The sequence below is a fragment of the Panthera uncia genome (assembly GCF_023721935.1).
Source record: "Panthera uncia isolate 11264 chromosome B3 unlocalized genomic scaffold, Puncia_PCG_1.0 HiC_scaffold_1, whole genome shotgun sequence".
NCBI lineage: Eukaryota > Metazoa > Chordata > Mammalia > Carnivora > Felidae > Panthera > Panthera uncia.
Window position 1 is genome coordinate 37,962,328 of NW_026057582.1, and position 72,089 is coordinate 38,034,416.

A 72,089-nucleotide genomic window follows, 5' to 3' on the forward strand; every position below is an offset into this window, starting at 1 on the left:
TTTGCATATATATATAAATATATATATATGCATGTATATGTATTTTCCATATGTGTAATTTCCTAGCACCTCCAACTGAATAATCCATCCTTTCCCTAATGATCTAAAAAGTCACTTCTGTCACATACTAAGTGTGCAGGGCTAACTGAAGCCAATACACAATTGTGTGGCTCTGTACCTGTTGTTACGATGCCAGAATATTTACATTACTGTTAGTATATATAATTTATTGTAGCAATTCTGAATACCTGTTGCTCCCCCTTTCCCACGGGGCTTGCTGTTTTTGGGGTTTCTTTCTTTATTTGTTTACTTACCTGATTAGACTATTTTAGTGAAGTCCATTTCCCTCTTAAGGCCACTTAAGAGCCTAAGTAGCTCTTCAGAGGGTACAGCCCTGGCTATGCACACACTTGCCTGGGATCACAGTGGTTTTACCAAGGCTTTCTTTGGCTGTCTCTTTTCCAGAGCTCTCTGTTAAAGAGCCTGACTCTGTTGGTATCACACCCAGCTATTAGGCTACCCCAATTGCCTATTGATTGCTCCACTGTTTTTGAGTGTGCTGGGGCATGAATTGCTCCAGAGTCTAATCCAATCACATTTAGGCTCCTTTAGAGGTAGTTTTTGAGGTTTGTTCTGATCTCAAGAGGGCTCCTCTTAGTTGTCTCTTTCCCTGGATTTCTCTGGTAAACTAGTTAGCCTGCAGTTTAACTTGTTGCTGCCATGGAGCTACCAGCCTCCTCTTAATTATTTACCACCAAAATATCTGTTGTTTTCAAGAGCACCTTTGAGTTTGAATTTTCTCACACTCTTCCAAATAAAGCCCTTTCTTTTGGGAGAGCTTCTGAGTTCTCCATTCTAATGGATTTTCTCTCCCCCTGGGCAAAATCTCTGAGCCACTGCTGTGGAGCTGAGGATGGGGACAATGGCCCACTTCCCTCAGAATGATACCTCTGCTTTAGGAGCAGGGCTCTGGGAGGAGGCAGTTTCTATTCTTCTCAGGCTGCTTCTGCTGGCATGGAACTTCCCAGTTTACATGTGAGCTGGGGTGAAAGTGATTGGGATCACAGCACTTTTGGACTGCTGCACCTGGGATAGAGCCTCTGTCCAATGAATGGTGCCTGAAAGGAAAGGGGTTCTCATCTCCCCAATCTCTAGGCCATACTTACCTGAAATTTAGCTTTTGCAACATGAATCTAAAGATGAGAAATGCTAGCAGCCTGGCCCTCCCAGAGAGATGACATACCCCTTTACTGGGATCTAGCAAAAGAGGGAGCCCCTTAGAGGGAGTTGAGCTTCTGTCATACTGAGCAGGATGGGAGAGGCAGCAGATCCCGTCTCAAGGGTCACTAACTCCTGATGTTCTTAACAAGATTTAGTATATTTTCTTGAATAAAAATTCCTTCATCTGCTGTATTCTCTTCAGACAGTTTCAAGAAACTTTAAATGGTATTTAAAAAAAATTCTCGCCAGTTGTACTTTCACTGGAGAGCAAGTCCACAGAGCTACTATTACTGCCATTTTCCTGGAGATGGATTTAAAGGCATAACTCCCCCATCCAATGACTGATCCAGTGTAGGGATGAAAAGGCTCTGGCCCTCTCTGTGACTTGGGACAACTCTCAAGGACTATCCCAGGGCCAGAGCTCCCATATGGCTGCTGAAGATCTTTGTTGGGACTGCATCTCAACTCACGTTCTTCCTCTACCTCCTTCTGCGTTTTCGTTTCCTTGTGTTATTCCTTAAAGCACTCCCTAAGACATGACCTGCGATGTCCATCTCAGAGTCCACTTCCTAGGGAACCCAATGGCAGAGACTTGGGTACCATTATACTACTCTCTTTACTTTTGTACATGCTCAAAGTTTTGTACATGTTCATAGTGAAAATGTAAGGAAAGAAAAGAACTGAATCGGACTGGATGTGGTGGATAAGATTGTGACAAATGACCTCTGGGGTTCTGGTTTGGGAGACTGTGTGGTGCCATTCACTGAGCAGGGAACACAGGATGGGAGCTATTTGGAGAACATATGATGAACCATTTGGAGCACAGTTAGTTTTTCAGAGGACGAATTTGAGGTTCTTGTGGGGAGCAGTATAGTCTGGATTCAGATTATCAAGCTACAAACAATTCATGAAAAGGAAAGGTAATGGTGACTTAGAACATCTTAAATGGCCAAAACATTCTGTTTAGCTTTCAGTTGTGTTTTTCCCAATTACAGTTGAATGTGAGTAGCTCATAGAATGGGAATTAACCATACTCTTGATGGCAGGCACTACATTCTAGAATATTTGAATCACCAACAGGTCTTATAGTAACAATTGTCCGAGTCTGTTCATGCTGCTGTAACAAATACCATAAGCTGGGTAGCTTATAAACAACAAACATCTACTCCTTACAGTTCTGGAGGCTGGCAAGAACACTGTTCCAGTTGCAGACTGCTGATTTCTCATTGAATCCTCACACAGCCAAAGGGGAAAAAGAGCTCTCTGGAACCTCTCTTGTAGGAGCATGAATCCCTTTCAGGGTCTACCCTCATGATCTAATCACTGCCCAAAGGCCCTACCTACCTCCTAATACTATCATCTTGGAGGTTAGGTTTCAGCATATGAATTTGAGGGGAAACAAACAGTTGGAACATAGCAAACACCTTGGACTCACTCAGCCCTCGGTTGTTGTTCACTGAATGAATGGATTTCACTGCAAGGACTAGAAAACAGTCTTGTTTTCCCCATTCTGTTTCTCTGATCATAATTCTTCTCTGGTTCCCTCATCATAGGAGATCCTCTCCCACCTTTAATCATATGTGAGTTGTCTTTGTGCAAACAGAGTGGAAGTTTTTAAGGAACAAATTATCAATCCGATGGAATCATGCTCCAAAGGAATTAAGAATTTTTGTAGGGTAGATGAGACATGCATGAATGATCAAGGAAGATTAAAAAAACCCAAAAACACATAGAGTATCATGTCATCTGTGAAGAGTGCAAGTTTGACCTCCTCCTGGCTGATTTGGATGCCTTTTATTCCTTTATGTTGTCTGATTGCAGAGGCTAAGACTTCCAATACTATGTTGAATAACACTGGCGAGAGTGAACATCCCTGTCTTGTTCCTGACCTTAGCGGGAAATTTCTCAGTTTTTCCCCATTGAGGATGATATTAGCGTTGGGTCATTCATATATGGCTTTTATGATCTCGAGATCTGATCCTTCTATCCCTACTTTCTTGAGGGTTTTTTATCAAGAAAGGATGCTGTATTTTATCAAATGCTTTCTCTACATCTATTGAGAGGATCATATGGTTCTTGTCCTTTCTTTTATTGATGTGATGAATCACATTAATTGTTTTGCAGATATTAAACCAGCCCTGCATCCCAGGTGTAAATCCCACTTGGTTGTGGTGAATAATTTTTTTTAATGTATTGGTGGAGCCGGTTGGCTAATATCTTGTTGAGGATTTTTGCATCCATGTTCATCAGGGAAATTGGTCTATAGTTCACCAAAATACTGCTAGAACTGATTCATGAATTCAGCAAAGTTGCAGGATATAAAATCAATGCACAGAACTCAGTTGCATTCCTACTCACCAACAATGAAGCAACAGAATGAGAAATCAAGGAATTTATCCCATTTACAACTGCACCAAAACCTATAAAATACCTAGGAATAAATCTAACCAAAGAGGTGAAAAATCTATACACTGAAAACTATAGAAAGCTTATGAAAGAAACTGAAGACACAAAAAAATGGAAAAAGATTCCATGCTCCTGGATAGGAAGAACAAATATTGTTAATATGTCAATACTACCCAAAGCAATCTACATATTCAGTGCAATACCTACCAGAATAACACCAGCATTCTTCACAGAGCTAGAACAAATAATCCTAAAATTTGTATGGAACCAGAAAAAGACCCCGAATAGCCAAAGCAATCTTGAAAAAGAAAACCAAAGCAGGAGGCACCACAATCTCGGACTTAAAACTATACTACAAAGCTGTAATCATCAAGATGGTATGGTACTGGCACAAGAACAGACACTGAGATCAATGGAACAGAATAAAGAACCCAGAAATGGACCCACAAACGTATGGCCAACTAATCTTTGACAAAGCAGGAAAGACTATCCAATGGAATAAAGACAGTCTCTTCAGCAAGTGGTGCTGGGAAAACTGGGCAGTGACATGCAGAAGAATGAACCTGGACCACTTTCTTACACCATACACAAAAATAAACTCAAAATGGATGAGAGACCCAAATGTAAAACAGGAAGCCATCAAAATCCTCAGGGAGAAAGGAAACAAAAACTTCTTGATCTTGGCCGCAGCAACTTCTTACTCAACACGTCTCCAGAGGCAAGGGAAAGAAAAGCAAAAATGAACTACTGGGACCTCATCAAAATAAAAAGCTTCTGCACAGAGAAGGAAACAATCAGCAAAACTAAAAGGCAACCGACAGAATAGGAGAAGATATTTGCAAACGGCATATCAGATAAAGGTTTAGGATCCAAAATCAATAAAGAACTTACCAAACTCAACATCCAAAAAATAAATAATCCAGTGAAGAAATGGGCAAAAGACATGAATAGACACTTCTCCAAAGAGGACATCCAGATGGCCAACCGACACATGAAAAAATGCTCAACATCACTCATCATCAGGGAAATACAAATCAAAACCATATTGAGATACCACGTCACACCTGTCAGAATGGCTAACATTAACAACTCAGGCAACAACAGATGTTGGCAAGGATGCAGAAAAAGAGGATCTCTTTTGCATTGTTGGTGGGAATGCAAGCTGGTGCAGCCATTTTGGAACACAGTATGGAGGTTTCTTAAAAAAGTAAAAATAGAACTACCCTACCACCCATCAGTTGCACTACTAGGTAGTTATCCAAAGGATACAGGTGTGCTGTTTCGAAGGGACACATGCACCCCAACGTTTACAGCAGCACTATCAACAATAGCCAAAGTATGCAGAGTCCAAATGTCCATTGATGGATGAATGAATGGTAAAGAAGGTGTGGTATATACATATACAATGTGGTATTACTCAGCAAACAAGAAGAATGAAATCTTGCCATTTGCGACTACGTGGATGGAACTGGAGGGTATTATGATAAGCGAAATTAGCCAGTCAGAGAAAGACAAATATCATATGACTTCACTCGTAAGAGGACTTTAAGATACAAAACAGATGAACATAAGGGAAGGGAAACAAAAATAATATAAAAACAGGGAGAGGGACAAAACATGAGAGACTCTTAAATATGGAGAACAAACAGAGGGTTACCGGAGGGGTTGTGGGAGGGGGGATGGGCTAAATGGGAAAGGGGCATTAAGGAATCTACTCCTGAAATCATTGTTGCACTAGATGCTAACTAATTTGAATGTAAATTTAAAAAAATATATAAAATTAAAACAAAAGAAAAAACCACACATACAACAAGAAGTAAAGTAAGAAAGAAAGCTAAAGGTGTAGTGCCATGTAAGTTCACAGGGGTGGCAAATATTTGCAGCTGAATCCGCCTGGGAAGAGGCATAGCACCCACCCAAGCTGTGCTAGCCCCTCTGATTTGTACTGTTAATCCTTCACTTTGGTTTTGCTTTCAATATTCTACCAGCAGACTGCAAAATCAGGACACAGCTTATAATGGCTCACCCCACAGCTGTTCAGTGCTCCTAGTAAAGAGTTTGTCATCGCTGTGTATATGACACATAGTTGTGTGGAGAACATTAAAAACAATTTGTTTCAAAGAGCAAAAAATATAAACAAGAAATACTGAAAAGGACCTTAATGTTTTTCTTAATGTTTTAATGTTTCAAAGATCTCAAAAAAAACCAGATTTGACTTAACAGAGTCCTAGTCTACTTGTGAGGCTAATTATATGATGTTTCTGAACTTTTTAAAATGCATTGCCCTTGGTGATAAACATTACAGGCAGCCACTTCACCTCCCCCCCCAAGCCTGCTCCCCTCTGTGGAGAATCACCAGTTTATGGTTATTAAGCATCCATAGGACCAAAAGACTTGAGCACCCTCTTTAAATAGCACCTCTCTAATGAAACACAAACACACAAGATACTAAGGCTACAGATCAGTTTTTATTAGTAAAAAAACATTTAAAACACCTCCCCTACTTTTTAAAAATGGGCTCTTACTTTCTTAAATATTGTTTGAAAAACCATAAACAATGAATTATCCTGAAGGAAACAATTTAAAATAAAATGTAAAATGTTGACAACCCCGGATATGCATGGATGAGGTTATTTTAAACAATACCTTTCTTAGTACTTTACTACAAACTGATCAACCTAAACATACGAATTACAGGAGATTAAATTCAATGCCCCAAGCCTTCCCATATTCCATAAACTCACCTCCCTTCTGTCCAACAAGATTATCTTCTTCCAAAGGAGTCTTAATATCTGGCATTGGTAGGCACACAGTATTCAAAAAACAAACAAGCAAAAAGCAAAACAAAAACAAAAAACAAACAAAAAACCACCTGGGGCAGGTAAAGTTTCAATTTACATTATCAGGGATATCTCAAAGCGCTTTATTTAAAATGAACTAAGTCTTTGAGTGCCTCATGGGGAATATAGTTAAATAACCAGAGTCCTCCATTTTTGACCAGATAAGTAGATGATTAATATTTTAAAACCTTTTTATACAGTTAAGCAAGGTCCCATCTGTTAGGAGACCTCAGATATGTTTCTATTCCACAAAACACAGTTTCATACCCCAAAACATTTGGGAATTCCGCAGACAGCTCTACAGCGACACATGAGACTCCTTCCCTGAACCTCCGAACCGTCCTATACCCCACCCCACCCCATCCCCCCAAAAAAATCGGGAAAGCGCCAGGCATCTAAAGAGCAGCGCTGACCCCTCGAGAACCCGCCCCACCCCGCGCCGCAGCAGGCCGGGTGGGGCCGAGCCTCCCACGTGAGATCTTACACGTAGGCCCGGGCTGGGAGCACCCGCCCCACGGAGCGGACCGGGCCTGGGGTGGAGGGCGGGGGCCGGGGCTGCTGTGCTGCGCCCGAGCACGTACCGGGGCGTGGCCTGCAGCGCGGCGGGCGGGGTTTGGGGAAGTTTCTCCGGGCGGCTTGTGTTTCGCATCCTCATCATGTAGTACCAGCGGCACCACGGACATTAGGGGTGGTCGGTCCCCTCCGCATCCTTGTTATTTTCCCCGCTGAGGGGGCTGTCTGATCACTGCTGCTCTCAGGCACCTGTCTTTCCTCTCCGTCCCGGGATGGATCCGAGACAAGGGAATAAAGGAAATTAAATAGTACGAGGAGATCGGGTGTCTGGGCAGCGTCTTGGATAAAACCGTCCACTACAGGTAAGAAAATTATGTCCAAACCTCTAAAAGGTGTGAACACAAAAAAGCTCCAGAAGGTATTAATAGGAGGGTTTGTGGTAAGACGTAGCTTAATATTACAGGGAGACTATTTTGTATCAAATTCTACAGATCAAACAACGATCTGTAAAACGATCTGGGACAACAGGTTCAGCGCTATTTTAAGGGATGAAATACGAGTAAAGTGGTTAGCGGCAGACCTAAAAAACACCTGAGTAAGATTTTTTTTCTTTACACTGTTGTTGGTTTCAGTTGGCAACATGTTTGCAAAGGTTTTATTTAACCAAAAGCCCATTGTTAAAAAAAAGATTACATATTCTTTGCAACTTTTTTTTGACGTTGCTACATTAGAAATCTGAACTTCTAGAATCAAAATGTTTAAATTTCTGCACAGCCAGTAACTTTAAGGGCACTTCTGTTTTAAAGGTTGTAGGGGAAAATTGCTATTTGGAAAGGTAGTTGCAAAGTTATACAAACTTAAACGTGTATAATGCCATTAAGTCAGACAGCTCTAGGAGGACCATGCCATACACTGATGTAATCTTTTATAGTTCATTAACGGGCTTTCCATACATCATCTCATTTACCTGTTAATATCTCCATCACCAGACACCTGAATCTCTAGTTCAAACTCAAAATTCTCGATAGCACTTTAGAACACCACTTAACTCATTTCCGTTTGTCTTGCCATTCCTCTTAGCACATCCCCTATGATTTCATTACCTTCACCCCATTGCTTTCTCTTGTTTGCTGTTTAAACAGTTAATAGGGTAAAGGGCATGCTCTACTGCTACCCAACTGGCTAGTACCCTCCCTGGTGTTTAGCACCATGAGCTATGGAGTCACTGATGGCCACCTCAAATGCTCTGATCCTTAGGCTAGGTCTCAAGAATGTTTTTGTATCTACAAAATGATATAAATATTAATTCAGAAGTGTTTTTTGAAGACTGTGAGATAACATCCTAGCACAAAGTCTAGCATATAGGACCTAATAGATGTTTAGATTCATTTTAACTCATCTAAAAGCCATTGTACTTAGTTGTGGTAAGCTCTCTGTAGGACCCTTTTTAGTTCCAAAGTTAATGGTGAGCACAAAGAACAAAATACACTAAACTCCTTTGCCATACTTTCTTCAGGTAAGTAAAATAACACTGTGGTCATTCATTCACAGCAGCACCAGAAAAGTGGAAAGTATACGCATCCATCGGGAGGATAGAAGAGCTATTATAGAATTCTAGTTGCTAGGGTAGGGTTATACTTCAGAGAAAGGCATTATAACGAAGTAAGTGACAGTCTGAGAGAGAGGGCACAAAGCTGGGAAGGGCGGGCTGGTTCTTCTATTTCCAGCAGCTTCAAGCACTTCCATGGGGGTTGTTTCCTGAATGACCAAAAGGTGGGTACTTACTTTCTTCCAGTTCTACTGTCTGTTAAAGTGGCTTTCTCTTCTAAATCACTGCTCTTACAAGTCATTTTCTGACTCCCGGTCATTACATAACCTGACCACTTATTAATATTTGAAAACTACACATAAACTTCTAGCTTTCGACTAAAGCTAATTCTGCTACCAAAATAAGCATAATTTTGGGGTTTTTGACCTGAAAATACTAAGCAACTATTTTATTCTAAAATACCACCTCTATACTATCTGTAATGAAATGCAAAACTACTTTGGGTCATAGTATTTACAGTGAAGTATGCATGTGCCCCCAAAATCTTGGAGTCTTCGAATTATAAATTTTTGTTCCCAAATTTTCATGCCGCTGTAATAACATTTTGTTCAGTCTAAGATAAGATCTAGACTTAGTTCATTTTGTTCAAGATATTTTGGTTCTTGTAACCTCACGCTACAGGACCTAAGGCTCTGGCCACTGCCTTTGTAATTTGTCCATAAAAATAATTTGCTGTTACTTCTAGGTGCAGAGGCTCATGGTGATTTTTCATCTTTTTGTACAAAAATTTTTTTTTTACAGCGAGAATATTACTTTTATAATCAGAAAGAAATATAGCAATTCCATAAAAACATACAGAAAAAAATGAATTAAGTTATTTAAAAAATATAAAATATATAGTTCTGATTTAAAAAAACATGCAAGGTTTGTTCTAGTTTCATACTAAGAGAAAACCTAAGTGTAAATCTTTGGTATACCATTTATTACCTTGAAGACTTGGACAAATCGATTATCATTTGAGGTCTACATTTCTTCATCTGTGAAATGGAAATAGATTAGAAATCTTTAGAGGTACTTCTCATCCTTACAACATTATGTAACTATAATATTTGGGATTTGCTTTACTCATCCCATTCATATTAAAGCATTAAAATTTGCTTTACTTTAATAGGTTCATAAATTTATAAATGACAAGTTTCTTTTCTAAAAGTGTATTTTTTACAGTGGAACCTTATAGTTTGCTTTTACTTAATAGGACATTTACGGACACAGTATACATTTAAGTGATGGCAATAAAATAAATGTAGAAATAATCACTGGCAATTTAATTTTCATAAGATAACTGCTGGTAATCAATTTTATGAGTTGGAGGCATTGAAACAAAATTTTTAATATAAAAGCTGACCAAAGGGGGCCTGGTCCACAGAAGATGTTTATTTGATGTAACAAAACAATACAGTTAGTGTTAGATCCAACCACAAAAAGCAAAAGGAATGAAAAATTTGTACAATGCACATAGAAAAACAAGATGTTTACTGACAACTATATATTTCTAAAATAATGCTTCTAAAATTACTCAATTATTGAAATCTATATGAAAACAGAAGGATGTTAATAGCGACAAAGTGCATAAAACCAAACATCAAATTTTGAGCAAATTAACACACTAGGCAATTTTGCTAACAAAGCATGATTTTTTTTTTTCTTGTTCACAATCTGCTCAAAATATCTTTATACCAACAGGGTGGGCAGAACATTTAGGTTTAATATCATTTACACAATATTAGCATAAACTTCCACAACTACAGATAGGGTATTGTTTTCTTTTGAGCTGGCAAAGTGACTACAGAAACATCAGATCATTTCTCTGAATTGAGAATTTTATCCAAATAAATGTCACATACCTTCCAGATATATGCATATCTTTCTTTATCATGTAAATGGCTTTACCCATTTAAATAATAAACCATACAAGCATTTAAGAATCATTATTATATGATTAACAATGTCATGTTCCAGGTTTAACAATTTCATAGGCCAAAAAAAATTTCTTCTTAAAAACTAGTTTTATAAATGCAGAATATATTGCATGAGTAACTGCTGGTATTTTTTTAAGAAAATATATTGTGCAATTGTGGCTACCATGTACTGCTGGCAAATCATTATTGTGTATGTAAAATGTGAAAAAACGGAGTAAGAATTTTTCAAACTGATCATGATGAAAGGTTACTGCCTTCTTACAAAAATTATATTGGCATCTTATTAAAAATAATTCGATAAGGGACAAACTCCCTAGCCCAAAATAAATAAATAAAAAGGTGCATTTTAAAAATGACGCTACTGCAATGTAATGGTTTAAATACCAAGGAACTGTGAAGACGTGCTGTCTGTGATCTGGCATTAAAGAACGTACTAAAAAAGAGCATTAATGTAAATGAAGTAGAAAGGGGATCAAGATTGAACTAACCAAGTTTGTGCAGTATTGTAGCCAGGCTTCTAAAATTAGATATAGAAAATATAAATAGACTGCTTTAGGTAATGAGCCACCAGTGTCCAAAAAAAGGAATGAGATTATGAAAAAGCTCAGTTAACTTGATCCAAAGCTCTGAGTAATTCTTCACCCTGCAGTAGGTTTCTGCTGCCTTGTACAGGAGCATTAACTTCACAATCATAACTGGTCAGTTGTGGTAATCCACTCTCATCCATTGATTGCCCCAGCAGTCTACATGCTAAATCTGAAAAACAAAGACATACCTAAGTATTCATTCACCTAGTCAATGAATATTACTGAACACTCACTGTGCTATAGGTATTGCAGAAAACTAAAGCAAATAAGTTCTGGGTTTCTAGTCTACAGGGCAAAACCACAACTATGTGAAAAAGCAAGTGGAATAAAGTGTTACTGGTGCTATGTCAGAAGTGTTTAAAGGATACAATGATGGCACAAAGAAGTGATAAATCAATTCTGAAAAAGGCATACAAATGTACAAGTTTTAGCTTCTATTGAATATTGATGGTACACAAAGATAAATCAAAAGTTCCATCTTGAATAGCTATTCCTGTATTCACCACCAGTGGATAAACTGCTACCTTAGTTTTTAATGATGCTAAAGAATGAAAATCACTTTGAAAGTAAAGCTTCTAAATAAAAAACTTTCATACATTTTAATTCTCTGTGGGATGTTCAAGGGTAGAAAGAATAAACTAACCAGAGGGTATTAAAATAATTGTCTTTTGCTCCATTCCATTCTGCTCACTAGATTTGCATCCTTTTACGCGTTTCCAAGAAAGTGATGTAGTAGTTGCACGATCATCTGGCTGCTGTAATAATGTTCCCTAAAAACAGCACAGTTAATTTTACTATGTTGAAATTTTGTAAAAGCAGAAACTTACTTTGTAAAAGCAGATTAATAACCGTACATAGGCAAATTTCTTAAATATGGTTCTAAATTATTTTTAATTATTTCTCTTAATACTACTATGGATAAAGTCATTTGCCACTCATTATGGCAACTGTTTCTGTAAATGCTTTCCAGTAAATATAGTCTGAAAATATCAGTATGAATTATACCAGCACTAACTTAACTTTAACTACTGTTTTTTTTTGGAGGTAAGAAGGAAAAGTAACTGTAAGGGAAGAGAACAAGACTGGTGGTGACACTGAGGTTAGAATGAAGGGAGAAATTCACTTTTTACTTAAAATACATCTGCTTTGTTTGGAATTTTTACAATGAGAATGTAGTCATTAAATGTATTTTTTTTTAATGTTTCATTTTGGAGAGAGAGGGAGACAGAGACAGAGACAGAGAGACAGAGAGACAGAGAGAGAGAGAGAGAGAGAGAGAGAGAGAGAGAGATGGGGAGGCGCTGAGAGAGAGGGAGACAGAGGATCCAAAGCAGGCTCTGTGCTGATAGCAAAGAGCCTGATGCGGGGCTTGGAACTCAAACTGTGAGATCATGACCTGAGCTGAAGTCCGATGCTTAACCAACTGAGCCACCCAGATACCCTCATTTAAATGTATTTTTATGAAATAGTCTTTTATACCAAGTGAAAGAAACAATGTTTAACCTCTGAATATATAACTTTCGTATATGGAAGAAATGAGAAATCACCTATATATTGACTCACATTGTATACAGCACATTAGCTTCTATACAACAGAAAAAGAAACATATTCTCACACTTACAATTCCTACTGCTTGAAAAAGTGAACCGTCATGTTCTATTTTTCGCTTTCTCTGAGCATTCTGCAAAGCTAGTATCTTTGGATTTAGTTCTTCTTCAGGAATGGTAGTTCTGGGAAAAAAAACACATAGTTGCTTTACTATTTTTAAAATACCCAACTAACTTTTTTTGAGCAAAATAAATGATGCCTGTTTTCCAACATTAAGGAATATAATGTTAATATGTAAGAGAATTTTTCTGATTACTAAAGTTTATCATCTGAAGTCAAAGCTCAGTTTTTAAAAGAAAATTTCTTAAAATATGCATTTACCTATTTATAAAATAGATCTGAACAGAACTAAGTTGACATTTTTGTAGGTTAAAGTTAAATACTGGCTTTTCCATTCCAGCCAGTACAAATATTCCTGGGACTATTATAAGTGTAACTTCACATTTCTATGGCGTTTTTAGTTTATAAAACATTGCATGTTCATTAGCTCATTTTAGTCTCACACCAATCTCCAAGAGGTATAAAACACCCATTTTATAAATGAGAAACCTGAGGCTTGTTAGCAATGGGACTTGGAGCAAATTACCTGGTTAGTTGCAGATATGGAAGTGCCTTCTAGATCTCCTGATACCAATTCCCCTCCCAGTAATCTTCCCACGAAGCCACTTTGCCCTCAGTATTGATCTGGTTGTCAAACCTGAACTATCTCCATTTAAAATTAATATTAAGTAGTAAAGAACTGTTTTATGTATCAGGCACATGAATTCTGTTATCTATTTTGTCTTTTCAAGAACTCCTCCCCCCAGCCCATACACAATCACAACAGCTTCTTGCTCTGTTCCATATAGTTGAAAATGCCGTATGAGTGATACATAATTCAAACTGCTCTCCTACATGCAGTTTTGTTTTGTATTTTAAAAAATTCTGTAAAACCTTCATTATTATAGATAGGCAGGTTTTTTTTTTTTTTTTAATTTTTTTTTTCAACATTTTTTATTTATTTTTGGGACAGAGAGAGACAGAGCATGAACGGGGGAGGGGCAGAGAGAGAGGGAGACACAGAATCGGAAACAGGCTCCAGGCTCCGAGCCATCAGCCCAGAGCCTGACGCGGGGCTCGAACTCACGGACCGCGAGATCGTGACCTGGCTGAAGTCGGACGCTTAACCGACTGCGCCACCCAGGCGCCCCTAGATAGGCAGGTTTTTAAATTCTTATAGAAATATATTATCTTTATGGAGTACAGTGCAATCTATCATATAAATATCATCTTAGTAGTAGCACTTCTAATGATTTATCAGCACGTGTAAGGGGGGCTAAGGGGAAGAGGGAGAGAGGGAGAATCTGAAGCAGGCTCCAACCCCCCACTAAGCATGCAGCTTGACACGAGGCTCAATCCCATGACCCTGAGATCACAACCCAAGCCAAAATCAAGAGTTGAACACTTAACCAACTGAGACACCCAGGCACTTCTTAATGGGTTATCTTTAATCTTTGCTCTAAAGCTGTAAGTCATCTGGTTTAGTGCAACATGTTGATTTTGCAATTAGGTCATAAAGAAAAAGCCTTCGTACAGTTCTGCAAGTATTTAGTGCATACTATTTTGATACTAATGTGAAAAAAAGTGACTAGATGTTAGACTTTGGTTTTGACAAGCACACAGTTGTTCAGAAAACGGAATATCCCATAGTCCTCTGTAGCTAATAGTAAACTGTAAATTATAGGTCATAGCCAATTCTATTACTATATTCACTCATCTTCTAATAGCCATTTAGTGACCAAATATTAATACAATGAAATGTTTAAGAGACTGTCACTGCCTTAAAGGTCAGAGCCTATAGTCATTTGGTGACATACTAATTTATAAAGTAATATAAACGCTTCCTTGTTAATCTAAAGCCCCAAGATCTTTTCTTAGTTCTGGGAAAAGGTTTCTCCTAGCATTCTAGTTCAAAACAGTGATGAAAGGCAGGAGAAGAAAAGTCATAGACTCTTGTTATGGCAGTGCTTTTTCCTTGCTGTTGTTATCTGGTTCAGTGTAGGCACAACAGAAATTGTTTCTTTCCTCTACAAACTGCCTCTCTGACTAGCTAAAACTTGTTTCCTTTGATTACAGCCTCAAATTTAAAATGTCAAATCCCGCTACAAATTATATACAGAAATTATAACTTAAAATTTGGGTAGTGTACAGGTATTTGTTCAAACTAACTCCACAAAAGCAATATCATAAATCATGTTCAGATTCCTGTTGTAGCTCTTAAACCTATAGTCTAGCTAATGTTCTATAAAAATGTAATGGAAAAAAAGCACAATTATACATAAATTTTAAAAGGAGGCTTATAAATACCTATGTTGAATACTGAGGACTGAAGATCATCAGGCTCAATGTGAAATGGGGAATTGGAAATACCCTTACGTTGGAAGGTCTTTTATTCAGGTAAGCTTTAAAATAGCTCAAAGAGACAGAAACAGTGAGGAGAATTAACTAGTCTGATTTAAACAACTGCAAAAAACAGGGCCAATTTTTGTACATTTACTGAACTTACTGGCTGCATTTAATTTTTAGAAGTACTAGAAGATCCTCCTACCTCCTACATTTAGATAGGTGCTAAGGTTATCTTCAAGAAAACAAATACACAAGTTTAATTTGAGTGCTTGTTTTAAGTCCAGAATTTGTATGTCAAAAACATATTACCAGAAAGTCTTCTATGCTTAGAAATAAGATATCACCACACATACTTTCTCAAAAATAATAAATCAACTATAACTTTAATGTTGTATATAATTACCTTTGACTCAAAGTGACAGATAACACATTAGGGCTTCTTGGATGAGATTTTTCTGTCTGTTCTATGACTCCTTTTCCTGCTCTGTTTGGTGAGGCTGTCCGACTTCCAGTATCACCATACAGTGATGTTGTGGCACCAGTAGTTACTTTGGGTACATGGGTAGGAGATGGAGATGCAATCAGTATTTTAATGTCTTCTATACCATCTTTTGTCACTGTTTTTAATTCATCAGTGGTGGCAGTGGTACTGGTAGTGGTAACAGGAGGTTCCTCCTGCATCTGAGCCGGCTGGAATACTGTAATTGTGCCCACGCTTTGAGGGCTTGTAGAACTGCTTTCCAGTGGCGACAACTGATCAAAGGAACGTAACTGGAAGTCATCATCCATTGGGATGTAAGGAGCTAACATCTCCAAGTCTAAATCCGTGTCCTTTAAAGCAAAAAATACATGAGTTTTTCAATGGCCACATCTTATAAAAGAATAACAAGTTAAACCCAAAGTCACTTCCAACTAACAATTAATAAAGTTTAACAGAAAATATAATAAGCAAGTTTATATACCTGGGTGGAAAATGGATTCTTGGCTTCTGTGTCTTCAGCAAAAAGTTTCTCTACCAATTCCAGCTTAAATTCATTGACCATATCACTATCCACATCAAAACAATATTCACTGGGACTGGTAGGCTGTAAAAGGAATTCAATGGGTTTACTTTTCCCTGAGGAAACCTGCACATATTTTGCTAGTTGTTAGAATTCTTAAACCAACAAAGTCCATCTCTTCTATCACATTTTATCTAACTAGAGGGAAGTTAAACTTTTGAACTTACCCTTGTAACTAATTTTGCCAACACATGCATTTCTGTGTAACATCATTTATGAAATTAGGACTAAAAGGTATTGATCTGCTTCTAGGAGAATTCATTTAATAATTCAACGCCCACATGGTACCTAATTGGCCAATAATTAGATATGATATACTTACTATTCACTGGACTCTACCTTTGTACTGAGAGGCCACGCTACTGTGGTGATCTACCTAAAAATCTCACATCTACCCTGGGATGAAGTAGGGGTAGAGACTTAAGTTGTTTTACTTGCATTCACCTTAACATATGTAGTACGATTTTGGGAGTTCTGAGCAAGGATTATAACCAGAAAACCAAAGCTATATAATTTAAGCATAAACTTTTGCTTCCCTCATTTTAACATTTTTGTTAGATTTACCTTTGTCTGATAAAAAACAAAATGAATCAATAGATTTTTATGCTGGGGAAGGTGAGCCACCAAAGCACAGAGGCTTTGAGATGTCAAATCTCCCGAAGGCTATGAGATGTCAAATCTCCTCTTAGCCTGCCAGTTTGAATTGATAAATATTTAATGTAAACTTATTCACCATTTATTAAGGCTTATTTGTGCCTCACCAAGTCGGAATATTCAAGTCTGAGTTGTGCTACTCCTGAGCTATCTTTAGATATAGGAAGCTGTACTGAATCAAAATTGAATCATTCTAGATTTAGAAATAGAGCCCCATGTGACATCGTTAGGCTTGGTCTCAGCCTAGCCCTTAAAGACTATTTTCTTTGTGTTTATAGAAAAACTATTATCAAGACAACTTGAATAAAAAATAGTTACCAAGTATTTGCTCTGTGTAAGACTTGGTATTTTCATGTTAAATTTACCCAGAATTTCAAGTAATGGAAATTGGACAAAGTTCAGCAATTAGCCCTTCCCTTTTCAAGCTTTGCTAAAGTAAGGTTTTTGCTACTTGACAATTCTCCAACACAATGAGTAGTATGTATGGGCTTGGAGCTATTATAGGCACAGACATTATTCTCTATCAATGACTAAATTCAAAACTTTTTTGGCACTCATTTTGTAAATACATTCCTGAACATTAAAGTATGAAAGTTATGCTCTTCTTTTATTATGACACCTACCTCAGGTGAACTCTGTCTAGTGCTTCCATCAGAAGGACTAGCTGGCTGATCTTGAATCTGGGGCATAGTAAAAGAAAGTTCCAGTGACTCTGGATTTGGCTCTAATTTTAGTACAACTTCTTGATTGAGTGCAGGGTCAGCACTACTTCGAAGTGGCTTTGGAGTTTCAGAAGCAGGTAATGGAGACATTGCCAAATTTATGTTCTGTAATTTTTCATTGGATGAGGGAAGCATTACATCATTATACAATGGAACTTCCTCAAGTTGCTGGTCATCAGTTTCTGTGTCTATAGGTAAAAAATTATTAGTCAATTTAAAGAATAGCTATATTTTAATATATACAGAAATGCAAGCCCCCTTTTACAACACGTCTAATTCACTCAAACAAAAATGTTGCTAAATTTTCCTTCATCAGAAAGTTTACAGATCTTATGGTACAACTCTAAATCTGAATTATCTTTCCAATCTACTATTGACAGCTCCTATTATATTTATAGCATAAAAACCCCCACAAGGGCACCCGGGTGGCTCAGCTGGTTAAGCTTCCAACTCTTGATTGTGGCTCAGGTCATGAACTCACAGTTCTGTGGCACTGAGCCTGCGTTGGGTGGGCTCCCTGTGGACAGTGCAGAGCCTGCTTGGAATTCTCACTCTCTTTCTCTCTGCCCCTCCCCCACTTACATGTGCTCTCTCCCTCAAAATAAATATTAAAAACAAAAAAATAACCAACTCTGCAATTCCAACCCTTTCACACCTTTTATTCATTAAAATTTAACTAACTTTGAAATTACAGTTTTCATTTTCAATGTCTGATATTATGGTATGACTGGTGATTTATCCTTTAGTGAACTATGCCTATTGCAATAGAACTCTGCTCAATTGTGGAGAAAATAGGGCAGTGGGAAATACAGAAATAGCAGGGTGGTTGAGAAACATTGAAGTGGGAAGAAGAAATACCTAAGCACCCTTTGAAGCACAATTTCCAATAATATGACAGAAGCAGGAGTGCTGAGAAATTACAGAGGCAAAAATATTTAAGCAAATACTTTGAAGACTTTGAAAAACAAATTATATAAGACTACAACATCCAAATGATTACCAACAAAAAATGTCCAAATTCAGTTAAAATGGGCTTACAGCAATAGACATAGTTTAGGCAATCAACACAATAACTAAAGACCCACCATTGCTGCCGAAATCTAAAGATATGATTGTGTCTCCAGCAGCTGGGGCCAGCAAAGTTAAAGCATCAGGTTCCTTCTTAAGTTTATCAAACAGACTACTTGTGTCTTCTGATTCAACTTTGGTGAACAGCTGAGTCATTTTCATATCTGAAGATTCAACTGGTTTGAGGACACATTCTGTTTGTTGAAGGGAGAAAATCAAGTCGTGCTGAATAATACCACTGTCAAAAAAGAGAGATTAGTAATTCTTAACTGAGCACTGACACAATGCAGGGGGTCTCTGAAACAACCTTGTCTCTTAAAATACTGCTTTATGAAAAGGAACATTTTAAGATGCTTTAACCTAATAGTTCATGCATACTTGCTCACATTCAGGGTTTAAAATGCCAATATGAAATAAAGACCTATAAAAATTCATAGTATAAGACAGTTTAAATATTTGACTAAATTAAAAAACTTCAGCTATCCCTTTGGGAAGAGTGATGGTGACAAAGAAATGGAATAGTCAAGTACATGAAGGGCACCAACACATCTAAACAATTTTTGTGAGGATTCACATGTAATGAAACTGGCACAGAAGAACTCTTTGGGACTGATGTATGAGGCATGACCTAAGGATGGCCCTAGAATATAAAGACATATAGATAAATGACCAAGGCCTAAGGCAGGTGCCATATTTTCCTTGGTGGTAAGAAAATGATACGGTGATAACACCTACAGGATAGAGTGGAAGAGGGATGATTAACAACAGATCCATGTGTTTGGCTTAAATGTAAGTTTTTATTGTTCCTTTAATCACAAACATTTAGGTGTTTACTAAGTGAAATAAACCAAGGATACAAAGTTTAAAATACCTAACCCTTGTCCTCAGAAGTGCAATGTAGATGTGCAAACAATTAAAATACAAAATGGTAACTGCTAGAATAGAGAAGGCGTGCTTCACAGCCAACAAGCTGACACTTCGGCTCAAGTAGGGTTTGTTAGGCAGATGGGACAGGGGCAAAAGAAGGACATTCCAAGTGGGTAATTTAATGGGAAAGTCACAAAAGAACTCTTTGACACTAATATTAAAACATTAAAGGATGGGCGCCTGGGTGGCTCAGTCAGTTGAGCGTCCAACTCTTGATTTCAGCTCAGGTCATGATCCGAGGGTCATAGGATTCTGCCCTGAGTCAGCCTCTGCACTGAGTGTGGAGTCTGCTTAAGATTCTCTCTCTCCCTCTGCCCCTCTCCCCCAATTGCACACTCTAAAATTAAAAATTAAAAAAAAAAAAAAAAACATTGAAGGATGGTGTCAGAAGTGGCAAAAATTAAGACAAGTGACCAAAGTCTTACCAAGAGAGGTAGTCACAGATTTTAGAAAGAGGGTAGGTGGAATCAACAAAAGCATGAAGAGTATAGAAAATGACAAGAAATGATGCTATGTAAGTTAAGCAAGGGTTTATCTCGGGGGTGATAAAGCATCTTTAAAACAATTCTAAGGAAAAGGAGATGCTCAGATATCCATGCAAGAAAACTCAGCATGGTGGTAATGTGGAAGATGGACTAGAAGGGAGTAGTCACCTGCTGAAGCAGATCAAATGGAAGGCCAGTTTATGATATCCATAATATTCACAAGCCAGTCAACTAAAAGAAGAGTTCTTGAATACACAAGAGCCATGCACTATATTATACAGCCTTTTATGGTAATCTCACGTAGAATTTCATTTAATCCTCATTTCTGAGGATTAAATATCCTCAGAATATTGAGGAGATAAATATCATCTCTCCTATATGGGTGAAATTCAAAGTAATAAGAACTTCCCAAGGTCATGCAGCTAATAAGTGAAAGAGCTATGACACAAAGCTACCTATTCCAAGGCCAGGGTTCTTCCTACAAAAATAACATAGCTATTTGAGATAGTATATGCTGACAGAAATAGGACTAGAGCAAACTAACCCAATAAGGGATATGGTATTTTTTTAAGGTCTTTTTAAAAATGGGAGTGAAAAGAATGTGAATAGATGGGTACTGGTAATAGTACAATCACTGCAGAATAGCAGGCCTGGACACTCAGGTCTAAGTACTGAAAACCGTAATTAGGTGGAAATGTGAAAATAAAATTCAGTTAACATTTTATAATCTTATCTCCCTTTATATAAAAGAACAAAATATCCAAAAAGGTTATTACTTGCTCCCCCAAAATATTTACTTTTCAGGCTTACCTCACAACGTAATTTACACATACAATGCACTGTGGTTGAGAGTTCTTAGTGTTATATATGACGGTCGCTTGAGTTTCAACCCAGACATATCCACCTCTTTTGGCAAGCATCCTGTACTGTCCTGTGGTGACTTGGCCTTTAGTAAACACTAGGAGTGAAAAGGAAAAACAGTCATGCAGAGAAAATAACTTCTAATTTTCAATCAAATAAATGGATGCTGAATGTTGATTATTTTAGAAAAGAGATGTTTATTTTAATAGAATCAGTTATAATTGTTTAAAGTGACAGAGAAAAAGCCCCAGCATAGCCAAAAAAAAAACACAGTTCATTCTTCTAACCCCTAAAATAAACTCCTTTCCTGCCAATCTTCACTTTAAATAAAATGAAAGCCAGGAATGAGGGACAGCAGTGACTAATTCCTTTAATGACTTATATGTTGAAAGTATCAAAAAGACTAGACAATGAATAATCTTGATTCTACAGAGCACATTTGAGCAAGTGGCACTGCTACATTTCCTTACATTTCTACTGAGGTTTCCAGAGAATTAGCAATGCTTCAAATAGCTGTGCTCGCATATTTGAATCTCAGCTGGTATCATGCTGAAATCTTGGCAATTTAGGCAAACTTAATCAATTGTTAATTTGGGAGCAAGTACCAGATAAAAAGTAATGATGACATTATCTTGAGTCTTGGGGTCCTGACTGCTGACTTGCGCTCATTTTGTAGTTCAAGGCTAATCATTCTAACTCAGTGACATTCAGGTATCCCTGATCACATTGGGAAGTCATGTTTAAGTACAGATTAAATAAGCAAGTGAGATTCGAAAGTCTTACTATGGGATCTTCAAATAACATTCACGAGTATCTTATGTCAAGTGTACTTGTTACCACTTGTACATGACATTGATTGCCTTCACATTCACTAAGTCACTCAATAATTATTTTCTAAGTGCCTTCCATGTGCTAACAACTGATCTAAATACTTCAATGTGAATTCTGAAAATGATGCTATAATATTCCATGACATTTTTTAGTCTTTGTATTAAAAATGCCAGGTTAGTTTTATATATTATTAAATGATTCTACTTTAACTAGTATCAGTTACAACAAATACAAAACATAGATTTAATGGTTGACATCCCTTATGAAGAGTTCTATTAAGATATTTAGTCTAGGAAGACTGATTAATTTTAACCAAAAAGTTAGATATATGGCCAAACAGTAAGGAGACTGCAAGAATTACATAATTAGAAAATCTATATAGTTTTTCCATTGTACTTACTGTCATGATGAGTTTTGGTCAGATGGTCAGAGTCCAAAGCGTGGTAATATTCATATATTGAGCGGCCCAAAAGTTCCTCTGGCTCATATCCCATCAATTCAGTAATTCTGTTAAGTAAAAAATGTAAGAAGAGAAAGAGAAATTTTGCTTCTTTAAAGTAACTGATATGAATTAATCTCATGGACAAATGGATTTTCAAAACTAAGAGCATCCTTCTCTGCTAAGAAGTTTACATCTCACTTTTGGTAACTCTACAGTTACTAAATACGGCACCATGCATGTTCTTTAAATCCTCTGGATTCACATCCTGCTACTTAACCCGTTTATCCCTTTCACCCAAACTCATTACATATTGTCATCATGTTTTACTGTACTTACTTTTGGTAATAAGGGGATTCATAAGTAGATAGAAAGTACTGCTAAATAAAATGGTAAAAGATGTAATGGTAATCACTGACATTTAACTTGAAATATAAGATTAAATCCATAACATTAGTTTACCATAAAACCAGATTCTTTTTGTATTGAGTGTGTACAAACCAGATTCTTTATTTAACAATGCCCTTAGGCAAGGCTTCAATCAATATCTACTACACAATTTTAGTATCACCAACCAAAGAATATCTACACTAAATGGAAGTAAAGAGATACACATTATGTTTGTTTTAGAAGATGCTCTTGTAACTTAGTTTTTTAAATAATATAAAATTATAGGAATTCATTTTAGATGAAACAATGATATCAAACTGAAAATGGACTAGAAAGTAATCTAGTCTAAACTCCTTTTGGTTTCCTGAAAGTTCTTTTAGGACATAGATTAGATCTTACTACTCTGTGTAACCAGTCAGAAACGGAACGCATTTCATGTGAAAGAGAAAGCTGTCTTCTTACAACCACACTAAACACAAATATTCTCTTTTTTCTAGGAGCAAAACCTGAGTTAAACTTTTCAATTTCTCAGGACTTTCTGAGTTGTAAGCAAAAGTTACTTAATGTACTGTGTCCAAAAAAAAAAAAAAACACACAAGAAAGATATCCTTCTAAGAAATGTATAAAAGTAAGAGTTTGTGTTGTCACACTTTAAGGCAAGATCTGCCATACAGTTTATTCCAAAATAATTACAAATAGAAAGAGGTTTGTAAAAAAAACACAAAAAACAAAAACTAAACCAAAACTAAAATCCAGACTTCTTTACAAAGAGGTATCTCTAAACACATCTGCACTAGGTGGCAGCATTACAAAGGAAACTAGTATTTTTTAAAAATGGTCCGATTTCTTTAAATTATGCTTTAAAAATAACTTTAATTCATCTTATATTGGTTACTTTTAAACAAAATTCCCGTGGGATTAAAAAAACTTCCATTATTTAAATCTTTATATGCCTGGGGCACCTCTGTGGCTCAGTGGCTCTTGATTCCAGTCAGGTCAGGTCATGATCTCACGGTTCATGAGTTCAAAGCCCACATTGGGCTCTACACTGACAGCACGAAGAATGCTTTGGATTCTGTGTCTCTCTGTCTACCCCTCCCCTGTTTGTACTCTGTCTCTCAAAATAAATAAATAAATAAACTTAACAAAAAAATAAATCTTTATATGCTAAGTATGCCTGGCATTGTTCTAGGTGTGAAAATGCAAGGTCAAAACTCAACGTGTAGCTAATCTTCTGGAACACTTACCATACTACTAATGAAATAATGTGGTAAGTGTAATGATGGTAATCTGTTGCAGGAATCAGAGGAACCACCCTTATCAACGAGAAGAAATGGTTGGGTGAGCGGCAAAACCATTTCAGGAAGAAGGTATACCAGAAGCAGAGACAGAGAGAAGACAATGCTTGACAGTGTATAAATGAGAAAGACTTTCATGTGGTTAGTGGGGGCAGGTGAGAAGAGATGAGGCTAGAGATGTAAAGCAGATTAATGGGGGCCTTTTATCATGTTAAGAAGCTCTGATTTAATTAGATGTCAATCAGTGCTTCTCAGAGTTGAGGTACATCTATCATTAAGGGATGCAAGATGTTAAAATATAAACAGAATGCTTTCCTAGAAAGTCAATTTTATTTAACTTTAGAGAATTATATAGCTTATATTCTGTACCAAAAAGGAGAGTGATCCAGGAAATTTGATCATAATGTGTTTTTAATGTACTAGGAAACCTGTGATCTAAAGCAACAATGCAGCGTATTATTCATTCATTGTAAGTGTCCTGAGACCAAGAACTGTTACTCTTCATTTCTACTTTGCCATGAACATTGTAGATGCTCAAATGTGCGGATTAACTATAAGCAGAAATTAGTACAGTAAATAATAAGCATTTGTGAGATATTTTGAATGCCGTAAGTTTTGGGTAGGTTAGATTTTCTCAAAATTGGGCAAAAATTTTTCTAGATCTCAGTTATTAGGGGTTTTAGATGTGAGAAGTTTCTGTAAAGAGCTCTAACCAGAAAATAACAATCTCCTGGTCAAACTTAAAACCTCACTTGGCTGATCTCTAAGTTGGCAGTCTTTACTCCTCTGTCATGATCATTTTGCCAGTTTTCTGATAGGACCTGAGAGAAATGTCACTCCCTTCCTCAATTCTCATTCTAGCTCCACTACTTTCCATTCTCCCCAGCCTATCTCTATACCTTGCTACTGAGTTCAAAAGATAAAAAATAATTCCTCAAAAAGGGATGGGTATCTCTGTTCTATCATATATTCACATGATTAATGGCAATAAACACCATAAAATACTTGTCACCAGTGGTGAAGCATTTATTACGTGTGCAAGGCACTCAACAAACTCCTTCAATTCTGACAACAACCTTTTGAAATACTACCCTTATTGTAAGGATAGTAAAATTTGAAAGAGTTTTTAAAAAAAAAAAATTTTTTTTAACGTTTATTTATTTTTGAGACAGAGACAGAGCATGAACCGGGGAGGGTCAGAGAGAGAATCTGAAACAGAATCTGAAACAGGCTGCAGGCTCTGAGCTGTCAGCACAGAGCCCGACGCGGGGCTCAAACTCATGGACCGTGAAATCACGACCAGAGCCGAAGTCGGCCGCTTAACCGACTGAGCCACCCAGGCGCCCCTGAAAGAGTTAAGTTTCAATACCAAGACCACACTGTAGTATCAGAGCTGCAAGCCAGGACTGAATCCAGGATTATGTGATTCTAAAGCCAGAGATCTGTCACATTTCCTTGTCCACTATGGTGGGGATTTCTACCTACTTTACATTATGACTAAGTGCTTAAAATTGGTTCCCTCATACAATCTTTAAGATGACCCTACGTTAAGTAGGTGTTACAAAAGATGAAGAAACTGATGCTCAAAAAGAACTAATGGGCCCAAGATCACTTGGATATAGGCAACAGAATCAGGATTTAGTAGTCTGGCTACATAATCTATGCCTTCAGCTATGATGTTATAGTCTTATAGTAAAAAGTGAGACAAGTAAATAATTACAAGAGTAGAAGAAATGTTATGACAGACATATGCACAAGAATAGTATAGTGTCCTGAAGGAACAAGGAAGGCTTCCCAAAGGAGTATCTAGATGGCTCCTGAAAGGTAAATACGTGTTAGGAGTTGAAGAAAACCTCACTGCAGAATGGGAAAATATATGTAAAGGCGCTAAGACAGCAAATGAGTACATGGTGCTCTCTAGCTGTAGGGTGTTTGGGGGGGGGGGGGGGTCACACCCTCTCTTCCTTATTAATTTAGACAAGTGGGCAGAGGCCAGATCATAAATATCTTTGTTGGCCATGCTAAGCAAAGTTTGGGTTTTATTGTCAAGGTCTATTTTTCTTTCAGCTTTTCAAAATGCACATTTTTCTTTTGATAAAGAAAAATCTCCTGCCCTCCTCTAATATTTTTATAAACCAGAGTTTTTTCTGTGTAAAGACCTGATTTTCACATTAGGAAGTCCACTTTTTGGGATCCTGGATGAGAGACTAGAGGGCAAAAATCTGTGGGCAAAGAAACAGTTTAGGAGATTATGGCAACAATTTAAGCCAAAGGTAATGAGCTGAAGAATTCAGTGGCAGGAAAGCAAGGGTGGAAAGGAACAAATGGATCAAGAAATGTATTTACACAGTAAATCTGTAAGATTTAGAGACCGACTGGGTATACATAATGAAGGTAAAAAAAAAGTTAAGGATGACTTCCAAATATTTGTAGGAGTCGTATGCCTATAGTGATATACTAACCATGCTAGGCATTATAAAAGGAAAAGCAATTTCTGAGGCTGATGTTTTGGGGCAATAGTAGTACAGTTCAGTTACAGAAATATTTTATTAATATAGAAAAATATCCAAATAAAAATATCAAATTGGCAATTAAAAATAGTTATGAACATAAAGGGAAATGGCAATAGAAATCATGGGCAATATGTAGGGTGAGGAGATGATCAAACACTTTCCTTTCTTGTCCATAACCAAAAGTAACCTATTCTTCCTCAAATTATGCATTATATGTCTTTGCTATGGACTAATTAAAACTTTCATGTTATAGTTTGTATAGCATTTACCTTTCATCACAGTAAGAAAATTTCATATCCAGACTATGACGACTCAGAAAAGTCTTGCTATCTAAAGGAATTTCAATATTTGATGGATGAGGAATGGGTTCACAAATCAGCACCAAGCACGTCATGGGTGGTTTCTTATACCCACACTGAGATTGGTTACTATTGGTATCGTAGACATGAATATGGCCTGTGCAGTGAAGTACCTGTGTACAAAGAAAACAAAGCAATTCTTTAAAAAATATAAAATGCTAGTTAAAAAAAAACCACAGAGATAAATAGCTGAAGTGTGACATGGCAAGTAAGCTTTGATAAAATTTACTGTCATTCATGGATTAACCCTATCTTTGAAATCAATAAATGTTTCCCCTGTGACACCACTCATGACTCAGGCACCTTAAATTACTCTTTAAAATACTCTCTTCATACAAATCTGGGCTGATTTTTCATTCATTTAGTCATAGTGGCAGTTTGATTTATTATTTTTATTATTTCTTGCTTTGATGATTATTTCAACACTGAGCAAAGAAATGAAACAAAAATAAATAGAAAATTAATTTCTATCAAGATTCAAACACTGGGTGGGTTGGAAAAACCAGCTGATTAAATTAGATTGGTATACCAGTATCACAATTCACATAAGTTCATGCCTCAAAATGGCAAATTACTACCATTTGGGATGGTAAATCTGCAAATGCCAATGAACAACTGTATGTTTCCCCTCACAATTCTAATGCTATCTTAAATAGTAGCAGTGTTAAGATGTATGAATTTATCTATAAACCAAGTGCATCACCACTTAGAAATCATTTTTACTTACTTTCCACGTTGCTGACTTTATGTTCATGGTTCTCCCTCGGCTAGTTAGGGTACACTTCATTCTGAGAAAAAAGCTTCGCTGTGTATTCTGCTCTTTACCCTTCTTCACAAGGCCTAATAAAAGCAGGAAATAAAATTTAAAAACATAATTAAATATTTAAATTTGTTTTAGTAAGAGTAGCACCTAGGTACTATTCAATTAAAAGTCTCAGCATAAACAGTGATTCATACTCAAACACATCCAAGGGATTAATATGCTCGAATCAGTAACTGGGGTTCACAGTTCCAGTGATTCCCTGATTGCAAATAACAGTTAGCCATTTGACACTGAAGCCAGTAAAGCTGGCAAAATTACAAAGAAATACAAATGTAGGAATCTGCCTTATTAAGTGTACCCGTTTAATTGCTGTATCCGTGTAATAAGCACACCCCCCCCCAAAAAAGAACTTCAGTGAACTCCTCCAAACCTTTGCTAAATGTGTTAGCTCAATTTATAATAAACACTCCATGTATTTACAGAACTTTTAAAATATCAACTTTCTTTTCAAAGCAGGTAACATTTTTATATATCTGACGTTTCCTTAAATCTTCCTGTAAAGCAGGCATGACGTTATTTCTACTTTGTTATTAGAGGAAAAAACCAAAATATTCAATGACTTTTCAAAGCAAAATTAGAGTGAAATAAATTTAGGTCTATTTATTCCCATTCCAACCCTTATATAACTAAAACATGGTGAAAAGGAAAATAATGAAAAGCACAGAGGTGGGGAAAAAGAACACATGTTCGGGGAATAGATAGATGCTAGTAGATAGATCAGGTTGCTGCAATATAAAGTACTTGCAGAAGCGTAATGAGATAGTTAGAAAGGGAAGATTAGGGCTGTAACTGGAGGGCCTTGGATGCCCTAATTAGGAGTTCAGCTTTAAATATACAACATGGAGCTTCTAAAAAATTCTGAGATGGGAAGCACAGTCAGGAACTTACGGTACATTAATCTAGAAGCAATATATATGATGTATTAGAATTAAAATACAATGATGGTAATCAGGCTGAACAGTTTAAAAGAGAAGTGAAAAGAAGGGTGACAAATGACATATAAAGAACTAGAAAAAACTTGAAAACTGATAGAAATAAGTGGGGAGGAGGGAAATAAAAAAAGGATCTGGAGATTTTAAGGCTAGTAAAAAGGTGTCAAGTAGAAAAGAAATAAGATAGTTTAAATTTAGGCTTACTTAGGTAGAAACACCGGACTCTTCTAGAAGAGTTCTAGCTAGTGGAATTAGGCAAAGGGGCAGTCTTGGTGCTGATATAAGTTATTTGGGTTTAGTCAAATCAGGATTCAATTTGCCCTCCCTCACAGTGTTTGGGAATGGATTTTAAAAAGATGCCACAAGAACCACACTGGTCTCAGTAGTGGTACAGAGCTGTGTTGTGGTTGTGATGCCAACAGAGATCTACTTGTAAATTCTTTGAGGATTTTCAGTCCTTCGTAATCTAAGCTTGAATTGTACTGACCTTTGGAAACCCAAAGCCTTTGAATTGGGACAGGAAGATTAATTTAAAAACCAAGGTACTATCATTTTCCTAATGGGAAAAAAAAAAACATTTTAAAAGAACTAAATTTTCAGACCTCTAAAAATAAATCATATTTTATAATAATTTAGTGAACTCTAAGTCATCATTTTAGAATTTAAATGAAAAAAATAATAGAACTATGTTGTATAAACACACCACTGGTTCTTAGCATAACATTAATATGTGACGCATTGCAGCAAACCCTTTTTCTAAAAGTGAAAAGTGCATATCTGTTTCCCAACAAAACATCAAACATTCATTACATTAGGAATGATTTTCAAAAAGTTCATGTGCTTTAAAAAGCCATTTGTTTAAAAAAAAAACATTTGTTCAAAAACATACATTTAAACTATATTATGTGGAATATATTTGATTTAGAATAAAGCATTAGCATCATTGCCCAATCAAAAAATTTCCTCATATCCATCCATTCATAGCCCAAGGGAAGAACTGAGCATCCAAACTTCAGTGTTTAAACTTCAAAGTCTAAACACTAGAAGTCCTATACTAAACTAATTGACAGCCCACTTAGGTCCCTGTGTGAAGTGTATTTACTCTTCCTTTATACAGAATTCTAAAAATCATATTTGTTTTCCCAAGTTCACAGTGAACACCAAGTATTAAATTAAAGAAAACAGGAGAAGGCTCCTACTGAAAGGGTCAAAAGTAGCCACAGAATGTACTGAGAGTTGTTGAACATGAAAGATCTCCAAAGTACTAATGAGCCCAACTACCTGAGTTTAACCTATACTGTGCCATTTACTAACCAAGTAATCTTGGGTAAGTTTCCAAATAATTCTGTGCCTTAGTTTCCTCAGTAAAATAGAAATAGTAACAGTAACTTCACAGGGTGTTGTGAAGAAAAAAGGCACTAAAGCATATAATATGCAGAGAACAGTGTTCTGGCACAGAGTAATCTCTCAATAGAGGTTAACTATTATCATAAATGAAAGAAGATTGAAAAACATAAAAAATATTCAAAAAGTGCTATGAACTTGAGGCTGTTTAATACAAAAGCAAACAAACTTATACACTTAAATTAGAGAGCTGCAAAGGACAGCTACAGAGCATAATGACAAATTTTCATTGTGGTGACTATAAATTATCAGTATACTTTGTGCCTTAAGAAGGTACAGGTGGAGAGACTAATTAAGCTTTTGTAATTCAAGAGGTATTTTCCAAAATCTTTGAAGACTTATTTTGAACAATTCAATCCTAGGGGCATATGGTGGCTCAGTCAGTTAAGTATCTGACTCTTGATTTTGGCTCATGCCATGATCTCAGGGTTCGTGAGATCAAGCCCCTCATTGGGCTGTGCACTGACAGCATGAAGCCTGCTTGGAATTCTCCCTCTCCGTCTCTCTCTCTGCCCCTCCCCAGCTCATGGTCTGTCTCTCTCAAAATACATAGACATTAAAAAAAAGAAAAGAAAAGAAAAAAAAAAAAACCCTCAAGCCTGAGAGTTAAGAGGTCTTAGTGGGTCTTTTTTGTTGCTGCTAATGTGGGGGCATTCAATAATATAATACTTTATGATCTTACTACATAGTCTCAAATTACTGTGAACATCCTGAAGTCAAATAAACAATTAGGCTTTTAAAAAATCTGGTGAACTTTCTCTTTTCTTTACCCTGGTCCTTGAGAAAGCTTGAACATAAACTGGTACCTCAAGTATAACAACTATCTAAAATCTTATTATTTATTATGACTTCCCCTTGCCTAAAAGTTGTATGTTATAAACTGACTTCTTTGGGTCTTGACTTTTTCATTTTATGTAGTATTATTATCTATATAATTATTTATAGAATTCAGTGAGATTTAAAAATTAAGGTATTTTTATGAAATTTCTAAAAAATACAGTAACAAAGATTTAACAAAGAACAGAATAACATTTTATTAAACATGAAATGATGTTTTGAGCCTTAGGTTAGTACAATAGCAGAATTTTTAAATTAGTAACAGTATTTTATTAGGTAAAACCACCTGCCAGATTAAATCAAACAACAGACTTTTCCTCTTACCATTTCTATGTGTAAGCATTTCTCTCATTTCTTCATGGTCACATGGATGAGTAAAATCAAACACACTGTGTCCAGTTAGTTCAAACTGTAAAAACATTAAAAAAATTAGATCTGTATCATAAAATCAAAAAAAAAATTAGAAGTGCTCTTAATATGTGGGTATTTTACCTGAGTTAATCCCATGTACTTGTTCACATTATCAGAAATGTAGATCATGTCACCATCATCTGTGAGAACCATAACAAAACCATCCAAGGCTTTCAAATAAAAGCAATTCATCTGTGCCTTCATTTCATCTTCAATATCTAAATCACCTAAAAAATGACACAAGAAAAGGAAAATAAATTAAAAGTTATACTTAAATGATAGCAATATTTAGGTAGTTGTATAAAGTTTTCCCCAGATACTTTATTTAAAAACTAAAATTAGACTTGCCAGTTGCTTTTAATGATTATTTTTAAAGTAACATGGCAAGTAAACCATTGAAAAGAAGGGTCATATTATTAAAAGGAAGACTGGTAGCACAGTGGGGCAAAAGAGAAAGAGGGGGGAAAGGCCAGTATCCTAAAAATTCCTTACTGAAGCTTTAAAAGCAGGTAATAAAAATTACATTAAAGGACAGAGAGTATGACCACCTTCTAATTACTTCTAATTTCTAATTTTTAGGCTCATTACGCCCCTGTAAAACGACTCACCAGCATCCAGAAGTTTCCTCACACGCAAATAGCTGATGGTGAGCCTCATAACAGAAGCCTTATCGAGATGCGAGCTCACATTATGGGGAAGTGGCAACTGATGAGCAAGTTCATAGAAAACTTCAGACTCTTTACTTCGCCGAGATCTCGCTGCATCTCTAGACTTTTCTTTTCGACGTTCAGAACTTATCCTATTGAGCAAAAAAAGGAGGACAGAAAAAGAAAATTTATATAAGTTAGCTTGCCTTTGCTTGGATAAAACTAATTTTACATTTTTCTGCTTTCCATAAAACAATGTGAAGATGCCATGTAATTATATAGAGATTGGTCTATTACATGAATGTGTAAAGTAAGAATGTAGGAGACAGATACACAAATTTCTGGATTACTGAAGACATAGGGAACTCTAACAAAGAAGTCCAAGATGGAGCTTTAAACCTGTCTGAAACAGGTATTTCCTTCCTGGCATATCAAATTAGGATATTTTGTTTTAGCCAAAGTCTTAAAAGTAGCCTGTGTATGTGTACCCTCATAGCCATTCAGAAGTAGTTTCAACATAAAGAAAGCACCATTAAGTCTAAAGAAACTAAAGCTGTACATATTAACTTGAAAACAGGAGTTGTTAAGCAGGCAGAACAGTTACAGCTACAAACTGATTTTTGACTTGTTTCTTTGGACTCTGATATTTTCCCAACTTCTTCTACCCTACCACATGAGCAATAGTGACTATAAGCTAAAGAAATCTATATTAGCAGCTGTAAGAAGTTACCATTTTCAGGTTGCTTATTCCCTTAGCAGCCTCTTTAGCAGTCCCTTTTCTTTACTGGCACAAGTACCAAATAAAGGCAGGAGTATAGAAGAAAAAAACAAAGATGTGACACAATACTAAGAATTGAAAGAAACAGGTTAATAAACATTAACAAAGGTGTCAAAACAAGGATGTATCTTTAGGGAACTTTTCCAAGAATAAAGTCAGAAAGATTTTCCTAAGCAGAGACATTCACCTTCCTTTGCTTGACTGTGTAGAAACATCTATTCCTCCTGACCCAGCTGGAGGAGGTAAACAAGGCTAACCCTGGCTCTGTCCTTAGCTTCTTTAAGAGCTGTTGTTTATTAAAAACCTACTATGTGCCAAATGCTACCCCGTACCAGGTGCCTAGTTCTCTCAAAATTTGTAAATAGGGTAAATATTATCCCTTTTTACAGATGAGGTTATACAGTAGGCTAAAAACAGCCATTAGCAGACGGGATTTGAACACAAGGTGTTTTTTTCACTCCAAAGTCTGTTTGCTCTTCCAGTGTTTTATCTTAAGGAAGAATGCTGCTTCTACCTCAAATACTCAGCATGCTCCTATGACTTTCAACCTAATTCTGTTAAGTCAATTATTTATTAAATGTTGAAAATGGCTGTTACCATTTATTAAGCACTTAGCACTATGCTAAGGACTTTGTCAGCATTATGTCACTTAATCCTCCTTACATCCTACGAATGAAGCACATAATTGTATCTACCTCAAATCTCTCCTCCCTCCAAATGATCTGCAAAACTGCAAGGTTCATAGAAGCAACACTCTCAAAAAAACAGGCAGGGTTCTCAGCACATGCTCCCATTATGTTGAGTAACAGTTATATTGTGCAACAGTGATAATCTAGTTTTAACACTTAAATTTTTGTGTGTATCTGACTTTTATACATTAATAAGGAATGTGAATATTTGCTGTTGTTAGTAACTGAACTTTGATACAAATTTTTCAACTCAAGCATCTAGATCAATTTTACTTGAGTATTTTGAGATTTAAGGTAAGCTATTAAAAACTATTACTATTTATAACTAGTGATCTATGTGAATCAAGATTTTCTTAATGACATATAATATTTTTAAGTTTATTTATTTTGGTGGGGGGGGGGGGAACAGAGAGACAGGAAGAGAGAGAATCCCAAGCAGGCTCCACACTGTCAATGTGCAGCCTGACACGGGGCTCGAACTCACGGGCCGTGAGATCATGACCTGAACCAAAATCAAGAGTCAGACGCTTAACCAACTGAGCCACCCAGGCACCCCAATGCTGTATAATTTTTAAAAAACATGAAAATAAATTAGACTCTGAGGCTACCATGAAAATTCAATAATGTCAACAGTCTGCAACTTCATTTTTTATGTGCATTAGAACTGCCTCACTGTTCTCGTTAACTTTTAATGAATGTTTAAATATGAACTTAGAATGTAAAATAATAATAGTTTTCAAAATCTATTTTATACACATACCAGAGTTTCTAGGGGAGAGAGATCCAATATGTCCCTATTGGCTCTAGCATCTAACTTTCCTCCCTTTCCCCTCTGAATTGGCAGGTGAGAGGAAGGGATGATAGTGGAAATCAGATTACTATCTGGTTCAAGTAAAGCCAGCAAAAAAAGTGTGATGACCAATTGACCTGAATATTAGTTCAAATGTCACAATTAGTCCAGGTGATCAGAATTTTATCAACAACTTTCATCAGACTTACTAGGCTTCTTTTGTTAATTACTCAACCAAATTAAAGCTACCAACAAATGACTATCCAAATTTTTACTCCTAAAAAATTTAAATCCTTTTATTACCTGCCATATGCTTTTAAAGGGTATCTGATCTAGCTAACCATGGTGATTACACCTTTAGAAACACTTGTATTGTCCAGAACTCTGAAGACAATATTGTTAAAGATGTGGCAGCTAAATTTATAAGACAAATCCATAAGAAATGTGAGCCTGGATAAAACATTTATAGCATAATATACTTAAGCAGTGAAGACTAGGAGAGTAAGAATTTGAGCATGAGCCACAATTCTGGAAGAAAAATAAGCCTCAATAAAACAAGTAACAGGGTATTTCAAGAGTTGACAAACCTAAATTAGATGAAGGTGATGAAAATCATTGTGTCCTATATTACATAATCTATCTAGACATAAAGCAATCAGGAGACCTATAATAAAGATTTAATATAGGAATTTATAAGATGTTCTTCACACATGTGACTATGGGGGCTCTTAAAACATTTCTTAGCTTAAAGCTATAACCAACAAAGTTCTTATGAGTTTCAGCATCAGCACAGCTCAGCTTCTTGTCTACTCAGAAGAAGGCTCTTTTTATCAGGTCATACCCCACAGAATTAAAGTACTAGCCAAGAAATTATTTTGGGCAAACCACAGCATCTGGGTCCCACAGAGATGAATCCTGTACTATTTATTTACTTACTACTTAGATTGCGAAATAAAAGTTTTTGTAGATCAGAAGAAAATGGGCAGATTTTCTGCATGCAAATGAGGTACTGTATTTCTCTAAATTATCAATTCCATCTTTGTTGTTTTTAATTAAGTACAAATCAAGTAAAGTTCTGCACTGACATGTCTGTATAAAGTGCTATTTCACATCTTAGTAGAAATTAGTTAAGAGTATAGTAAAAAATCTATCTTTTCAATGGTTTGCTTACCATCTCTATGACTGTTTTAGGACTAACATTTGAGGAAAATAGCAAAATAAGTTGATCTTTGTGGTACTGTAGTTTTCACACACTATTTCATCACTATTTAACATACAGCACTGGACAAGAAGCTAACTAAATTATATCTGAAATTATTTTGTATAGAAAATACACTTAGGAAAATGAGCCGCTGTCACTAACCTTCTTGTATACAAAGTTGAATGGCAATAGCCATTTTACAGAGAATGCTTAGTATTTAGATTAACAAGAACACAAAATAATTGCAGATATTTTAATTCATCTCTTTTTGTTGTCTAATTATAAAAGAAAAGCCTATTAACATTCCTGATTATAAATACATGTGACTTTAAGACCTGAAGTTAGAGCCAATCATTCAAAACGTTAAGAACTGATTCATCCTATTTTTCTTTTTTCTTTTTATTTTTTTCTTTTTTAACGTTTACTTATTGTTTGAGAGACAGGGCATGAGCTGGGGAGGGGACAGAGAGGTGGGGCAGTCACAGATTCTGAAGCAGGCTCCAGGCTCCGAGCTGTCAGCACAGAGCTGGATGTGGGGCTCAAACTCATGAGCCACGAGATCATGACCTGAGCTGAAGTCGGATGCTTAACCGACTGAGCCACCTAGGCACCCTGTTTCATCCTATTTCTAATAAAGTTAATGTATACATTTTTTTAAAAAAAGTCTCTCAAATCTATTATTTGCTGCTTTAAAAACTCTTTCTGGCTTTGAAGGTACAAGTTGTTGTTTTCCACTTCTTACGTTGGTATTTCTACAGGACAGAACTTCTGAAGTGAAATTCCATGATCTAAAGGATGTGGCATTTATTTTTTTTTTTTTAATTTTTTTAACGTTTATTTATTTTTGAGACAGAGAGAGACAGAGCATGAACAGGGGAGGGGCACAGAGAGAGGAAGACACAGAATCTGAAACAGGCTCCAGGCTCTGAGCTGTCAGCACAGAGCCCGATGCGGGGCTCAAACCCACGGACCGTGAGATCATGACCTGAGCCGAAGTCAGACGCTTAACCAACCAAGCCACCCAGGCACCCCAAGGATGTGGCATTTAAATGTACCTTTCCAAAAAAGGTCTGTAACTATTTTTGTCTCTGCAAATTCATGAATGTGTTTATCTATTTCTCCACACACTCTGCTGTAATATATGTATTATGGGTCTTTTTTACCTTTTTAATTTTTGTGAAGCTGATAGGTGAAAAATTGTACATCTCACTGTTTTAACTGCCCTGCACTTCTTAAAATCTCAGGCCAGAGGAAATTCCAAGGAAATTTTCATGTTCTTAGTTGGCATTTTGGCCTGCAGCTTTAATCCAAACTCCTATACAAGGTGATTATACTATGTACACAGTGGTACTGTAAACATTTCTCATCAATTAACTTAATTTTTATTATCATCACCATGTTACAAATAAGGAACCTGGTTAAATAACTTACCCAAGTTTATAGAGTTAATAAGTGGCACAGCTTTATTCAAACTCAAGCAGTCTGGCTCTAAAAACTATGCTGTTAACAACAGACTATGCTACCTCTCAGAAATTCAATTCTAATTACTAAGGTAAGTATACATATATCCAGGCATTATAAAGTTCAAAATTTGTCTACACATCTCCCAAGACATAAAGGAGAGGTAGAGGGGTTGGCTCTGGAATTTAGGACTTGACTCTAAGCCATTCAGAAGCACTCATGGGCAGGCTCTTTCCTGGTATCCGCTTATAAATCCAAAATCCTAATTCAAAAGCACCTACAATGGCGATGCTCTGGGCTCCACTGTCCACCAGCTCTTCAAAGCAATACAGCCTTTAGTGGATACTGCCAACACTAAGGGGAGAGAATCAGAGGATAGTAATTCAATCTACCTCATATAATCCCACCAGACTGCACTCAAACATCTCAGCTCACTATTGCTGGTGTTTTATTTGCTCCACATCTGGATCCCCAAAGTAAAACCAATCTGCATACTCACTTCAAAGCTGGCTAAGCATAAGCCAATTGCCAAGATACCTAATCACACAAAGTAACGTAAGAGAAAAAAGACAAAGAAAATCTTCCCCTTCTACCATTTATTGAGCACTTAATGTGTATCAGGCACTATGTTAAACACTTTCATGTATTAGCTCAGTTCATGAAAACAACTCTATAGAGAACCAAAACACAAGATGGGAAGTGGACTTCCTGAACCTCAGAATAACTTCTTTCATTCAAGAAATATTTGTTACATAAATATTTATTGAGCATTTACCATGCACTGTTCAAGTTATAAGGAATATAGTGACAAGCAGGATAGCCTCCCACTTAGCCTACTGTAGAAATAGTTACCTAGTGCTATATTTTCAAATGCTGGTCTAGGTGCATCATAATTATTTAGGGGCATTCAACATTCCAAACTTCTGGGCTCCACCTTCGTAAATTCTGATTCAGTAGATCTGAAGCAGGGCCCAAAATTCTGGGTTTGTAAAACTCCCAAGATGCATATGATATACAGTTAGATCTGGGAACCATTGACTGAACTATTTCACTATTACTGTGCTTTAATTTCACCCAAATATCTACCCAATTATCATTCCACAGTCAGAAATCTCATATTATGCCCTGCTTAAAATCCCATCAAATGTACACAGGACAACATCTATTTTCTAAAGAAACCCTCCCTTAGCTAGTTCCCTGTCCATCTCCTCATCCTCATTATTCCCTATTCCTTTGGTCACACTGCAGTTACTCAAAAACATATTTCATTCCCTTCTCGCTCAGTCTCTCTCAGCCTGAGGTACCCTTCTCAGTATGTGACTTGGCAAATTTATGTGAGAAACTTTTAAGATTCAACCCAGCATTATTTTGTCTCTACTCTGTCTTCCAAAACTGTTCTTCTCCCCTAAATTTCACCACTCTGGTTATTTTGCTACATACACATGACCTTTGAACAGCACAGATCTGAAATGTGTAGATCCACTTATATATGGAATTTTTTTTGATAAATGCAATATAGTACTATAAATGTTATTTTCTCTTTATGATTTTCTTAACACCATTTTCTTTTCCCTAATTTGCTTTATTGTAAGAATACAGTATATAAAACATATATAAAATATGTGTTAATAGTTATCGGTAAGGCTTCCAGTTAACAGTCAAGTTTTGAGGGGAAGGCAATTAGTCACATTTTTGGGGGAGTCAAAAGTAATATATACGTGGATTTTCAAGTGTGCAGGGGGTCAGTACCCCTAACCACCTGCATTGCTGAAGGGTTAACTGTACTTATCTTCCTCTACAATCCTCAAAGCTTCTTGGAGGCAGGAAACTGCCTCATTCATCTTTACCTTTGTATTCTTAGTAGAGATGTGTGTAAGTTCCACTTGGCTTTAGTATTTAGCCCTAATCTATTTGACTTTGACTTCAGCCCATGGAAGGCTGACTACCCCACCCTTCAACATTTGTTTTAGGATCCCTGAATATGTGCTTCATCAGTGCTCCCGTAATCCTACAGGTTATGATCATAATTAAACAGAATAATAATGTTAGTACTATGAACAAAGCATACAATTTGGATTTACCATGATTATATGGATATGCACTTTCAAGTGTAAGTAAGCATTTGGTGGGTATACTAGATGTAAGTTAGAAAAGCTACTGATTTAAAAAAAAAAAAATCACCTAGCAGCATAACAGTGAGTGGCACCAATACTATATCACCAAAGAGAGAGCAAGTGATGCCGCCAGAGAAGAGATCTGGAGGCAAAGGGAGAAGGTAGAGAAACTAGAATACCAATTTATTAAAAAGAGGCTAAAGATTTAAGATTATTTCCCTTATCACTCTAATCTATACTCTAATGTCTTTTACTTTTTATTCCTAAACTGATGTGGTCAGGTAAATGCATGAGTTGTAGTTAATGCTATTAATCAATTAAATCAACACCTTTATAATTATGTCTTCCTGGCATAGCTAGAAACACAAGATTTGACTGTTTTCTAAAATCGTTTTCAAGAAGTGTTGTAATTTTCATCATAAGACATGAAAATTTTTATTAAGTTGATTTCTAATCTTATTGGCTTTTTTTTTTCAAGAGGAGGTTACCCCTAGACAAGCAGATCTATTACTTCGAGTATTCTTACGATTAATAAGATTTGTTGTTCTATTTTCTACCTGGTAATTGCTGCAAAACCCTAATACTTCAAACAGATAATGTTTAAAAATATATATCCTTACTTAATGGAAAAAAAACTGCAAACAGTGACATTTAAAATTAAACATGAATTACATTTTCAGGACAGCTAGTTATTATTTATAACTATTTTCTCCAGGAAAATGTCTTCTAACTTCTAATAAACTTAAAAATGAACCTTTAGGATATTCATGTTAAAGAATATTATTCATTTATTCAACAAGTATTTCTTAGTCATCTCCATTGAGCCATATACTGTTCTCAGCAAGACTGATTAACAAAACAGACCATGTTACTTGTCCCATGGAGCTTACATTCTAGGACAAATAGACCATTATGTTTCTTGTCTTTATTCAGTAGCAGTTAGTAGGTCAATCCCCTGACACATTTGCCCTAGGAAAAATCTTTCCATAAAATCAAATAACAAAAATTTAAGACACAAGACAAAAGTCTACAAAAATTAATCTGTGCTTATAGAAGATGTTACAGTATAGTATTGTGAAGAGGGTATACAACAAAATTTGAATATGAATCCATTTCTCTCTGTGTATAATACCTGTGTACATATGTAAATCAGTATGTATATATGTACACATATACATACAGACATGTAACTTACAAATGCTTAGATAAAACCTGAAAAACACAATATACAGTTAGCAAATTCATAGTTTCAAGATGGCAAGATCACAGAATATTTTGTACTTCAAAATTCATCGGTGAACTGATACTATTATGTACCTGCATTTGTCAGAAAAGTCTGAAAGAAGTAGTCATCTAACGTTTCAATTTGTTTTCCAGAAAGACTAATTAGAAAGGAGTTAAATGTTTCCTTCATTTTGGAAATGAAGCAGGAACGATCATATTTCTTTCAGAGAAACGGAAAGTGGTGACTGAGTAAGCAATATAATTTAATATTTTCAGTCTCTCGTTCTCATCTAATTATTGGCTTTTAAATTTGGCATTTCATAATTAATCTGAAATTATAAAATCAAGTGAAATGGTTTCTAAAGAAAAATACTCAGTATACATACACTTATTTGAGTTTTGAAAGGAACTTAAATTTCTTGGTTTAAGTGTTTACTATCTTACTAGCTTGGCAATATCTTGGAAATATCCACAATTAGGGAAAAGATAGATTATTCTCCTTCCAATAACCTCACAGAAATGCTTAATACTCGATTTTCTAATGCTGCAGTAAAATAAACAGGGAAGAAAGATTTACGGTTTTAAATTCAGGGTACATTCTGAAAAAAAATCTATATCACATCTGAGGTAGCACTAATGTGAAAATGTTCTATTTATACATTAAATAAACTTATTAATTAGCTAACATATTTACATCTGTTGACAATATTACGTACTAAAGTTCTGTCTGTAAAAGGAATATGCTTTTGTTTTTAGATTATTCCTAACTAGTGATTTACATCATCTCTCTCCTGGTTCAGAATTGGTATTGGGCCTCTCAAAAAAGTCTTTGATCCTCTGCTATATATGAAGTACTAGATATATAAAACCAAAAATGTGTATGTGAAGCTATTACTCTAATTTTAGCTTGTATCACAATCAACTGGCAGGATTCTGGAAACAGATTATTGGGCCTTACCCAGGGTTTTTGACCCAGGAGAGCTGGATGGGGCCTGAGAATCTCCATTTGTAACAAGTTAGCAGGTAGGTACCAATGATGCTGCTCTGGAGAATACTTTGAGCCCCTCTACTCTAAGAAAATACTTTATGTGTCTTTCAAAAATTCCCAGAGAAGTAAAAGACTGTTCAACACCCAAAAATGGTTAACTTTTTTTTTTTTTTCAATCTGCCCAAATGCTTTACATGTACAGGAAACATATCCAATCTCTCATATATTAGCATTGCCAAATACTTAGGAACTCAAAAACTACAAAATACACTAAGGACTTAGACTAGATTAGACACTGGTTGATCTGTGATATACATCATCATCAGTAATGGAACTTTCTTCCCAGGTATTTGTGCTTAAATCCCAACCCTGGAAATTCAAATGGTAGACCTGGAATGTGTCTTTCAAAAAACAATCTCTCAGATGATTCTGTTTAGCACTCTGAGCTATTCAAAGTTTGTATTTCATCTATCAGTGCTTGTAAAGTTTAAAAATTCCTGAATCTCATCCCAAAATTATCAAATCCGAATGTCTACAGGTGGGTACCTGGGAATCCTTATATTAAGTAAACACCCAGGTGATTAAGTCACAGAAATTTGAGGACCACCAGCAGGTCTTATAGCAGAGATTTAACAGGTTAGCCAGCAAATTTTGAACAATACGAAAAATTTATTTTTAGCTGCAACTACATATACATACTAGACAACTATGTTTGTCAGGCAGAACACTGCACTCAGTGGGTTGGGCGATGCTGTGTAGAATGAGGCACAATTGCTAGGAATAAGAAGCTAATGAATGGTACAGCTCAGTGACAAGTGAGTAATAAAATACAAGAGCATAATTAGGCTTCAAAGATGACCAATTAAAAAACATAATAACCACAGAATGATTTTTTCAAACCTTTTAAACAATTTTTAAAATTCACCTTTAAATCTCTTTATGAATGTCACAAACATCAAAGGGCTTGAGAATCACTGTCCCTGAGTAACAGCTATGTGTTAATGGCTTTCCCCAAAGCACATCACCTCCTCTATTACTCTTCTCCCTTTACGTTTTAGCCACCTCAGCTTGTAAATGCTTTTGTTTTCTTTATTATATTAATAGAACTGACACTGGAACTTAAAGAAGGTCAATGACACTACATGTGTGTGTGGATGTATGTATTCAGAAGAATGTGCCCTTAATTACTTGCTTAAATATAACAGAAAATATGTAAGTTACAATAAGTACTTAATAAAAAAATTCACATGTATTGAAATAAAGGTGTAGACATAGAAATCACAAGCTGAAGATTTTTATTTAGTTCTAAACCCTGACCATAATGAAGATCCTGGAAACAATGACAAAGAAAAAGCTCTCCTAAGCAAATGTCTTGGTCCTCCACCTACATTAATCAATCCTATCCAATGTTACCCAATAAATTTTCCCAATGAATCCCCTGATCCTGTTTCCTTGTCTATATAAAGGAAGTAACACTATTAGTAAGTGGCAGGGCTCAGATTCCACCGAAGACTGAAGCTCCCATATTTAATATAGCCTATGCCTTTCCACAAATCAGATGCTCAATAATTTTTAAATGGAAAAATTAAAGAAATTTGGGGATGTTTTTACTTAGGAATAGAAATAACCACCTTCAAGTATTTGAAAAGGACGTCACACAGATTCGGTGATTTTTTCAAATGCAGAGAGTAATACATGGGAATTAAAAGATGGCAGGCTTTTGCTCAACAGAGTTAAAACAGTATTGAAGGTAAACTTTATGAATTTTTAAACTGTGTTCCTGTTCTGGTGGCAATGTAAGAAAAAGGGGAAAAATCATATTCTGGATCATCTAAATAATCTCTACATAAGTCTATATTGTTGCTACAAACTTTCTATGTTTGAGGTTGCATTTGTTTATGATCAAATTGGTACCAAATGATCACTAAAAGGAATAGTTACATTTTTTTAAAGTGCACACTCAGACGGTACATCTCAAAGGTTCACAGGGATTGCTTTGATCCAAAAGAGATCTAAACACTGGTCAGTGTCAAGAAATACTGGAACAAAAGAACTTTCTAACATTTAAAGCTGCCAGAAATGAATAGACTGTTTTATGAGAGTGCTTCTGTGTATGTCAAAATTCTCAAGGCAGACTGGCCAAATAAGTAAATACAATTATAGAGGATGCTTCCGTGATGATTGGTATTAATAACAAAACTTAAATCCTGGTCTACATTTTGCAAGAACCCCAAACTTGAAATCACTGTACTAAAAAATAAAAGATGGACTACATAACAGATGCATCAACACCAAAAACTAATTACTCAACTGTGGCCTGAGCCATCAACAACTCAATGCTCTGCTTGACAAATTAGATGCACAAATATCTGCTAAACAAATGAATATACAATAACCTGTTACAGGTCAAGTGGTTAGGTGCTGGAGCAATGGTCCTGGGTTGAAAAAAATTTTTTGAACCACTGAAATAAATCAACTTGCTCACATTACCCAAGAAAAATAGTACTTCCTCGATTCACAGTGAAGGCTTTGACTACTGGTTTAACATATAACCCATTTAATCATTTTAGCTATGTTATCTGCAAAGGCAAGCAATTTCCAACTCTCCTCTGCAAACGGATTAAAAGACATTTAATGATTTCCTGACACCAAAAGAGTATGGAAAAATAGGCTTTCTTAATTTGCCATCCTCTAACAGCCAAATAAAGAGCCTTGTGAATATTTTTTTTTCCTTTACCATTATCACTATGAAGAATGATTACTTTAAAACATGTTTTTGTTTTATTTATTTATTTATTTAGAGAGAGGGAGAGGGAGAGAGAGCATGAGCAGGGGAGAGGCAGAAAGAGGGAGAGAGAGAATCCCAAGCAGGCTCCACATTGTCAGCACAGAGCCCAATGTGAGGCTCAAACTAATGAACAGCGAGATCATGACCTGAGCCAAAACCAGGAGTTAGACGCTTAGCCAACTGAGCCACCCAAACACCCCAGAAAAATTACTTTAAAACAGCACATCTACACACACACACAAATATCTTTATTTAACCTGCAAAGGCCAGGCATTCGTGGAGAAAAAAAACCAATGTAGAGGAAAAGCATCACTAATATTCTACTACTATTACAGGTTTACTAATGGTGTGGCCCAAAAGATACCATCCGTTCTTAGATTGTCCCAAAGAAGGCTTGAATGATTCTAAATATGAGACTTCAAAAGAGTGAAACTCTTCTGAAAAAACATAATTATAATATGAACCTAATAATAGTTTCTAGTTTATTAAGCCCCTACTTTGTGCCAAGAACTCTTGAGTGTTTCACATGAGTTAATATCTTTTTTGGGGCGCCTGGGTGGCGCAGTCGGTTAAGCGTCCGACTTCAGCCAGGTCACGATCTCGCGGTCCGTGAGTTCGAGCCCCGCGTCAGGCTCTGGGCTGATGGCTCGGAGCCTGGAGCCTGTTTCCGATTCTGTGTCTCCCTCTCTCTCTGCCCCTCCCCCGTTCATGCTCTGTCTCTCTCTGTCCCAAAAATAAATAAAAAACGTTAAAAAAAAAAAATATCTTTTTTTATCCTCACAATGATCCTAAAAGGCAAATATTCTTATCCTAATTTATAGATGAAGAAAGTGAGATCTACAGATGTAAAGTAACTTGTACAAGACCACATAGCTAGTAAGTGGCAAAGCAAGCAGCCAGCCTCTAGCACCTAAGTTCTTAGCCATTAGTCATTCTACTTCTTTCTTAAGGAAACTGAAATGAAAACCCTAATCCACAGAAGAGACTCTAAGCTTCCCAAAGTGCACAGCAAGAACAATTATGGTTGGTATCTGTAGAATACGAATTCAGATGATTTGCAACAAAAACCTATAGTCCATTCATTACAATACCAGCAATGACCAAGAGTCCTAGATAAGGAGATAATTAATAATCTACATCAAGACAATGAAATACTATAATAAGACATTTGACTCATGTAATCAGGGAACCCCACCGACATGGTTAAAAATGAATAGTCCACGCAGGGCAAACTGGCATTAATCCAGGAGACAGCTATATGGATACTAGAAGAGCCAGTTTCTTTTCATTTTTTTAAATCACAAACTCTATGAATGCAGGCATGGGAATGCTAGGTACCATCTTTCATACCATACAGATAGCCTGTCAGTGGCAGAACAAGGCCAACATGCATATAGAACAAAGACATATAAACCAAGTAATATTCAAGAGAAAGTCAGAAATTATACTCTGAGGACATCACTTGAGACTCTGGATTTAACTATTCTCTCAACCAAAACTAGACTGTGTAAGCCAATTAACCGCCTAACCCCTTTAAACTAGCTTGAGTTGTATCTTGTCATGTGTAAGCCCATGACTGCCTTACCCCCTTAAACTAGCTTGAGTTATGTCTCTTCACTGCAATAGAAAGCATCCCAATACACTTATAAACTTCAAGTATTTCATACTTGAAGCAAACTTTAATGATGACCAAGTACAAGAAACTGGCACTCTCCAACACTGCTGGAGACTATAAACTGGTCCAAACTTTCTGAAAGTTTAGAGCAGACTTAAGAAACATTTGCTAAAGATGAAACAAGGTAAAGACGCATTCCATACATTTAACTAGCGAATTTCCTGCAGTCATATACATATGCTTCTTTTGGTAAACTTTTTTTACTCAGTGCTCCAATATAGAATTGGCAAGCACTAAGTTTTAACATACCTTAAAATAGGGTACTGATTTACTTTCAAGGCCAAGTATGTATGATATAGCTGTATTTACTAACAAAATTTTTTTGCCTGATTCTAATAGATACTATAAACATTTCTGAAAGAACAAAAAAATAAATTTCAAGATTCAAGGAAGTTCCAAAGTAACACAAGGCATTTCCAAGCATAAGAAAAATTCCTATGAAAATTAAGACATAGAAGAGAGGACAATCATGACTTCCAAAAAACCTTTTAAAAACCTTAAAATCTTCCTCTGCCTTCTCTTCGTTCATTCAAATATTTATTAAGAACTCACTGTGTGTATTCTCTTTTACACCACAAGCTTCCAATTATTCCCATTTGTGATCTTGCCCATTGAAATGTTTCAATTTTATAATTGAAAAAAGGAGAGAGGGTCATTCACAAGATCTCTAAGAACAGAAATATATCAGAACTCTTAAAGACTTAAACTTACTGCCTTTAAATCTTATTTTTCAGTTGGCAAAACAGATTCTCACCAACTATTAGGAAAAGAGAAGCAGCACAGGAAATTGTTACAAATGAGTGAAAATTGCAGTATTAAGTGGCAGACACTTAATTTGCCTAAATATATTGTGACTTTCAAAACAAGTAGGTGAAGAACCACCATAAGTTATGTTCCATCACTAGATTTTTGAACCACTTGCAAAACAATAAATTTTGAAAACCATACCGTGAAATCATCTTTATGTTTAATATTATAAGTAAATTAAATTTTAAAATGAAGAAATACTCCAACAGTTGAGATCACCAGAACTAAATGGTATCATCTTGGAGGTGATTTTCTTATGAAAATAAGTCATTTCAATTATTTTTAAAAATCATTTAAAATAAGTTACCAATTAAGTGTAACTTTATTAACAACAAAACAGTTACAGGCCATTTTAATCAATAAGTATTTTTCTGAAAATGTACTGGCAGATCAAATCTGAGTCCCTAGAAAAACTTAATTCTCATTTTACAGAAGCTTAACCTCATGTCCAATAAAGCTTCCCCTGGCAACTGTTCTCTGTTGTTAACTTTAAGTTGGTTATTACACACAAACCCTTAAAATACAACCACTTGAACATATCCATTAGAATGGTCATTATCACAAAAACAGAAATTAACAAATGTTGGGGAGGATATGGAGTAATAGGAACCCCTGTGCACCGTTGGTGGAAATATAAAATGTTGCAGCCACTATGGAAAACAGTATGGCAGTTCCTTAAAAACTTAAAAATAGTTACTATACGATCCAGCAACATACTTCTGGGGATATATCCAAAAGAACTGAAAACAAGATCTATAAGAGATATTTGTACACCCGTGTTCATAACAGTACTATTCACAACAGCCAACACGTGGAAGCAACCTAAGTGTCCACCGAAAGATGAATGAACAGAATGTAGTGTATATTGGCCTTAAAAATAAGGAAATTTTCACACAGGCCTACAACATGGATAAATCTTGACAACACTATGCTAAGTGAAATAAACCAGTCACAAAAAGACAAAAACTTTATGACTCCACATACGTAAGGTATTCAGTAGTCAAATTCATAAAAACAGAGTAGAATGATGGTCATCAAGAACTAGGAGGGGGAAACTAGGAGAAATGCTTAATGCTTTCAGTTTTACAAGGTAAAAAAATTCTAGTTACACAACAACATGAATACACTTACTCTTGAACTGCACACTTAGAAATGCTTAAGATGGGAATTTTTACATTATGTGGGGGTTTTTTTTTTAACCACAATTTTAAAAAAACCTCACAATCACTTCAAAAGCTATGGAAAAACAAGTCATGAGGAAATCACTTAAATTTTGTTTTTATAAATGTAGATTTTATATATTCCATTTTTCTGAAAGAGTCATGTCTGGCAAATGATATGGGTTTGGTAGTCTTTATTGCAGAAACGCGAATTTTAATCTAAATCTCAATATACATACAAAAGAGTTAATTCTTGATGTTCCAAGAAAGAGAGGTATAAAATTATTTTTATAATTCCAAGATCTAGTTATTTCAAAAATTCTTGCCAAACTTTTACCAAAAATACTGAGCAATATGATTGACTTAGCTTCAAATTCTTTTTCTAGCTCTGTAGTTAGGCAGAAAACATACACAATACATACACCACAAGTTGCAGAAAGCTGGCTAAAATCCACCAACTGGATAGTTAGTCCCATCATTAAAAAAAAAGAAACAAGATAAAAAGAGAACATTCTTATGAATTAAAATCAATTTCTTAACAGAAAACTATCTAACAACACATTTAATTTTGATTATTTTCTCCTACTTTATAAACAGACTTACGTTAACAATCTTAGATAAAAATACAGTATTTTAAGGGTGCCTGGATGGTTCAGTCAGTTAAGCATCCCAACTTTGGCTCAGGTCATGATCTCACGGCTCAGGAGTTCAAGCCCCGCATCGAGTTCTGTGCTGACACCTCAGAGCCTAGAGCCTGCTTCGGATTCTGGGTCTCCCTTTCCCTCTCTCAAAAATAGAAAACATTAAAAAAAAATTTTAACAAAGAATATATTATTTTAAGAAGTATCTATATGTTAAAAATTACATTTTAAGAGGCCGTATCTATGAACAAACTCAGTAATCTAATCCAAATCTTTAACATTCATGTATGGTAACAGTTTTTTTTTAATTTCACCAGCAAACATAATCAACTGTTAGGAGTTCTTCAGAAAACATCAGTCAAGACTAATCTTCCTCAGCCTCCTACACATCATTCTTAATATACAACAATAGAATATAACCACAAAATCTTAACTTTGGGCCCACACACCATTAGTGCTGCAGACAATGGAAATCACCAGGTAAAGATTGGACATTCTCCCAACGGCACAAAATGCTTTCCAGTGGACTACAGGAACAAACTACCACAGTTCAGGGTAAAAGACTGCACTAATACAGACTTCATACAAATCAAGCCTCAAAAAATCAGACTAACATACAGCTTGAAGCCTTGCCTTGAGACAGAGGCCAGTAGTCTTACCTGGAGAAATGCATAAGCAGAGGAGTTTTTCTATTGTGTAGGTTCACATGTTTTACCAGGAGTATTTTATCAACTCACCATGTTTAGCAAAGATAAGTATTTATGCAACTATCTACTCTTAACTGTGGAGTCAAGACAAAAAATGTTTTAAGTTACTGCCACTCCTTGCACATACCTTTAAGTTACTTGCACATACCTTACTGAAATAAACTCTAAGCCTAGTATATTTGTTTACAACTCTAATCTCTGATGCCCAAAGTAAATACAAGTGGCCTATCTGGGGAGGAAACAGCAGGGTAAGGAATTGTGAAGAAGGGACCCGAGAGTAGAGAGAAGAACAGATGCTCAAGAAGAGTAACTGATGCTAGCTGCCAACATAACCCAGGGATATACTGTTTTAACTGGAAAAGAACCCCTTTTAAAGCTCTAAATCCAATGCTGGCCTTCATTTTTAGGAGATTTAGAAAAAAATCTATGAAGGCGGGGAGAAGAACTAACATAAATATTTGGAAACACTTGAAAAAAAGTTTTTAAGTGTTGTGGAAGTTTAAATAGAACTTTAACAGGTAATGCATATTTCCAAGTATACAGTGTTCCCAAGATTCCTAAACCAGACATACAGTGAACATTATCTCATGTAATGTTGACAATAACCACTGAGATGGTTGCTATTATTATCATTCCAAAAGGAGGAAATATGCTCAACAGCATTCAGTAACTTGCCCAAGCTCACAAAGCTAACAAGCGAAAAAACTGGACTCTTAACTAGAAGTGTCTAGGTCCAGATCCTATACTCTCAACTACCAACCATGCTCTTCTTCAAAAAAGAGGAAAATCAAAGTACAATTGTAACAAGAGAAAAGTTTACTAATAAATGAGAGCTTCTTGGCTTTAATGGCCAAAGTTAAAGAAGTTAAGAAATGTCCATTCTCAGAAATTTTACTCTAACGATCCAATAACTGTTTTTGGAAACTGAAGGAGTCTGGCCTGACACCTTAAAGAGAACAATGAACCTCTTGACATTACTCTGAAATCTAAAAATCAGTATTAATGTGCTATTAAATTAAGTCCAGGCCCTACCTACCACTAAGAAATCAACATGAAATTCCCTGTTAAATCTACTGTAACTATTCCATCCTGTTGTGATTTCTTCCAATCCTTCAGTTTTTTAGTTTCCTAGAACATCTTTAAGAAGACAAATTTGTCTTCCCAAACTGGACTCTACAGCACATTTAAAATGGAAAAATTGTAAGAAGAAAGTACCTTGCCCCTCAATCTCAGTTACCTTTTCAGAAAGTTTTAAAATTATTAGTTAGAAAAGGATAAAAACCAGATATCTTTAACAAACATCTAAATGTTGTTGAGTAGCTATTTATTAAGTGTTTAACTTAATTTTTCAGTTATAAGAACCTCTATATTAAGAAATATGATGCAATCCGATTCAAGTTTGCTAAATTTCCAAATGAGAGTATTTTGAAAATAACACATGGGACTGAGCAAAATCTAAGAACTAATTTAGAATTGGGGGGGGGGTGATGCACAGTAACTAATTAATTCAAATATATTAAAGCTGCTTGTGATAATCTCAACTAACTGCAAAGAATTTACAATTAAAGAGAATTGCATATAAAAAAGAAATGATTGGTGTATAACTTGATGCACAGTATTAAGTATGATTCAGCACAGAATAAGAACTGAAAATTGGCACTACACAGAAGTAATCTGCCTCACGTTTATAATATAGCAGCTTCATCATTTCATTAAAAGCATTGTAATCATTTCCGCAAAAATAATTGCAATTAATTCCTGTCAACTCTTGGAATTAAGTCCAGGCCTATTTACTCACTTTTTGAATTTTATAAGGGCTTTCTCTGGTGTACAAAGAGAATTTATCATTCTACGAAATAAGGACCAAAATGGTATCTACGAAATAGCAAGAACATATAAACAAGTTTATCTTCTGCTAATACTGATTAGGGAAGTTAATCTTAATCTCTCCCAGAAGAGTGGAAGGACTTTAAGGAGTAAAGCCAGTCTACCAACCACAACTCTTACTATATAAATCTCCAATTCCTTAAAAACGATTTCCACAAAGGTTAAAATACCAAAAATGTACCAAATTGTGTGCGGGGCTGGGGGTGGGGGGGGCCTCAATCCCACTGGATCCATTTATAATTCTTAATCCTATAATGTACCATTTAGACTCAAACTTTAAGGTGTTTTAAAAACTTGCATTAAATTCTAACAGAATGATTATTTACTTCGGATACATCTTGAAGGTTTTCCTTTAATATGCTTCAATTTCATGAAAATGAGACCGTTCTAAAAATTTCGATGCTGCATTGAAACTTGCTGCGATCACATACTTTTTCAATCTCACATATTAATTTATAACGTCTGGGCTCCCTTGACAGCTGATATAAACACAAGAATCCAATTGTGATGTTCTCTTTAAAATGCTGCTACTTCGCCAAATTCCCGTTACTCCGACTCCTCAATCTAGACAAGTTTTTCAAAGCGATTAAAACAAAACAAAACCTGCACGTGCAAACTAAAGTTAGCATCTTCAGGCCGTCGCGACAAATCCCTAATGCACAAAGGCAAAGACACCCGCCGCGACTAGACAACCGCACCGTAAGGTCTCATCTGACCACGCGAGCCCCTGGGTGGGAAACCCAGGGCCCCGAGCCCACTGGGAAGCCAGGACCAGCGCGCAGGGTCCGCCCCAGGGCCGAGTGTTCAATGGAACTGGAGAGAATGGGGGCGGGAAGGAGCGGAAGCTCGGGTGCAAACGGCGGCGACCGAGCTGCGGCTCGTCTCTCTTCCCGGGGTTTTCGGGCCAGGGAAAGTCCACCCGGATGGGGGTATAGGGCAGGCCGGGTGATTTTCAAGGCTAGCAGGAGGGCGGCGCGAGGCCCCGGCGGCCGGGAGGGGAGGGCCAGCGGGGCTCAGCCCCCGGCCCCTGAAAGCACTTTCGAGGCGTCTCCCACCCCCCACGACAAGATGGCGACGTGGGCAGCGGGGGAGCCCGGCCGGCGAGGCTGGGGGGAGAGAGGGGAGGGGAGAAGAGGCAGAAACAAAAAGGCGGCCCCCTCCGGAGCGCTGAGGCTGGCCCCCGAGCCCGTGGGGGCGGGCGGACGGGGGGCGCCGGCGGAGAACGCGACGGACGGAGGAAAGGGGCTTACTTTTTCTTGTCGTTCGCGCCGCCGGCGCCCTCCATGGCGAATCGGTCCCCGCGAAGCCTTCACGGCCGGCCGCCCCCAGGCTCGCTCCGGCCTAAGCGCTGGCTCCCTCCACACGCGAGGAGAGAAGGGGAGGCACGTCCAGAGGTGGGAGGTGCAAGGCGGGAACCCACTCGTAAACCCGGAGGCAGGAGCAGCAGGCGGCAATCGTAAGGGTCCAGGTCCGGCTCAGAAGAGCCTCCCCTCAGGCAGCTTGTCAGGGCCCCGAGCACCGGACGAAGCGGCGGCGAGGCCGATCCTCGCGTCCCCTCAGACGAGGCGTCTCTGTGCACTGAGGAGCTGAGGCAGCGGCAGGGGGCGGGCAAGGGCGGAGGCGCGCTCGGGGGCGCGCGGGATGGGGCGGGGCGGGGGGGGGGGGGGAGAGTGTCGGGGGCGCGCCCGCCCGCGGAGCCCGGCTCGCGCTCACGCAAGCCCGCCTCACCTGAGGGGGAGGCGGGTTCCCTGAGAGCCAATGGCGAGCGACGCCGGCGGCCAGTCCCACCCCAGCCCACGTCTGTCTTAGCCAATCAGGAAGCGGTCAGCTGAGGCACAGCTGGGAAGCGCTGCCGGGCTCACGTGCTCGTCTGTGTGCAGCTGCGGAGGAAAGAGAAAGGAGCTGGGGTGCGGCCAACCTGGGTCTGGGGACGCTTTGCCTTCTCCTAAGGAAAGCAGTGGCTGGCTTTGGGAGGCGCTGCTGAGAAGGGATTTGGGTCTCAAGCCTGCATCGCATTTCCTGCTCCCGGTGCAGCAAGTCTTGCGCTTCCTTTCTCCTCTGTGGCTGTGCTGTGCAAGGTTGCTGACAGCTCTGCTGAGCCCCAGTTCAACAAAGCAGACTTTTCACGTCGTGGCAGCTCTCTTTCGACCCTTTGCTTATATGTTACAATGGGGTTTTTCTTGCCAGGTTGTCCAACCACGGGGGCCCTGTCACCGAGCGCCCGTTTTGCCATGGAACGCAAGGGTACTCTCCCTGTCCACTAAGTTTTTCTATGAAGAAGTTTGATTACTGAGTAAATGCAAATAAAAATATAAAGCAAACAAACTCCTCATGCTGTAAACTTCTCAAGGGAAGTAGTTAAGGTAGCAGGGAAATCTTAAAATCTGAAATTAAGCATTTACAAATAGGTGTCAGTGGCTTTAATAAAAGCGTAAACCAGAATTTCAGGGCGATGGAAGGAAAATGGCTTTAGGTAGACTTTCTTGTTGTTTGTAAAAAAGCCCACAATAATCTTAGATGGACTGGGAAAAATGGAAGATGACTCTTAGTTTGAGACTCACCACCTTTAATTCACTGTATAGACTGGAAAGAGGAAGGATTCTTCTAACCCCCTGCCCAGACTTGGGCAGCGGACTGCTGAACCGGAGTTAACTCGACATGGTGGCGGCCAGTATTATCTGTTTGCTAACATGACTTTGCAAGCTACTGAATAAAAATCAGTTGTTGCCTTTGAAAAAATATATTTCAAACCTGTAAATCTTTTAAACGAAAGAAAAATGTATTTTGAGTTCAACAAAAAATCATTGCGCTTTTATCTCCACTTGATGCTGGATTATTTTACTTCTCATATTTGCCATATTATATTGTTACAATCTAGCTTAGAGTGGTATATTAATGTGGATATCTATATTGAATTCAGTTATATTGTTGTGTAAAAACAATAGTCCATCTAACATAGCATTAAACTCTGTTAAAAACCGATTCACTAGACCCATTAAGATATAAAGACTGATCTTAATGTTGTTTTTTTTTTAAGTTTTAGTTCTACATTGCTGAATGATATGTCTTCTTGAAAAATACCATTGGAAAGGCCTGAAAAGAAGAAAGGACCAAAAATATTTACTCATATTTTCTTTCTTAGTTGTGAAAAGAATAGCTCTATAAAACACAAACCTTTTAATTTGACATGCTGAAAACTCAATGTTAAACATACTGATACCAGTCAGGAGTGAGTTTGAAGACAGACTCTGACACTAACAAGTTATTTAATCTCTCAGTGCCTCAGTTTACTCATTTATGTCTATGTCACAGAATTATGGCATAATTGAGATAATACATTTAAAGCACTTAGAATAGTTGCTGGAACACAGTAAGCAATCAATAAATGTTAATATGAGTATAGTTGGTGGGCTTTTAAAAATTATTCTTATTATTTTTGCCCCCAAATTTGTGCTTCCGCTGGTAGTAATTACTTGGGCTTCTGTCACAGTTCGGCTAGTTTTAACTATCCAAGACTGCCTATTATGTTAATATAATCCACAAATATTCTTTCTTTTAAACTTTGGAACTGCCCATGGTGTTCCCATCCTTGTATATAAGCATGGTGGCAGAGACCCTCAATCAGTTCCTTTCTCATTATACTGCTAAGAAATTTTCTCTAGCCTGTGATTATAGCCAAAGTGTATAATGTCTGTTGCATTTTTTAAAAATGAGCACTTTGTAATAGCAAATTAAGCCATTTATTAAAAACTGAGCATTTCAAATGTTAAAAGCAGAAGGATAATTCAATCAGCAAAAGACATTTTCAGCCTTCATTAAATTTGCCCCAAAGTTCAATTTTCCTTTCCAAAAATGTGTAGAATATGGTATTTTGTGGATGTGTGAAAAGTATGTATGTATATATGCTTATACACACACGTACCATGTATGAGCATTGAAAGCAGTAATATTCAACCGATTTGTTTTCACGTTATTACCAATGAGCCAAGTAGTATTCCATAATCCAATCACTCCTATTTAAGTAACAATGTGAAAAAGCAAGGGTTTCTATAGGATAAAATTTTAAGTTATCCTCTTTACAGCCACCTATTAGTAAATATATTTTATTACAATTTAAATAAACCTTAATGAGCAGTCTTATTTATTCACTTTCTAATTTGTGTAAGCAGATTTAAATGTAAAACACTCCGAGGAACTTTCTAAGTAGACTGACAGGTGACTTGCAAATGACTTGATTGACCCTTAACCCATATTAGTAGGAAGCAGGAAGTTAGGCAGTGATTGAGGACCAGGCAAGGTAAAACTTGAAATTTGGATCGCTACTAAATAGAGCATTGAAACTATTAACGAGTGAAACGTCAGATTCAGATAGTTTAGAATGTATCAAACTATATGGGAAGAACTTGTGGTAAGTGATTCTTGGCTTATTATTACCCTTAGTTCCTCCTGCACCTTTGACCTATTCTAGGAACAATAACAAAAAAAAAAAAAAAAAAAAGGAAGGAAGGAAGAAAGAAAAGCAGATCATCTGGAAGGAAAGTGCCTAGAAGGTAACAGACATTACAGATCTTTCGTCTTTTTCTTTCAAGGATCAAAACAGAAAATAAATACATTGTTTGAGTTTATGGAAAATAAGAATAGCCTGAAAATTTGCCACTAGCACTTTTTAATTATGATACGGACTTTAAGCATAATTTTACAGAAAAATGCTGAAGGATTTTTAGTTTCTGGTCCAATATGTAAAAAGCTTGGAAGCTTCCATCCTCACAATAAGAAAATAAAGCTGAACAAACTGAAAACCAACAACTCTTTTTAGATCCATCAGAGAATTGAGGTCACTGGGCAAACTGTTGTCCTGAAAACTGAAGAGACAGACAGATGGATATGGAGAATCACAGCTTACCAGAAGATCACAGTTTACCAGGAGCCGAAGCCAGCAGCTGAAGCCAACATGACAGTTGGAGCAAATATCAGTAGGAATACTTTAATTTAATTATAATTGTGGATTGCTGGGGGCTCTATGGGGACCAGCTTTAGCATTTAAAACTCTGAGGCTCACAAAGCATAAGAGACTGTTAAAAACTGAGAACAAACTGAGGGTTGATGGGTGGGAGGGAGGGGAGGGTGGGTGATGGGTATTGAGGAGGGCACCTTTTAGGATGAGCACTGGGTGTTGTATGGAAACCAATTTGACAATAAATTTCATATATTGAAAAAAATAAAATAAAATAAAAAAATAAAACTCTGAGGCTCAGCCTTAGAGGGGTGCCACAACTTTTCTGAGTTTTACGTTCAGGAGCCCTAACAAATTCTCACTGTGATGGTCTGAGAAAACTCTCCTCTTGCTTTCCGTGGGGGGAAGTAACCCTTAAAAAAACTCCCAGAGCACTCTGTTCTTTTTAACAAGATCTGTCCTCAAAGGAAACTATTTTGCCAGAGCTCAACTGACCTTGTGGAGGGAAAACACCCAGCTCCAGCCCTAGCTAGCCTTCAACATGGAGGAAGGGAAATACTCAACTCAGACTCACTAAAAGACTGAGAACTAATCAGAGGACTATAGAATGCTTTCCTTCCTCCCACACCTGACCATGCTACCACATCAGTAGGGCTTCTGTGTAATAGTAGGGAACTGCAGCTAAAAGAACAACAAGCCTCAGACCTTATTTAAAGAGTCACTAGGGACATCCAAAGACAACAAGAGAAACAAAAATAAGGACACTAGAGGCAATTTTAGCTTCAGACACCACAGCTACAACAAACAATAACACAGCCTAACTCTTAGCCAGAGAAACATAAAACTTCATAGTAAAGTTCTATCTACCTGGCTTTCAACAACAACATTTGCAAAACATATTAAAAGGTAAAAAAAAAAAAAAAAACACCCCACAATCTGAAGCGATAAACCAAACACCAGACACCAGAATAAGACTCCGATATGCCCGAGATTTTGGAATTATCAGACCAGGAATTTAAAATAACTATGATCAATATGCTAAGGGTTGTAATGGAAAAAGTGAACAACATGCAAGAGCAGATGGTGATATAAGCAAAGATATGAAAAAGAAAATGCTAGAAATGAAAAACAATGTGATGGAAATAATGCTTTTGATGGGCCCATCAGTAGACTGGACACAGCTAAGGAAAGAATGAAAGTTTGAAAGTATGTCAGTGCAAGCTTCTGAAACTGAAATGCAAAGAAAATACATTAATGAAAAAGATGGAACAAATTATCCAAGAACTGTGGAACAATGAGAAAAAGTTTAATGGGAATGTCAGAAGGGGAAGAAAGAAAAACACGAGAAATATTTGAAGAAATAATGACTGAAAAATTTCCAGAGTTAATGACAGACAGTAAATCACAAATCTAGGAAGCTCAGAGAATGCCAAGCAGGATAAATACTAAAAAATCTACACTTAGACATAGCATATTCAAACTGCAGAGAACCAAAGACAAAGTGTTTAAAGAAGCTAGGTTGGGGCGCCTGGGTGGTTCAGTCAGTTGGGCGGCTGACTTCGGCTCAGGTCACGATTTCGCGTTCCGTGAGTTCGAGCCCCGCATTGGGCTCTGTGCTGACCGCTCAGAGCCTGGAGCCCGTTTCAGATTCTGTGTCTCCCTCTCTCTCTGATCCTCCCCTGTTCATGCTCTGTCTCTCTCTGTCTCAAAAATAAATAAACGTTAAAAAAAAAAAAATTAAAAAAAAAAAAGAAGCTAGGTAGGAGGTGGGGTAGAAATACCTTACGTATAGAGGAGGAAGGGAGAATTACATTGGACTTCTCTTCAGAGATCTTCCAAGCAAGAAAGAGGAGTGATTTTTTTTTTTTTTTTTTTTTTTTTGAGAGAGAGAGAGAACTCATGAATACACGAAAGTGAGGAGGGGTGTGGAGGAGAGGGGCAGAGGGAGAGGGAGAATCTCAAACAGGCTTAACACCCAGCACAGAAACCAACATGAGGCTCCATCTCACAACTGTGAGATCATGATCTGGGCCAAAATCAAGAGTCACGCTTAACCAACAGAGCCACCAGATGCCTGTGGAGTGAAATATTTAAAGTGCTGAAGGAAGAAAACACACCATCCTAGAATAATGTTCCCAGTGAAATCATCCTTCAATAGTGGAGGAGAGGGGCACCTGGGTAGCTCAGTCAGTTGACTGTTGAGTGTCTGACTTTTGATTTTGGCTCAGGTCCTGATCTCACAGTTCATGAGATCAAGCCCCACATGGGGCTCTGCACTGACAGCATGTGTTCTGCTTGGAATTCTCTCTCTCCCTCTTTTTCTCTGCACCCCCCCTCCTTGCACTCTCTCTCTCTCTCTCAAAATAAATAAACATTAAAAGTTTTTTAATTAAAAAAGTGAAGGAGAAATAAAATTGAAAAAAAAATTTTGTCAGTAGACCTGCCTTGCAAGAAATGTTAAGTTTTCAGAGACAAAGAAAATAATATAGATTAGAAACTCAAATCTACATAAAAAGAGTGTTACAGAAAAAATAAATGAATGTAAATTTTTTTATTTTTCTTAGTTCTAGAAAATAACAGTTTGTTCAGAAAAATAATAGTAAAAATGTATTCAATGATTATACCTTTGGATAAGTGAAATGAATGGCAGCAGTGTTAAAATGGACAGAAGGGAGGAACTGGGAAAATTCTCATAAGGTATTTGCATTTCTGATGAAGCAGTATAATGTTATCTGAAAGTGGACTTGGATTAGTCATAAATGTACATTGCAAACTGTAGGGTAACCACTGATTTTTCTTTTTTTTATCCCACCCCTGCCCCCACCCCTTCCCTGGGCCTAATTTTTTTTTTTTTTAAGTATAATTGATATGCTAAGAGAGGAGAGAAAATGTAATCATATAGAGTAAATCAGAGGGAATGTTTCTTTTTTAAAAAATGTTTATTTATTTATTTTTAGATAGAGAGAGAGAGCAAGTGGGGGAGGGACAAAGAGAGAAATGGAGGGAGAGAATCCCAAGCAAGAACCAAGCTGTCAGTGCAAAGCCCTACGTGGGGCTCAAACTCACAAACCGTGAGATCATGACCCAAGTCGAAATCAAGAGCTGGATACTCAACCAACCGAGCCACCCAGGCGCCCCAGGAGTGCTTCTTTTTCAAACCAAAGAGGCAGAAAAAGAGTGGAAGACAAAAAAGAAATGAAGGACAAGGGCAACAAATAGAATTCTAAAGGTTCAACAAAACAAAACTAAAAACAAAACAAACAAACTTCGGGAATGAATAAACTATTATAGTGAGATTGCAGGATACCAGATTAATATAGAAAAGTCTATTGCTTTTCTATATACAGAAATGAGCAATTGCAATTTGAATTAAAAACACAGCACCACTAACTATAGTTAACAATACTGTATTGTATACTTGGAAATTGTTATGAGAGTAGAGTTTAAATGTTCTCACCATAACAAGAACAACAAAATAGCAATTATGTGAGGTAAAGAAGTGTTAACTGATCTTATTGTGGTAAGCACTTTGCAACATATACATGTATCAAATCACCACATTGTACACCTTAAACGTACACAGTGTTATATATTAATTATACCTCAGTAGAGCTGGAGGGGGGAACACAATGCCATTTACATTAGCACCGAAAAAAGAAAGGGAAAGAAGGAAGGAAGGAAGACAGGAAGGAAGGAAGGAAGGAAGGAAGGAAGGAAGGAAGGAAGGAAGGAAGGAAGAAACTTAGGTATAAATCTAACCTAGAATGCACAAGACCTATGTGGGGAAAACTATAAAAACTCTCAGGGAAAAAAAAACAACAACAACAAAGATCTAAATAAACAGAGATTTCATGTTCATGGACAGGAAAACTCAATATTGTTAAGATGTCAATTCTTGCCTCAACTGATCTATAGACTCAATGCAATCTAAAGCCCTGGGAGGTTACGTTTCATTGTCAACAAACTGATTCTAAAGTTATGTGGAGAAGCAAAAGATCAGAATACTAAACACAGTATTGAAGAAGAACAAAGAACTTCAAGATTTAGTATACAGCTGCAATAATCAAGACAGTGTGGTATTGGCAAAAGAACAGGTAAATAGAACAATGGAACAGAATAAAGAGCTCCGAAATAAACTCACACAAAAATAGCCAAGTGATCTCTGACAAAGGAGCGAAGAAGGCAATCCAATAGAGAAAAAATTCATTTCAACAAATGGTGCTAGAATAATTGGACATCCACATTTTAAAAAAATGAATTTAAACTCTGACCTCATCATACTTTTCACAAAAATTAAATCAAAATGGATCTTAGACCTAAATGTACAATGTAAAACAGTAAATTTTTTTGATGATAACATAGGAGAAATAGCTAGGTGACCTTGGCTTCAACACCAAAAGCATTATCCATGAAAGAAAATGTTAAGTTTTCAGAGACAAAGAAAAAATATAGATTATTATTTCTATAATAATTGGGGTCTAGTAAGTTAAAAACTTTTACTTTGCAAAAGGCACTACTAGGAGAATGAAAAGACAAGCCACATACTGGGAGAAAATACTTACAAAACACATATCTGTTAGAGGACTTGCATATAAAATATACAAAGAACTCTTAAAACTGAACAATAATTGTTGACAATAAGTCAAAAATAGATAATCCAATTTAAAAATGTACCAAAACCTGAACAGATGCTTCACCAGAGAAGATATACAGATGGCAAACAAGCATATGAGAAGATGCTCAACATTGTATGTCATTAGGGAATTGCAAAGTTATTTTATTTTTTAAAAATATTTATTTCTTCTTAAGTTTTATTTATTTTGAGAGAGACAGAACATGAGTGGGGGAGGGCAGAGACAGAGGACAGAGAGAATCCCAAGCAGGCCCTGCACTGTGAGTGCAGAGCCTAATGTGGGGCTCGAACTCACAAACTATGAGATCATGACCTGAGCCAAAACCAAGAGTCAGATGCCTAACCAACACCCTAAAAATATTTGTTTGTTTGTTTGTTTGTTTGTTTATTTAAGTAATCTCTCCACCCAATTTGGGGCTCAAACACTGAGGCCAAGAGTCAGGTGCTCTTCCCATGGAGCCAGCAAGGCGACCGTGGAATTGCAGATTTAAATATGAGATACCACTGCACATTTTAAATGGCTAAAATCCAAAGCACTGACACCAGTGTTGGCAGGGATGTGGAGCAATAGAACTCTCATTCATTGCTGGTAGGAATGCAAAATGGCACAGCCACTCTGGAGTATGATTTCTCAGTTGATTACAATGCTAAACAATCTAGCAGTGATGCTCCTAGATATTTACTAAATGAGGTGAAAACTTACATTCACACTAAAACCTACACATGAATGTTTATAGCAACTTCATCCATAATTGCCAAGAAGTGGAAGCAACTAAAACTCACTACTAGCTAAGTGGATAAACTGTGATACATCCAAACAACGGAATCTTATTCAGGGCTAAAAGGAAATGAGCTATCAAGTCACCAAAAGACATCAAATGCATATTTAAGAAAACTTTAAATGCATATTGCTAAGTGAAAGAAGCCAAGTTGAAAGGGCTTCATAGCATATAATTCTAACTATTGACGTTCTGGAAAAGGCAAAACTACGGAGACTGTAAAAAGATCAGTGGTTGCCAGGAATTAGAGGGAAGAGGGGAGGGATGCATAGGTGGAGCACAGGGAATTTTTAAGGCAGTGAAACTATTCTGTATGATACCCTAATGACGCATACATGATATTATACATTAGGCAAAACCCATAGAACTCTATAGCACAAAGTGTGAACCCTAATGTAAACTGTGGGCTTTGTTTAATAGTAATGTATCAATATTGCTTCATCAGTTGTAACAAATGAGCCATACCAATACAAGATGTCAATAATAAGGGAATGGTGTGTTTATAGGGGGAGGAAGAAGGAATGCATGGGAACTCTCTGTACTTTCTGTTTAATTTTTCTGTAAACCTAAAACTAAGAAATAGTCTATTAATTATAAGAGAAAAAAAAGGAATATCCTTCCAAAGTCAAGTTTTCTTATCTTCCTGAATAAAGCAAAAGGCTTAAATTTGTAAGAATCAACCTTGATAAAACATCCCTTTGACTAAACAGAAAAGTGAAATTTGGATATTTTTCCAGCATCGAAGTAAGCAAAAAGATTCTGAAAAGCCACAGCTCTATAAAAGTTTTTTATTTCTAGAAAGTAAAGATATAAAAGAAAAAGGAGAATAGAGTCTTATCTTTGAAAAATAATGGTAATACTACCTCCCGATCCAAATGCTTATAGTATTTCCACATATTTTTTTCACCTGTACGGAAGTTGGTACATTAATAACTCAAAAAAAGGTATTTATTAAGAATCTGCCTTGCTTGTTTTCTATCCCCATCCGAGACCACACCAATATGTTACATACTTAGAGTATACAATTGTATCATGTTTTTAAACATTTATTCATTTTGGGCAGAGCACAAGTTGGGGAGGGGCAGAGAGAGGGGAACAGAGGATCTGAAGCAGGGTCTGCGCTGACAGGCTGACAGCAGTGAGCCTGGTGCGGGGCTTGAACTCACGAACTGCAAGATCATGACCTGAGTCAAAGTCGGATGCTTAACCAACTGAGCCATTCTATTTTGGGCCAGACATATTTTTTCTTTAATCTGCAGGTTTATGTGCCATTATACAGTATGAGCTCCTTATGAACAGGAATCCTTTATATTGGCAGCCCTAGAACCTGGGATGGTGCCCAGCACATAAGAACAACCATCTCTTAAGCACCTGTCATATTCTAATCACTGGGCTAAGCATTTTTATTTTTTTATTTTTTGCGTTTTTTTGGAGGGTGGTGGGCTAAGCATTTCTAGATACACTCATTTAAGCACTATTACATCCCTGTGAGGTAGAAATTGTGGTGATCATGTCATGGATCAGTGAGTTAATGGTCAAAGAGGTAAAAATACAAAAATCACAAAGCTAGGAATTAGTGGAACCAGGATTATAGACCATGCCACTCCTTTATGGCACTTAAACTGTGATACCTGTGTGTCAGAAAATGCTCGAAGCTGTGGAAGGTAGGGTGAGGAGGACAAAAACATAGTTCATCATCTTCCTACAGCATCAATTTTAGAATGAGGAAAAGTTGAGTAATATAACTATGCGTGTGATTGTAGGGTGTGTTGTGCTTTTGGCTAGAAAAAATTCAAATTCAACAAATGAGCAAATACAAAAAGTTCTCCTGACCTCCCTCTCCTCCTCCTTCTCTGTAGAGGAACCCATTGTTACCAGTATTTGTGTGTCTGTCCAGAGATATTAGCATACCAAAAGATCTGTTTTGTGTCCTTTCCTTTCTGCACAGATGATAGATTAGTATTTACTTTGACTACCTACTAAATCTATTTCACGTAACAATATCATTTGGAGATTATCTCTCATCAGTTCACATACATCTAATATTTTCAGTATTTACAGTAAACCGATGGATGATGACAAAGACAACAACTTGGCAAGAATTTTAAAATAAAATTAATGTAATTTTAATATCTATGAACAAGTATCTTTTAATTTTGACCGCAAATAAAATTGGATTTCTCTAGGCAGGTTAACAAAGAGACATTTGACAGCTAGCAAGACAAATTTTTATATTATAGTTTGCTTTGGAAAAACTTCACCATGTCAATTTCCTTATCTGTTTATGAAAGCTATCAACCTTAAATGAGTTATAAATGGAAAAAATGCCTGTATTTTACCTATTTTGACCATTCTAACTAGTTAAAAATTATTTTTTCTTTCTTTATCCTTACCATCTTTAGAGCAACTACTCTGAATTTGTGTATCATACATCATCTTTTTAGCTGCAAGGACACAAAACCTCTTGATTGTAAACAACTAATGACTTCAGATCCATTTGAAACCAGGTGAGCTTCATCTGATTTTTTATGAAAGTGATGAGTGAAAAGGACACTGTGAATCTAATAATTCTATAGTAAGAGTTTTAGGAATACATTTATTAGATTTTGAGCATTTCTGATTGTGATATGAATTAATATTAAATAATTATACTTCGGGGTAAAAATTTAGATTGGCTCACGTATTTCTAGAGGAGAAACATCTTCAAGTTCTATATACTGTCTGCTGAGGTTCTGCCAAAACCCTGTCAAACCATAACCTTTTGCAAGCCTGTAGCCTTCCAGAATCTCTGTGCATCTCCATCCAACTTTGTTTCAATGCTCACAGAAAAAAACTTTTTCAAATTATAATACAGGTAGTCAGATGATAGAGGGTAGGTGAGAGAACCCCAGAATAAATCTTAGGACAGAGTGCTTAACTTTTAGAAACTGTTTGTGTGATATACTCATCCTCTCCAAATCAGCTGCAGTTTCTATTAGGAAGACAACACTACCCAGAACACTCAAAGTACCAGTGACCATGGCATTTAAAAGGTACTTTTCTTCTAGATGTTAATTTCTACTACAAGTTTATCTTTCTATTATCTAGGTATTTTAAAATAACCATTTTTAAGTGAAAAACTGTGATGGAAAAATTATAGCAGAAAGAAAACAAGAATCTTACATTGCTTAATATTTATCCTAGCTTGGTTTTCTTTCCATGTGCACTAAGCCACTGGCAACTCATACTTTCCAAATTTGGGGTGGATAATATTTTCCCTTTGATTTTTTGTGGGTAATGCAGAAACATTAGCTAGTTGGCTCTTATATTGGAAAACTTACAAAGATTCCTTTGGTTAAGTGTGTCAAGACTTGCCTATGAAGAACCAGAGGCAGTCACAAGAAGTTGATTAATTTTATACCTGGACTTGCAAAGACAGGTTAGCTACACTCCTGTGTGAGTGTACATTACATGGCAATACCAAGTAAGCCAAAGCTTCCCAGCATTATCTTATTATCAGGACACATGATATTAAACATGCACTATGCATCAACATTTGGGGTGGATCTTGGGAACTGCAGACATTGTCTAGCATTACTTCAACCAATACTTCTAGTCCTGACCCTCACCTCCACTCCTCACTTTGTGTCTACTTTTCTAGGATTGTAAGGGACAGAAGGAAACAACTTAATGAGCTGTTAAAACCTTTTGTATTTGGACAGAGAAGCATCTGGATTTATAAACTGTTTCCTCCATATTCCCCACGTGCCCACGCAGCAGAACATCTCTGATGCTTGCTGCACAAACATTTACCAAGCCTTTTCCAGATCCCATTAACAAGATCTGTGGCAACTAGGTTTGGGGACAAGAATTTATCTCAAGGTGTTATTGCTGCTGGTACTTCATTGATACTTTCTGTTGGAGCAAAGACAAATCCCAGAGTTTAGCAATCCTAGAATCTGCAAGAAGAAATAGCTGAGAAGATTACGTGGAGGGAAAAAGGAGTCCATCCTAAGACCTTATCGTATTGATATGGTGGTGGATATGCAAGTATGTCCATATTTCAAAACACATCAAACTCACATAAAGTGGTTTATTTTCTTGTATGTAAATTACACCTCAGTAAAATAGATTAGAAATGATACTCTTACAAAGAGGCTGACCACCTGTTCACTGTGCCTCTTGTCTAATTTCTGACCTTTCTTCGGTATTATCCTCACTAGGATACATTTCAACTATCAATTGGTTGAACATTTGAATGCTGTCTATATCCTAGTCCTTTGTTGTCTTTCATCGTGGCTGTGTCTATGGCTCATTGGATCCTGGCTCCAGTTCCATTTTTCAGAGCTTTACATGCCCTGTTCTCACTACTTCAACCAGAAGAATATATATAGCAGCTGATTGTCAGCTGGCATAAAGGAGAAAAATTCAGGAGGGTAAAATAGCTGAATGAATTGCCTCTGCTCCAAAGTGTGAAGGGAAAATGAAATGACCAGACACAGAGGTTAAAAGATGGCTCTTTTCTCATTCCTACTCAACTAAGGGCTGCTCTGTTTAGGAAATGAATGCCACCAAAGGTAGGTATTAGCAAATTATGAGTGTCATTGCGTACGAGGCAGATGCCTGAAACATACAGGTGGTTCTCATAATTGCATGTGGGCCTCCATAGATATATTCTCTTTTCTTATTATAAGTTTATGTATTTATTTTGAGAGCAAGAGAGAGGGAGCACACACACAGAGGGGAGAGGCAGGGAGAGAGAGAATCCTAAGCAGACTCTGTGCTGTCAGCACAGAGCCTGATTCAGACTCCATCTCACGAACTGCAACATCATGACCTGAGCTGAAATCAAGAGTCAGACACGAAACCAAATGAGCCACCCAGGTGCCCCCCATAGATATATTCTTAAATGGTTAAAGGACTTGGAAACTATTTCTAGGAAGACTGAAACTTGAATATTAGTACAATATGGAGAAAAATGTTCCAATAGAGACTTCCAACTAAAGAAATACACTGCCAAGGAGAGCATTCACTGTGTGTCCTATAAGCTTAAGACAACGGATTCCTTTTAACATATATATTATTTTTTATGTCAGTATTTCAGTAGGATATAAGCTCTGCTATAGCAGTGGTTTGTCTATCTTGTTATGCTGATCTTCAGTGCCTCAGATAGTGCCTGGTACAGAAAAGGAACTCAATAAATACCATTTTGTTGGTCTCCTAAAAACTGGGCTCTATGAGCACTAGTGTTTAAAAGCTCTGGGAATAAGGAATGGTGTGAACGAATATCACACAGCTTATCTGGAGGCCTGGTGAATAGGCATGTTGGACAACTGTTCATACTGAATAATCTCTGAAAAGAAATAATGTACTTGAGGGCATGCTTCTATGACATGACAGTACTATGTATCAATCAGGATCCTGTGTTCCTGACCTTTTACACCATCCACAACCAAGATAATCTATCCTTCTTTGTGACTCAGTTCCCTTATCTGAAATATGAGAGATTTGAGCTATGTAATCCCCAGAGCCCCTACTAACTCTAAAGTTTTATGACAAAGCTCCCTTAAAGTAATTTATCTCATACAGCCTTTAAACGTATAAGACTGAGAAACACAGAGTTAATGTCATAACTTAGTAGGTGGACAATTAAATTCAAAAGGTAAAGTTTGAAGTAAATATTATAAAAATGAGAATCCTTCACATTTGAACAGTACAGTTAATATTTTCCAAGCACTTTGACATCTATCACCCTGCTTGACAATCAAAGCCATCTTGTGTAACTATTTAATACAGTGTGGTAAGAAATAGGTTCAAGGCATGAGCTCATACAGAAAACTAGAGACAGAGATAAGATTAGAAACCCATTTCCAGGGGCGCTCAGTTGGTTGAGTGTCTGACTTAGGCTCTGGTCATGATCTCACAGCTCGTGAGTTCAAGCCCCGTGTCAGGCTCTGTGCTTACAGCTCGGAGCCTGGAGCCTGCTTCAGATTCTGTGCCTCCCTCTCTCTCTGCCCTGACCCACTCACATTCTGTCTCTGTCTCTCTTGAAAATAAATAACCATTAAAAAAAAAAAAGAAAAGAAAAGAAACCCGATTTCCAGATTCTGAGCTTTAGGGTTTTTTCCTTCTAAAAATATGTGTTTTTTAAGTTTCACAGTAAAATCCTTTACATTTTCTTTGAGAATGAATTAGGACATCCTAGGTTGACTAAAACTGAGTCTTAATCCAGCTATCGGCAGAGACAGGCAACTTCCTGTCTACCTGCATCTACCTGCATCTATTCCATTTTATTCGATTTATACAGACGGTGATAAGCCTTTAGGAAAATAATTGGGATCATGGCAATTATTGATTTCAGGCATACATAGGCACCTGTAAATTGTGAAGAATTCAATGGAAGCAAATTACAGCAAAAGGACAACTAAATCTCAAAGACAACTTATCCTATAGAAAGTCTGTTGTAGACTGGATTTAGCAACATAATCTAAGTGATCTAGTGATTGAAGGAGGCAGTTTTGTTTTGTTGTTGGTGGTGTTTTTTATTTTGTATTTATTTACTTTAATTTTTATTTTTACATATTAGAGTTTGAGAATGTTTCTGTGAGATTGTTACTGGACAGAGGACTGGTTCCGAATTCAGGTTTGGCTCCTGTCCTCTGGAGAGCCAATACTCGAGAGACAAGTATTGGTTGGAAAAGAAAGGTTACTTTATTCAAGAGGTCGGCAACCTGGGAAGGTGGAAGACTAATGTTCCAAAGACCATCCTCCCCATAGAGGTGAGCCAAATGTTTTTAAAGAAGAAGGCACAGGAAATGGTGAACGGGCTACATACAGGAGAAGCCGGTGCTCAGCAGTAAATCATTTGTCCTTGCAAGGTGTCCAGAGTCCTCCTCTCTGCCCGTAATCAAGGCTCCCAGGTGTCTCTCAGTAAAGGATACCCTTGCAGCCCAACAAGCCAGGCCCTGACAAGGCCATCCACACTCCTCCCCATGTACCCAGGAATCAAGGCTCCCAGGTGTCTCTTATTGAGGATATCATGGTCAGTGGTGGCTGTTTTCGAGTGTGGTCAGGCCTTATCTTCCCAAAAGTCCAGCCCTTCCTTTCTCAAGGCTAGCGGTCTGCAGGATCTTAGGGAAGTGGGTTAGTTCCATTATAAATTATGGGGTTCAGGTCAGCAAGCAAGGAGTGCATAAACTTGAAGTAAGTTAACCCTTAAGACCAGTTGGAGTGCTGTTACAAAACCCTCCAACAGTATAACACAGAGGGGAGAAAAGTCTCCCTCCTCATTTTGCAGTTCACTGCTGCCGTATCATTATATACAGCAAGAGTTGAGCGCACTGGTAGCTGGAGTGATTGGCAAGGGTATGTACCTGGCATAGAACGTCAACATGGCAGAAGCAAGTAACAGCATTTAAGCAGATCCCCAGCTGGCACTTACCAAAGCATGAGCCCTGGCACTACAGAGGCCAGCTATAGTAAGGAAGTGAAGGACCCGCACTGATCAGTGAAGGTATGTGAGATACTCCTCTGGGGCTCTCCGAAAACACTTTGGGGGAATTGGAGTACTTACCTGAACAGGTGGGAACATCTGCTAACAAAGTGTCATGCAGTGTTATGGCAATGAATTTTTTTTTTCTGGATTTGGCTCTTCTTAAGCCATGCTGCTGTAGCTTGCTATCTGGCTGGAAGTTTGACTTCTTAAACTCTCTCAAAAATTCCTAACTGTATTCTCAGTGACTAATGCATTGATTTCAGTTAAGTCCTGCATTCTATTACATCATTTTCTCATTCAATTGATTGAAAGTATTTCCAGATTTTCAGTGAGTGTTGCTAAATTTGCATATTTGTATAATATATAATTTCATCTGAAGTTGAAATGTTACTTTATCAAGTTTTCTGAAAAATTCAAACCATATTACATAAGCTTTGTGTGTGTGTGTGTGTGTGTGTGTGTGTGTGTGTGTGTTTGCTGATCTCCTTTGCTAAATCTGTCTTCTTTATTTTCTGAAAAATGGATTATATCCAAAAGGCTTACAAATCTTGTTAGTTTCCTTCAGGAAGCCATCTGACTTTTTTTTTTTGCAGAAGAAGCCTCACATACTATTCCTTACCAACATTAAGTTTTATGGAAAGGTAATCATATTTTCTATGTGACTTTATTTTATTGATGATTTTAATTGCAATAGTGAGATAAAGGACTGGACTAATATTTGTTGCGATCAGCTGTTGTCAATGCACAATGCAGTTTACTGAGAGAACTTCAGGACATATTTCCTTTAGGTGAGCTATATATCTTTATGTCTTTCAGCCGTTTAATTTGCTCCACCAGAAGCACCATGGGGCACTTAACTCTCCAATGGTACTTGTGTTTCATTGAGCCAAAATTCTACAACAGCAAAAATAGATAGTATAGTTTCTAAAGAATTTATAAACATCCCTCCTAATAATTTATAATCACCCTAGAGATAACAATAGTTGCCATTAGAAGGACTTATTGTCAGTAACTGTATTTCATCATTCTGCATAGAAATTTTTCTTGTTTTTAACATGCTGATTAGTTGCTTCTCAACAACTCATAGATAATATCTATGAATCTAATCACCGCTTAATGGCAGTTCTTTTAAAATATTGAATTTTGCTACATCACTATTGAAACTGTAGTCTCTACATTCACACAATACTCTTAGCAACTGTATGAGCACTACCAGGTTTTGTAATGATTTCTGCAATTTTCTAAGGCCCAGTCACTCCATTGTCATTCATTCATGTGTTCTTAACTAAGGAAGTAGCAGTGTTAGATAGCTTAAAATTCTGTTTTAAAGACTTGATATATTACATACATTTGCCTACTTTATCAGGATGTTTCCTTTTCAAGTGATCAAGTAGTTTCATAAGGTCAGGGGAAAAAGAACTATCGCTATGACACATGGACTGTCTTGAGTTGAATGGGCTTTCAGTAAAACTATAGGCTGATACTCAGTGAGATATTGTCAACATCTTCTAAATACTTGACATAATTAATGATGGGTTGAAAGACTTCTGTAGAATTAAATTATAAAATAGAAACTATTTTTACTTATTAAGTCCCAGTCACGCACAACAGCACTGAGGATCCAACATGGACAACATCTACAAGGTAGTAAATAGCATCTAATAGACACACACACACACATACACACAGCCCACTCTCACTGTATCATTGCAAGATAGAGCAATCCATCAAGAGAAAATCTGCCAATCACAGCCATTATTCATCATAGTTTTGTAGCACTCATCTTATATATGTTTTCTGTATTTTCTATTAAATCAATGTCAATGCTACTCATGTAATGCCCAAGAAAATCCAGTAAGAGAAATGAAATATTAAGGAATATGATTTTGTCAGGTAGAGTTGAGTTTTGAATAACCACAAACCATTGTAATATCTCAGAGTTTTGTATTTTTTTTTTACTACCCAAGAATCATTTTTTGCCTTCTTGTGGGTGCTATCACCCTCATTTAAAAATGTGTGTATTAGAAATATTGTGGTGGGAAAAGACATCATGTGCAGTTCATGGAAAGTTTCAAAGGAAAACCATAATGTACACCTTTGGGATTCTGGCACAAGGCCATGCTTTCTACTGCAAAAGCTATAAACCATTCAAAACAGTACTCAGTGGACTATTGGGTCATGGTAGAGAGAGAGCATATAACATGAGACATCAAGTAGTCTTCCAGCTCATGCAGCCCATTATGAGCTGGATTCTTTCAGACTCCTGTAGAGACTAACTTTACAACAAAGGGGTGCAGCAGTGGCACATGGCCACTGGTCCATTGGCCATGGAATGGAATGGTCCATTCCATGGAATGAACAATGGTCCATTGTTCCTATCTCATGCTGTATCCCCCAGAAGCCATCAGTCCAGTAGAGCGGTGAAACAGCTTCTGAAAGATGAATCTGAGGCTCCATTCTGAAGAGGATACCTTGTGAGGTTGGCAACATCTTCCAGGATGCTGTATAAATCCTCAATGACAAACATTGTGTGGTATTTCTGTATCCCTGATAGGTAAAATACAAAAGTTTGGAACACAAGGAATGGAATGGGGCTATCCTTTTTCATCATCACTCCCAGTGACACATTTGAGAAATGTGTACTTCTCATCCCTGCTTTGGGCATTGTAGGTCTGGAGGCCCTGTTATCAGAGGACATACTAAGAATCCCATTGCATTTGAAGCTTCAGCTCGCACCTGGTTACTTTGGGCTCCATGTGCCAAGACAGAGGCAAGAAAGGAATCACTACCCAGAAAGGGTAATTGACCCTAATCGTTAAGAGGACAATGTCTTACCCTTAACACTCCTGCTATTTTTTTAAATGTTTATTTATTTTTGAGAGAGAGAGACAGAGCATGAGCTGGGGAGGGGCAGAGAGACAAAGGGACAGAGGATCTGAAGCAGGCTCTGTTACTGACAGCAGAGAGCCTGATGCAGGGCTCCAACTCATGAACCGTGAGATCATGACCTGAGCCAAAATCAAGAGTCGAATGCTTAACTGACTGAGCCACTCAGGCGCCCTTTCTAATTTTTTAAAAAAAAATTATTTTTTTCTTTTTAGAAAGAGAACGTGAGTGGGGTAGAGGGGAAGAGGGAGAGAAAATCTTAAGCAGACTTCCACACTCAGCACTGAGCCTGATGTGGGGTTCAATCCCATGACCCTGGGATCATGACCTGAGCAGAAATCACAAGTCAGATGCTCAACTGACTGAGCCACCCAGGCACCCCTCTGCTACTTTGAAGTTTAAGGCTTACAGCTTTATCATTCATTCTTATAAAATACATTTGCAACTTTCTACCTCCTAGCTAACTGTAATAAAGAAATGAATTTATGGAAGAGGTTGACCTAAAACCAATCTGACTTCAATTTATATTTTGCGTTGCCTAGGAGAGAGATTACCACATGCACTGCAGTGGATTCTTAGCCCAGGGGAGTTTTATAGCATGCTAAATAAAAGCTGTGTGAATCCAAGAAATTTTTAAAATACCTCTTAAGAAAACATTGTCGAAAACATTGCTTGGACATCAAAGTATCACACATTGCATAA

At 37.0% G+C, this 72,089-nt stretch overlaps 1 protein-coding gene across 1 annotated transcript; it reads right to left on the bottom strand.

Moving 5' to 3' along the window:
• Nucleotides 1-9,942: 9,942 nt before the first annotated feature.
• Nucleotides 9,943-52,297, bottom strand: HIF1A (hypoxia inducible factor 1 subunit alpha). The gene is made up of 15 exons (XM_049611509.1): nucleotides 51,912-52,297; nucleotides 31,713-31,903; nucleotides 31,186-31,331; nucleotides 31,018-31,102; nucleotides 27,425-27,537; nucleotides 26,608-26,810; nucleotides 22,099-22,205; nucleotides 20,817-20,964; nucleotides 18,612-18,832; nucleotides 17,428-17,714; nucleotides 16,052-16,174; nucleotides 15,493-15,920; nucleotides 12,718-12,826; nucleotides 11,739-11,865; nucleotides 9,943-11,264 (listed from the first exon to the last, which is right to left on the bottom strand). Exons 1-15 carry the CDS (start codon nucleotides 51,944-51,946, stop codon nucleotides 11,113-11,115), a joined length of 2,475 nt encoding a protein of 824 aa, XP_049467466.1. The 5' UTR covers nucleotides 51,947-52,297; the 3' UTR covers nucleotides 9,943-11,112.
• Nucleotides 52,298-72,089: the final 19,792 nt, after the last annotated feature.

Excerpts from the sequence above, each read along its gene's own strand:
- HIF1A (XM_049611509.1), bottom strand. The coding sequence starts at position 51,946 with ATGGAGGGCGCCGGCGGCGCGAACGACAAGAAAAA. Across the intron at positions 15,921-16,051 it reads AGAATCCATTTTCCACCCAG|GACACGGATTTAGACTTGGA; the intron begins GTATATAAACTT and ends TTTGCTTTAAAG. Across the intron at positions 11,866-12,717 it reads TTTTTCAAGCAGTAGGAATT|GGAACATTATTACAGCAGCC; the intron begins GTAAGTGTGAGA and ends TGCTGTTTTTAG.